Here is a 71,392-nt window from a genome sequence, read left to right as displayed (position 1 = left end):
GCTTTGCTCTGATCATGAGCCATGTAGTAAGTGTATACAGTGTTATTTGTCACTGCCATGCTAAGAATGGTCCACCATTAAAATAATATCTTGTCAGCAGTGGTCCTGTGGTGGTCCATTTCCACTGGTGGGCAGGGTTAAAGGAGTCAAACTCTGCATAGCAACAGATGGGCTACAGTCTGTAATTATATACCTAGAAATGGAAGGTGAACCTTATTAAAAAAGTGTATATAAGTGACATGTTTAGTGAAGAAGCTGTCCTTTTTTCCTCATTCTCATGTGTAGTGGGCCGTGCAGTGCGCGTGTATGCTGATGGGATTTTTGACATGTTTCATTCTGGACACGCCCGAGCTCTGATGCAGGCTAAATGTCTTTTTCCAAACACTCATCTCATCGTAGGCGGTAAGTAGCGTGAAACCACACTTAATCACTTAGTGAAGACAAGGGCCAAAGGTTTTAAAGAGCAACTCCAGCCATCTAGAGTGAGCTAGGCCTTTAGTTCACAGAAGGAAAATCCTTGGCATAATTTAACGACAGCAAGTCTTTAGTTGTTCTATGTAATACAGTCTGTTTTTCTCTTTTACATCTCCATTTGTGTTTAAATGTGAGGCGGTGATGTGCCAAACAAAACATTAAAAACCCACTGAAATGTTATAACCAGCTCCATTTTAATAAACACTCATACTTTTGGCTTTTTTTGTTTTTGTTTTTTCAAACCTGGGGCACAGAAGGCAACTATACACAGACCAAGCTTATTCTGTGTAACCAGTCAACTTTATTTCATCATAAACAACGATAACACGCATTTATAATAATCTGACAGTAGAATTCAGACCATTTGCTTGGTATATTTACATGAGAAAGCACTGAAATGAAGCTCCACTCTGCAGTGAACAAATGGTGGCTGTGACCTTTGGGCAGTGTAAATCGAAAAGCCTGAATTGCACAATAAGTAAAGATTGCAGCTTCGTTTCTGGAAGGATTTCTTTTCAGTGCTTGCCACCTGACACTCAGGATGTGTGCTGCATTCCGGAAAACATGTACATCTATAGGAATTATGAAAACAAAAATAGATTGAAAAGAAACAGCCTTAAGGAACACATTAAGACAAATGCATCAGTTGCCTTTGTAGTTTTCTCTAGTGTATAGCCTACTGGTAAACTTAACCCACTATTTGACTAATACTGTACTTTATTGAATTTTGGTGATGTTTCAGAGTCTGATTGACGTGGTTTCTGTCAAAACACCTCTTTGTGCTTGTATATCTGACACAAACATGTGTTTTGACAGCATGAGAATGAAAAAAGCCCCATTCTCAGTACAAGTATATGTCATGGTGCGTTAAAGGCCAAACCACAACTTTTTTTTTTTTTTTTTTTTTTTTAAATACACTAGTAAAAATCATAAGAAATAATGCAGTTGAAGATCACGTTTTGTCACGTTTTCACATGTCTATAACTTCACTCTTTTCACAGTATGCAGCGACGCTTTAACGCACAAGCTTAAGGGCTTTACTGTTATGAACGAGGACGAGCGTTACGATGCAGTGAGTCACTGTCGCTACGTGGACGAGGTGGTCAGGGATGCCCCATGGACGCTAACACCAGAGTTCCTGACCAAACACAGAGTGAGCGACTATTTGAAGGATGTCTGGCATACATGGCTTTTAGTGAATATTTAACAACTTGAGCGTAACACATTCAGAAATACCTCAGATTGACTTTTCCTGTCTTGCAGATTGATTTTGTTGCCCATGACGACATCCCGTACGTTTCAGACGAGAGCGATGATGTTTACAAGCACATAAAGGAGGCCGGTAGGTGACAAGCCAAATAATTAGTACAGTACAGGGCAAAGAGTTAATAAAGGAAGTTCTGCACTGGCGAAAATGTGATTGAAAATGTTTTTGTTTGTTTTTTAAAATAATTTTTATTGCCTTGATTACTTAAGAATGATCATTTCATTTCAAGGCATGTTCGCACCCACACAAAGGACAGAGGGCATCTCCACCTCTGACATCATCACACGCATCGTCCGTGATTACGATCTTTATGTGCGACGCAATCTGCAGAGAGGCTACACTGCCAAGGAGCTTAATGTCAGCTTCATTAATGTGAGTTCAACCAACATCTTTAACAGTGTCCAGTTCAGAAAAGTTGGGTGTGTCCTTACTTCTGAGAGGACTGGATGTGCATCTTCAAGATTCCAGATCCATGATCCATTATTGAGCCATGATAGTGAACGTGATTTCTTTAAGAGGTATATTCCTGGATTCACATCTCCTTGTTATTAAAGAAATAACATTCCTATCACTCCTAAGCAATTACTGCTATCTGATGATATCAGAGTACACTTCCTGCTTCACTTCCATTCCTGAGCCTTTACTGAGAAAATTCTTTCCATAGGCACCAGTCAGCCTATTGTGCAGCTCTGCATTTCACTTCCTATATTTAAGCAAAATTGTTTATTTGTTGAAGATACTGACAGAATAAACATATTTAGCTGCAGTTCATCATATAAGGCAAAATGAGCACATTTATTCATTCGTTCCAAATTGTTGTCTTGGCTTTGCCCAATGCTTTCGCAATGCCTCTGATAGATTTTTCCCTCTTCACTCAGCTTCAAAATGGCTTGCTTTTCTCCCATAGACAGCTATCTGATCTTCAAGTTGGTTTATCCTTTTTAACAACAAATGCAGTGTTCAGAGATGAAACCTACGGCTCAAACCAAGAGTAGACATTCAGAGCTATTATTTCTTTAAATGATCAATTTAACAGGGCACACCTGGGCAACAAGAAACACCTATCAGTCACATGTTCCAGTATTTTTGATCACTAGATGTAAATACGAGGACATGAAAGCTGACATTCTAATCTATCATCTCATTCATCTTTTGATCTCAAACCCAGATGTCTTCAGTGTATAATGAAAACAATAAAATTGGCCTTGCTGTTCCAATACTTTTGGAGGAGACTGTATATAAAGTTGGCTGGTCTGCCGAGCTACGTATGTAGTGCACTGCCCAGTTTAGCTGACGTGATCTAACAAAACGTGCAGACTAAGTGCCTCGTTGAAGTTAAATGCTGCTAAAGATGTTTCAGTATTTTGACAAATGGCCAGTTTTGCATAAATTTATGAACAGAAATACAGATTGATCATCTGTGGCCAGGAACCAAGGGAGTAAAATTGACCTTGCTGTCTCGGCGGGAGGGATGGCATACTCTTTCTCCCCTGACACAGTGACGGTAGCTAAATGTGGGCATCTCTGAGCTCTTGTATGTGAAAGAGGATAGATAGTGCTTTCCACAGAATGTGTGCCCTTCTTTGAGGAAGCACATTAGCCTACACTCACCCCAGCTGATACTTATCATCTGACAGGGGATTGTTGGCTGATGAGTGGGAATTGGCAGGTGACCAAAATGGGAGAAAATGGGCCAAAAGAAATGCGGAGTGGAAGCTTACTGGTGCATCAGGCAGCATTTTTTGAGAGGCTTGAGTACGGATTGGAGGTGCACAGTGACTGCTGAATAGGAATGCTGTAACAGGAACTGTAAAGAGACAGTGCTTCATGAATATGACCTACTTAAGACCTATTTACACTCCCCACTCGAAGTCTGATGTTTGAAATATGCACTGGGAGAGACAGGCACTGAAAAGTATGGAAAGGGAGAGAGAAATATACAGAACAATACTTAATAAAAATTTGTAAATAATAGTACACCGGTAATAAAGAGAGTGGCATGTGTGGGATGAGGTTTTACCAAAACACAGGCATGTGCATCAGTTAAGTCACCATCATCTCTTAAATTCTGCCTGATACATTAATTAAATCATTTATTAATATTTAATAATAACTTTATCATGATCAAGGTTGTGGTGGATCCCTTGGAACACTGGGCAAGAGGCAGGAGTGATGGAACATCATGCTTGCACACACATTTTCGCACACTCATTCACACACTCAGGGGCAGTTTAATTTATCCAATACACCTAAGAGAGAGGAAACCGCAGATCCCTGGGGAAACCCATGTGGACACAGGGAGAACATGTGAAACTCTGCACAGACAATAACCCGAACTCCGGATTGAACCCTGGAGCTCTGAGGTAGTAACGCTACCCACTGCAGTACTAGCATCCCACCTTCCCTGATACACCCTGTTTTAAACTGCTGCAGCTGCAACTACTGGGGTGGTTACTGTTTCCTCAGAGGCATCAATAATGTGATATGTATTGTCAGCTGTTGGAATGAACACGAGACTTTGTTTCTACACGTGATCTTTGCAGGAAAAGAAGTATCACCTTCAGGAGCATGTGGATAAGGTGAAGCAGAAGGTACGGAACGTGGAGGAGAAAAGTAAAGAGTTTGTGCAGAGGGTGGAGGAGAAGAGCATCGACCTTATCCAGAAGTGGGAGGAGAAATCACGCGAGTTTATTGGCAACTTCCTGCAGATGTTTGGGCCAGACGGGGCACTGGTGAGACAGCAGGGTGGATGTGTGGGGCACTAATTTCTGTTTATGTATCTCACGTAACAGTGTGATGGGTACATTGCCCTCCACTAATATTGGCACCCTTGGTAAATATGAGCAAAGAAGGCTGTGAAAAATTGTCTTTGTTGTTTAACCTTTTGAACTTTTGTTAAAATAATTCACAGAAATACTCCGCTCTCATGGATATCAAACAATTGCACACACAACACAGGTTTATCAAAAGAAACTTTGTTAAATATAGGTGTGCAACAATTAGTGCAACAATTATTGGAACCCTTTTAGTCAATACTTTGTGCTATTTTAGCCAAGATAACAGCTCTGTGTCTTCTCCTATAATGCCTGATGAGGTTGGAGAATACATGGCAAGAGATCTGAGACCATTCCTCCATACAGAATCTCTCCAGATCCTTCTAATTTCAAGGTCCACGCTGGTGGACTCTCCTCTTCACTTCACACCACAGGTTTTCTCTGGGTTTCAAGTCAGGGGACTGGATGACCATGGCAGGACCTTGATTTTGTAGTCAGTAAACCATTTTTGTGATGATTTTGATGTATGTTTTGGATCATTGTCGTGCTGGAAGATCCAACCACGACGCATTTTAAGCCTTCTGGCAGAGGCAGTCAGGTTTTCATTTAATATCTGTTGATATTTGATAGAGTCCATGATGCCATGTATCCTAGCAAAATGTCCAGGTCCTTTGGCAGGAAAACAGCCCCAAAACATTAAAGATCCACCACCATATTTAACCGTGGGCATGAGGTATTTCCTGTTATTGGTCACCCAGGTGTACTAAAACAATGTAAAAACCTGTGTTGTATTTGCAGTTGTTTGATATCCATGAGAGCAGAGTATTTTTGTGAATTATTTGAACAAAAGATCAAAAGGTTAAACAATAAAAAAAATTTTCACAGCCTTCTTTGCTCATATTTACCAAGGGTGCCAATATTAGTGGAGGGCACTGTATTATATAGAGTATATACAACCACACAATATTAATTTCAGTAAAAACAAAGGATTGCAGAAGACAAACTTATTGGACCACCCTATTCCCCATTAAACTGCGCTAACAGTTGATTATTTCAGCTCAGTATTTAAAGTTTTCATTTTGTCTGCACCTTTGTGCCATTTTAATGACTTCCAAGAACATCTTTATTTGCAGCGAACTTGCACACAATTACTTGTAACTGAGCTTCACTGATTTTTAATTTTTTTTCCCCCTCCACTCTCTATTTCCTTCTTGCCTTGGATCTTGGATTACTGTATCCTCCTGAATGTTTTCCTTTTCAGCTGACTATCTATGAGGGTAAATTGGTGTGTTGTGTGTATAGGACCATGTAAATAAGGAACCAGTGAATGGGAGCTTAATTCCACCCAGCTTTAAGCTGATTAATTTTTGTCCAGATTCATATTTATTTGTCCTCACTCTGTGCACTCTAAACTGCGCTCATTTCTATGCAACTTTGATAAATAACATTACTGACTTTATAGTGGGGTCTAGACATAGTCTGCATAAAACATGGACAACGTGGTGCGTCTAATTCCTAACGGGCTGTTCTGAAGCAAAATATAGCCAAACGGGAGGTCGCCATCTTGGTTGGGCTTGTGCAGTAAAGAGCCTGGCTCTTTTTGCTTCTTGTATGAAATCGCAGCTCTCAGCACAGCTTTTCATACAGCAGGCAAAAACATCTCACCTGTGGTAACCATAATGGCATCCGATTTAGATAAGCACTACTTAGGGTTAGGGTTGGCAGCTAGTTGCACCCAAAACAAACACTGCAATGGGGACAAATACTTATGCAATCTCACATTCAAATCTATCCGGGTTTTTGTTTGAAACTACTTTTGCAAAATATATTGCCAGTCCCCACACTTTACAACTGATGTGCTTAAACAGATAGCAGGCGTTTACGACTACAGACATTCAGCATGACATTCAGCATGATCTGGATGCCTGAAAATCTCCACAAACAAGAATTACGTATCAACATTGTATTATCTCACTCAAAAAATGATCTCAGCTGTATTTAATATTGTATCCACAAGCTATGATACAGTATGCTATTTGGATTCCTAAAGCACCGATAAGATATTTGATGATATCACTGAATCTGCTATGATACGATACATTTAGTAGCCTTCGGTTGCTACCGTACGTGACCAGCTTTGTTGAGAATCTGGGGTAGACCTACTGTTAATTCACGAATGATGATGATACACGGAAGGTCTATTTTAAAAGTATGACAGTTACGGCACATCACCGTGCTAGCCTATTAAATTCCTCCACACATCAGTTAAACATGAATTATTTTTATATACCAGTTGTTTGTCCTTTTTCGACAATCTATTTACGATTGTTGCATTGATTAATATCAGTTGTTGCCGTTTTAATCAATGCATTGACCCAAGCTGTAGCTAAACCCTAGGATTTACTATGCAATAAGTATTGTTTACTGTTAAAGAACAGTTTTGACAAAAGAAAATCTGATACCTTTCCACTTAACCCAAAATGAGACATTTTAAGTGTTGTATGTTTGTTTCTGATGTAAATGAGGTGTTTCACTCAGCAATCCTGTTGCTTTGCCCTGAATTCTTGTCTCCCCCCCCCTCCAGAAGCACATGCTGAAGGAAGGGAAAGGACGGATGCTGCAGGCTATCAGCCCCAGACAAAGCCCCAACAGCAGCCCCTCACGGGAAGAGCGCTCTCCTTCTCCTACCTTCCGTCTTCCTTTCTTCACCAAGACCCCTCCGTCCTGCTCACCTCCTCACTACATCGACACACACCGCATCAGTGAGGACGACGAGGACTAGAGGGCCTCAGGATTGTATTCGGGTTTTTAAATTCCAGACGACAGTGTCCAATTGACTGTTGATTGGGAGTCCTAAACTGTAACACGGCTTTAAGTTAATCTAGTGTAGGAGTCTGACGAGGACTCCAGCACCGGGCTGCATTAATTACTGTATGAAGGGCCAGATAGAGCTCCAGGAAACAAATTATTCTCAGATTTAATCAGTATTTGTTTGCATCTTTTATACACATTTGATTTGTGCACACGTTCTTAAGTCCAGTATGACTCACCGCACACTACTGTGACTCTGTGTTACTGTCACATCACACATTGGACCATTGAACCACCTTTTTAGTTCTTTACATTCCAATTGTTCAAATGTAAAAATGCACGCGCACATGCACCTCTTAAAACGAACAACGAACAGATTAGACAAAAATTAAATGTACCTCTCAGCCAAGTCCTGTTTGGTGGGTAAAGTTTGCTTCTTTAGTTTTATACAGGTGTAAAAAGCTTACTAACGAGTAAGGAAAGCTTATAGCTACCAGTTTAACAGAAACCACATAAGCAAGTTTATATGAAATGACTTTATGCAAGTGTATCATTTTTGCATATAGCTTGTACAAAGCTGTTTATGTACAAACAGTATCACGAAGTCTATTGATGCGATATATGCATATTCAGATATGAAGTTTGCAAAATACTAAACTGGTAGCTATAAGCATCTCATGCTTGTGAGCTACATTCTGTGCAAAACTAAAACAAACAGATGTCTTGGCTGAACAATTACATCTGAGGTGAGAGGAAGTGTGTGGAAATCTTTTTTTTTTTTGGCCAAATTGTTCCTTTAAAACTTATTACATTCCCTTCTGTCCCAACATAAACCACACGTAGGCTAGAAAACACTGGATTTACTGCCATAATGGAAAACTGAACAGAATTATTTTACCGTGAGGGCGAAAGTCATAGTACGTGTGTTCAAGGCCAAGTGACTATTTTTAAATATCCTAATTTTAGTATTCGGTCATGTTTGCTTAATAATCACTGTCTTTAATTTCTAATCTGTCACAATAAATGAAAGTCTTATTCCTTTTGAGATTCTGCATTTGTCCTCGGTTTAATTGCATGTTCCTGATTTAAAGTAGCCGCACAGCTCTTGTACAAAATTAGCTTCATACACTACACGTTTTGGCAGCTTTATTCGTTGTAAAATTGTTTGTTTCATTTTTAGCCAAACTATTTCTTTAACATTTCTAATGTTGGTGCTCATTTTACGGCCTGAATGATGGCACAGGCTATCACATTGTTTACATTAGTGAGTGAGTGAGTGTGATGTATTTAAGCAGACAGCTGCAGTAAAGGCCTGGCAGAACATCACCAGGGAAGAAACCCAGCATCTGGTGATGTCCAGTTCCAGACTTCAGGCAGTCATTGACTGAAAAGGATTTGCAACCAAGTATTAAAAATAAATTTTTTAATACGTGGTTAAAAATAATTTATGATTGTTAGATTGTCCTATTACATTTGGTCCACAATGGGGGTTGGGGGACATATAAAAAGAGCTGTAATTCCTATACTGTTTACCTGATTCGGATGTAAAAATTCCCTTAAGCTGAAAGTTTGCACTTTCATCTCATTTTCATTATTTAATTTCAACTCCAACATACAGCAATAGACAACTAAAATAACAATAACTTTGGCACTAGATGGCAGCAGGATGCACAATGGGAAGAAGGCAAGCTGGCGGAGGTAGTGTGATGCTCTGGGCAATGTTCTGCTGGGAAACCTTGGGTCCTGGCATTCATGTGGATGTTACTTTGACACGTACCACCTACCTAAACATTGTTGCAGACTGAGTACACCCCTTCATGGTGACGGTATTCCCTAATGGCAGTGGTTTCTTTCAGCAGGATAATGCGCCCTGACACTCTGCAACAGTCTGTTCAGGAACGGTTTCAGGAACATGACTAAGAGTTCAAGGTGTTGACTCGGCCTCCAGATTCCCCAGATCTCAATCCGATCGAGCATCTGTGGGATGTACTGGACAAACAAGTTCGATCCATGTGGGCTCCACCTCAACTTACAGGACTTAAAGGATCTTCTGCTAAAGTCTTGGTGCCAGATACCACAGCACACCTTCAGAGGTCCATGCCTCGATGGGTCAGAGCTGTTTTGGGGGCACACGTGAGACCTATACAATATTTGGCAGATGGTGTTAATGTTATGGCTGATTGGTGAAGTGTATAATCACTGGCTAACCCATGTGGGGTTTTTTTGTTCATACATATTTAATAAAAACTTTATCCAATATGGAGTTACCGATCCAACTGCATGTTGCACCTACATGTTTTTAGGAAGGAGGAGGACACCCATATGCACACGAGAACAGACAGTACAGTAACATTTAGGTCAGGATAATTTTTAAATATCCTTTTACATATGAAAAAGACGACTCATAAAAGCAGTCAGACGGAACTGCATTCTAGCTCCTCAAATTTAAGAAATCAAAAAATATACATTGACGGTTCACTTTGTTCCATTTCCCAAACCCGTACCACACCTTATATAGAGCAAGAATAGCCTCCGGTACTGTGATGTCATGATCACTTTGAGCACCTTATGCATCCAAATGTGCACCTGTTTTGATGTTCATCCACTGATATGCAGTAGTACTTTTGCTTGGAAAGAAATGATGTACATGTTATGATTATAACAAATGAACATGCAATTCTGCATATAAACAGACATTTTTAAACGTATAAATTAACATGCACTGTTGTGAATTTCAGAAATGTTCTCGAAGAAAAAAATTCTGCTTAGCATTTAGTATATGGAAAATAATTACTATTTTTCTCTTTTTTTTTCATAAAAAACATCTGTGGCATTATGTAAATAAACCAGCATTTAAAGGGTTACAATTCTGAAAATGAATGAATGTTTGGTAATTATGATTAGAACTGATGCTGTTATAAAAAAATAAAAAAAAAGAATCGACATCAGTGAAAGTGGAAAAATATATGAATATATAATATTTTTATCACAGTTTTTGGACATGGACATTTTTGTCCTCTGTGGACCTATGTGTAACTTTTTTAATTGACACACAAGGGTTAAGGTTTTGGTTAGTTGGACTTGTGTTTTTGTGTTTCAGGAAAGAAAGCTCCTAGGAGGCCATGGAGTACTGAGGAACAGGGTGCTGTAAAGTGTACACTAGGAAGGGTTTTGCCATGAGAAAAGTTCCTGGGAAAGCTGATTGTCAGTCATGTCTATATGCAAATCCAGCCCTTAGATGAAGATCTTGGTGTGACATAAAAACTTTGTACACAACACAATTCAAAGCATGAAAAAAATTCTTGCCACATTTGCAGAGTTGTAAATGGAGTGGAAATGGAATTACAATTTAATCACACCACTTTATAAGGTCTCTCTTTTTTTTTTTTAAAGCAAGACTACTTTCTAATTCAGTTCAATACAAAATTAATTTCAGGGAAATTTCAGTACTTTATATAGTCTACTGATTTCTCAAACAAAGAAGTGTTTTGTCAGAAATCATTGCGCTTTATTTTACAGTTCTCTAAGTCAGTATGTGACGAGGAGGAGGGAGGGGCCAGGCAGTGAGGACGCACGCCTGGCACTGATTTGGCTAATCTGTGAGAGAGAGAGAGAGAGAGAGAGAGAGAGAGAAAGGAGCGGCTGAAAGCGCCAGAGGGGGAGAGAGGTGCACGTGTGTTTTACGTTTGATAGCGTTTGTGTTATATTTGAGTTCTGTTTATCATTAAACTTCATGCTTATGTTCAGCCTGTTCCCACCTCCTCCTCGCCCATCTTTGAAGTTGTGTTACATTTGTGCTGAAACCCGGGAAGGAGGAGAGACACGCTGTCGGAGAGCCATCCTCCAACAGCGGCGCCGAGGAAGAGTGAGGTTGTGATGCTGGAGCGGTTGCTCTCTGCCTGAAAAGGGAGGAGTCATAGCCAACCACCAGGAAGTCCAGTGCCATCACCCAGCGTCGTGGAGGATCGCTTCCCAGCAGGCTGAGGTCCAGATCACCACGTGTCTGTGGACTGGAGAGCCAGTTTTTTTTCTCTCTCTCGTGCTCCACCTCTTGCTCTGTCCCTTCTGCTCGCTCCTTCTTTCTCCCCTCTTCCTCCCCTTGCCTCTCCTTTTGCTCCGGCAGGCCGACAGACATAGCTGGAAGGGCAGCATCCCCCATCCCGAAAGGAGGGGAGAGGGTGTACACGCCAGGCCAGAGGCCTGAATCTGGCTAATCATGGTGGCTTTCTTCAGTTCCCTCTGAAGTTTTTTCTTTTCGTTCATATTTTTATCTTTTTATCTATATTATATTTCTAATTTTGTTTCTATCCATTATTCTAGTTTTATTCTCTATTATATTATTCTTTTATTTCCTTAATATTTTTATATTTATAATATTTGTTCTCTTTTATATATTATTTTTTAAATCTACATTATATTTGTAATTTTGTTTCTAGTCATTATTCTAGTTTATTCTCTATTATATTATATCATTTTTTTCCTTAATATTTTTTTATCTACATTATATTTTATTTTATGTTTGTTCTCTTTTATATATTGGAGTGGTCGTAAAAAGCATTTCACTGTGCATCATACTATGTATGGTTATGTATGTGACCATGTTGATTTTATTTGATTATGATAAACCTGTGACGTGTCAACCTCCTGTCAGACCTGCTGTTAGAGAAAATGTATCACCACCTACTGACCAATCAGATCTGCACCGTCTGCAGCACTGTGGTAAAAAAGAAAAAAAAAAAAGTGATCATTCATGTTAAAAACTGAATAATTCATTTAAAAAGAATCTTAGATTATCAGTGTGAATGAGGTGAAGCTGAGGTGTATACCAGTCGAGGCGCAGTTTCAAAAGTTTGATTCTGAACTTGGCTTCGGCGCAGTAGGTCAAATATTCTTCCTCATCCTGTTTTGTCAAGTTGGACTTGTTCATTTGGTACCACTGCTGCTTTTTCAGGAGCTCGCGAGTCTCCTATACACACACACACACACACACACACACACACACACGGAGAGAGTGAGGGAATAAGCTTCAGATAGGAGCAGGTTGGCTTTATCCTGCAATGTAAATGTCAATACCCGTAATGAACACGTCTCAATATAATGAGCTATTCTTTGTATAACAGCTATTCTGTATAACAGCAAATTGAGAGCTTCTAACAGCAGGTCAGAGCCTCTCAGTGAAGGAGGTGTGGCCTCTGTGCATGTCAGTCTCAGTGAAGGAGGTGTGGCCTCTGTGTCTCAGTGTTGTGGCCTCCTACTCCTCTAACCCAAGACATTTCTCTTTTTGTTTTTGAAGAAGAAATTGTTTGTACAATACTGATTTGGCCACATTATGTTGTTTGTACACCTGGGAACCATGCTGTAGCTACACTAAAACAAATACTAAAAGATATGATGTTATGAAAGTAAATCTGGACTAGTTGGGCTGTCCCGGGAGTTTAAGGTTTAAATAATGAGGTGTCAGAACTGGTAAGGTTCCTCAGATGAGCAGTTAAATGTCTTCAGGTTCTTCAGTCCAGCTGCATTAACACAATTCGAAACATTCCAAATAACCTGGATGTCTTAAAAAAAAAAAACCCACAGATATGCTAGAGATGTCAGATGTGAGCGTCACCTTTTGAAATCGAGCCATGATGGGATTGGGCTTGGGTTTGGGCTTGCGCTTGTCCATAAGTCTCTGCTTTTGGTTGTTGGGCCAGTCTGCATGGCTATGCACGCTCAGGCACTCCGAGTCTCCCTGCCGAGACGAGACCGGAGTCAAGATGTCCACATCCTCGTACTCTTCCTTCAGTTGCGTCTCTCGGGCCAGGTCCTTCTACAGGAGAAAAAATTTCGATTTTAGTCATTATTTAACAGTGCTGGTTAGAATGTTAATATTTGGTTCATTAAATAAAGTGTTATTCAATGAAATTAGATAGACGTATGAAAGGTGAGTAAGTCCATATAGAAATAATATGTCTCACCAGCTTTTCCTTCTCTTGGCGTGCCTTCTCATTCCTGGCCATGTCGTACATGGAGATCTTAAGCATAATGGCACTCTCCTCCTGCTCTCTTACCTCTAAGATGCTCCTCACCTGACACACACAGACACACATATATATACAAAAGTATGGTCTCTTCTTTTTCAGAAATTGCAAAGACTACTGATCCATGAAACAAAATGTCAAATAAAGTTATACAGATGCTGATACATGAAAAAAAAAACCAGCTTTTTAAAGAAAATATTAAATATTATTACTTCATCCTCAGAGTCCTTGATACTGATTAAGAATTTCTTCTCCTCCTTCATCATTGCCATGAGGGTCTGGTACAGGTCCATGTTTGTGAAGGGTTCTGCCAACGGGTCCACCTGCAGGTACACCGAGAAAAAGAAGACGAAAATGATTAGAGCCATGTCAACCCACTCAAAGGAAAGGTAAATCTTTTTTTAACTTAATCATGGATTTATCTTCTACTCAAATGTTAGCCAAATGTCTTCTAGCCTTCTAGGTGGTCTTTAAGGAATCTCAACAGCAAGCAGTTTTATTCCGTTTGTATGGGAATTATATTTATTACACTTTTGTGTTCCTTCTTTAAACACTGACACAAAAATTATCAGATGACTCTTGAAAGTGTGCTTTTGTTGTCAATAATTAAATGACCACTAGAAGGCAGAGAAGTATTTTTAAAAAAGTTTTTCTGTCAAACCTTAAAGCTGGAGACCATCTTGTCGGAGAAGGGGTCGTCAATGTTAGAAGGTTTTTCAAAGATGATAAAATCTGGAATGATACTGTTGTCCTCCAGATGATACGTAATCTCAATTCGATTCTGCGAAATCTGGAAAACTAGTTCAGCCCTATCCTGGCTGGCTGGTTTGGATCGATCCCTGTGGAATTTTGCCACAACCTTCTGCTTAAAAAACACACACACACACACACACACATATTATTGATCCAGTTCCCATGGTACATTGGAGCCGTCAAATCATATCCTATGCTAACGTGATTAATATGATACCGCAAAGAAAATATTGGTTATTGGTGGGTAAAGTCGTAGCAGGTGAAAGCTTGCAGTACTTTACAGGGTGTGTGTGTGTGTGTGTTCTATTCTGACCTGAATGCGTCGCTCAACTCCAAGATTTTGTGCCGGCTCCAAAAGTTCATAAATGACGTGCCAGCAATCCAGGAAGTCAGAACGGTCCTGAAACGTCTCCGTCATCTCTGTCGCCGTCTGGACTCGACTGAACAAGTTGTCATGTCGAGCTTTGCTGTAGAACTCCATAACATGCTCGATCTCAGGTCCCAGAGTCATGTACCTATGAGCTGCACAGAGCAGGGAATCTTAGTTGGTGTTTGGTTAAAATGCAGACAATTAATGATGTGTCTAAATCAGATTTGATGACAGTCACTGAGTGAAACTCCCTCTGTTTAATATAGAAACATAATACACAAACATAATGCATTTACTTTTTAGGCCGAAGCTCCTTCCTGGTGAGAAACGCTCTGTAATGACATTGGTGGCTTTCTTCAGTTCCCTCTCCTGGAGCTCATCATGCCGGTTCGCATACCACTCATTCACCGTGTTGACTTGAGTGCCTTCACAATGCAAAAAAGGAGGGAGAAAGGATTTTTAAAAAAATGGAGGAGGGGGACTGACCAATGACTGAAGAAAAACATCAAGTGCAGGGTCAATCAGTGACTAAACACAAACTTGGCATCAGCTTTGTGTAAATTTTACCATGAAAAATGTAACTTATTTATAAAACTCACATTCCGGGTCATCATAACTAGAGAGTCTTCTGACTAATCCGTCCTTCAGGAAATAAGGGGAAAACTTCTCCAGCTTGGCGTTCTTGTAACAGATAACCTTCGACCCACCAGGGAAGCGACTTTCCAGATCTTTAAATGCAAACAACAAACACAAAAGGTCACAGAGGTCATTGCATCAAATGGTATATTCTATAAGACTGATCGGGTGTGCTGAGGTTATTAAAGGTCATGCACGTGACAAAAGTTACCTTCTTCTGAGATGTGGATTTGTGTAACCCAAGACTGAGGCATCTCATAACCCTTAGGCTCTTCTGTCTCCTCCTGCAAAAATAAATGAACATGATCATTAAAGAGGTCATAGTTTATTAAAAATTATACAAGGCCATTAAAAATGGAGATTTACTTGGGACTGTTTAAGACAAGCCTACAAATCAAAAGGATCCTGCAACATGAATCTTCATGTGTTTTTATATATTTTATTCACTATAAACCTAGAGCCAAAACTTTTTCTCAAAAAACAGAATTCTTAAAACATATAAAGCAGAGGTTTTTTTAAGGTACAATAAGAAATTTGATTAAATTAATGTTCACTTGTTATTTAAACCTGAGGCAAACCTAGGATTTTCTGAGAAGTCGTAAAACTGCATCAGCATTCAGTACAATTTTATTCTTATTCTTTATAATTCATTATGATTTCCTCCACAATTTTTTTTACTTTTTGTTTGATAATATTCTGCAATATTCTCAAATGAACATGTCTTTATTGTGAAGACATAAATAAGTGAGATGGACTACATTTTGGTGTTTTGTCTTCTGCCTGAATATTACCTTAAGCTCATACATGACATTTCTGACCATCTTTTTTTTTTTTTTTTTTTTGAGGATCCTTGTTTAATTTCATTTGAAACTGACTGAACTGCATGCTCCTGTATGCATTATGTGCTATAGTCTGTCCTGCTTTCAGTTTAATTAGTGAATAATGATGAAATCTTATATGAAAACTCTAGGGAGGAGTAATCCTGTTTAAATTAAGTCTGGGTGTTCAGTGCGCGCTCAGAATGGAAGGTGCGTGAAAGCAGGAAAACCGGCTATACTTACATCATTCTGCTCCTCATTTTCTTCTTCTGTTTCATCAGGAGGGTCTAGTGGTGAACTGCTACTGGACAACATCATGCACTCCCACTTTAGCACATCACGCAGGTCATATGTCATCTCCTGAGAGACACAAAGAGAAAAAAAATGTATATCAATATTCGCCCAGATCCGGACGAAGTATAATCATGAAGTGGAAAAAAAAGATTTATAGGCAATAACTTTCAACATTGCAGGTACAACAAATAACACTAAAGCTTAATCTGATTTCACACCGCCATTTAACACGGTCATCAGCTCAGAAATCCACACATACTGACCGTACAGCCGGAGCGGCAGTCCTGTATGTTGACCCAGTAGTTCTCATGGTTCCAGACACTCTCGATGCCGAGGAAACACGCGCTGGACGTGGGATAGCTCTGGCCCGAGAGCGGGTCGATGAAGAAGCTCTCCGATATGTCACGTTTCCCTGCCAGAACTAGAACCCAGCTGTGAACCCGTAGGCCCCACAGAGGATCTGGAGAATGCTCCTGCTCCTGTAGGAAAGGAGAAACATAAAATCGGTCAAATTTACTATAGCGTACACAGCCAAAGCCATGATATTTCAATTTTACAAGATTTCATCGGTGGTTCAATTTCCAGTACAGCTTGATCTTTCACGATGCATGATAAGAAAGTCTTTAGGCAATGACTTGACAGGACATTTACATTTATGGCATTTGGCAGACGCCCTTATCCAGAGCACATTACAGTTTTTTTTAAATCATTCTGATACTGGTCCATCCATCCATCCATCCATCTTCTACCGCTTACTCCTTCTTCAGGGTCACGGGGGAACCTGGAGCCGATCCCAGGGAACATCGGGCACAAGGCGGGGTACACCCTGGACAGGGTGCCAGTCCATCGCAGGGCACAATCACATACACACTCACAAACTCACTAAGTCACGGACTAAGAATAACATCATACATTATGTAACATCAACTACATAATCTACTTTCTCAAAACCAAAGCAGAAAAGCTATGACATTAAAGGGGCAGTTTGGAATATATGGAGCTCTTCGGTGCCTGAAAAGTGTGAAGACTTATGAAAAGACTAAAAACTCCACATTGTTATGTTCTTTGCCTTCATATTGTTCATTATTTTCTAATATCAGGATGCTTCATGATCTCTTACACAACACACAAACATGCATGTATCATGATCAGTGTGCTCTAATCCCTTAACACTGACCTCCTTTAGTCTCTCGGCTTCCTGCTGTTTGGCGAGCATTGCGTGATGCTCTTGAAGTTTTTTCTCCTCCTGACGCTGCTTGAAGGTGCTTTTCAGCTCTCGTGGTGGTTTAACCATGTACTTCAGTTTCTTCTTCTGCTCAGACCGCGTCTCCTCAACCTACACACAAGCAAACCATGACAACCTAATTATCACTAGTTGTTTTAGCTATTTGTCGATAATAAATGCAGTGTAACCGCATCAGTAACTTTACAGATATAAAAATCATACAATATGGAAATCCAGACTGAATGAGTCAATCATACCTCCTCGAAGAGGCTTTGTGATCACTCACCGTGTCCTGAGGTTTGAGTAGTGGACACTCCTGGTTGCTCAGATCGAGCAGACACACCTCCTTGACGGCGTAGCCGCTGACACAGTACGCATTGTAGCCTGTGCCCAGCAATAAACTGCAGAGCAAGGTGGCGTAATCAAAACACGTACCTCTCTGATTCCGCACCACCCACGTTGGAGAGTACAGCTGTTTCGGCTATACAAATCACACAGACAAAAGAACAACATTACCGCTCTGTATGGCTCACACATGTAATAGTCAGTCTGTACATCTCTGTTGATAATGTGAGCTGATGAATATCTTGTGTATTTATTATACTGTTATGCTCTTGGTGTGAGCACAGGACAGTCTTTATGGTTACAGCAGTAATTCCAAGGTACAAATCAACTGTATACAAGTGAGATTATCCACTGAAGAAAGTTATTGAGAAGTGTAATATCGAGGGTAGAAGCAGCAGAAGTAGCATTTACTATTTCACTTGGACATTCCAGCAGCTCCAAAGTCAAAAAGTCAGAGATGAAACTAGCACAGCCCTGCCAGGCATACAGCTCACGGTACGGTATCGGTATACGCCGCAGCGTGGTGCACACAAACTTCTGTTACAGCAAAATAAGAACACACACAAAGCTATATGGTAAATGGAGATACTTGGTCCTGAATACCAGAGAAATGTACAGTGTAAAAAAACATATTGTGACAGTGTTAAAAACTTCAAGCTGCCATTCATTTATAATCCAGATAGAACCTGATAATACAAATGTCATGATATATCTGATAACATTTCTTAATAATACTACACTAGTAATAAGGAACAGTGTGTGTGGTACTTTACCAGTACAGAGGCACCAATACAGAGAATAGAATCATATTATTCTATCATATTTATCAGTTCATATTCATCAGGGCAACCAGTGACTAGTGTTTGTGTTGGGAACCTAGTGTACAGCTCATGGTGTTGTAAATACTTCACCTTTACTCCAAACTCATTGACTGGGCAGAGTAGCAGCGGTTTGCGGTCAGGGTACTGAGACGAGTACCGAGCGTGGAGGTCTTCAGCCATGGACACCAACAGCTTCTCTTCAGCCGAGTTCTCGCTGTATGAGACAGGACATTCGGCCTGGTCTAATTTAGGCTTCTGCTCCGACCTGTAAGAACAAAATCGTTTTGGATCATCGGCATTTCTACATTATACAGTATATTTGGCACTGAGAATCAACTTCATGTGTTTCTTGGCTTAGTCTGCCTAAATGCATTGCTTCTAGTGCATGAATTCTAGCTACTACGCTGTTGCTTACATAGGCTAATGCAGAGCACATTTTCTTTAATGTACTGTTAAATGTGCTGTTTGTAATTTTTAATAGTATAAAAGTTGCTTCTGGGTGGCAAAACAGAACAGTGTTTGAGTTGTCTTCAGGAGATCACGAGTTCGATCTGTGCAGGAGATTTTATATAATCTCTAAGCGACCTTAGAAAAGCTGTTTTGGAAATCTTTCCAAAAGCCTTAGATTAGTTTCTGTTTACATTTCTAAAGCCCTGAAATGAGCTCCACCCCCATAAAGGACAACCCTGCCTATAGCAACCATATAGTAAGAGTGGAGCAGGTTGGGTATAAGCGGAAGGCTGGTCAATGCTTTCACTGCCATTACAGTGCACCTAGCAGTCAGTAGAGGACACTGAAGATTGCAAACCATCTCAATATAATGTGTTAAATACACAAGTGACAAAAAATGCTGGTGTGCGTATACCTGTCTTTAATCAGAAGGTCCTAACTCTCTTTACATTTTGCAACCCATATTCCTGCCCTTGAAGCTCTCCGCATCCCACAACCAATCAGAACCTACTCATTGTTCAAAAACGATGATTAAAAATGCAATTGTCTTCAATCTTCCAGGTGTAAATAATGATTCATCCATTTTTGCACAAACAGAAAACATAATAACAAAAATGTATAATTTGTGATACATTTACAACCCCTGCAAAACCGCAGAGGCCCACAGGTCTTTAAATAAACAAGTGACTCACAGCACCGCACGTTCTCCCTCCTCCACCTCTTCTCCCTCCTCCTTCTCTTCTCCCTCCTCCTTCTCTTCTCCCTCCTTCTTCGCTTCTCCTTCCTCCTTCTCTTCTCCCTCCTCCTTCTCTTCTCCCTTCTCCTTCTCTTCTCCCTCCTCCTTCTCCTTCAGTTTGGCCTCCTCCTTCTCCTCTCCGTCCTCCTTCAGTTTGGCCTCCTCCTTCTCCTCTCCATCCTCCTTCAGTTTGGCCTCCTCCTTCTCCTCTCCATCCTCCTTCTCCTTCAGTTTGGCCTCCTCCTTCTCCTCTCCGTCCTCCTTCTCCTTCAGTTTGGCCTCCTCCTTCTCCTCTCTGTCCTCCTTCTCCTTCAGTTTGGCCTCCTCCTTCTCCTCTCCATCCTCCTTCTCCTTCAGTTTGACCTCCTCCTTCTCCTCTCCGTCCTCCTTCTCCTTCAGTTTGGCCTCCTCCTTCTCCTCTCTGTCCTCCTTCTCCTTCAGTTTGGCCTCCTCCTTCTCCTCTCCGTCCTCCTTCTCCTTCAGTTTGGCCTCCTCCTTCTCCTCTCCGTCCTCCTTCTCCTTCAGTTTGGCCTCCTCCTTCTCCTCTCCGTCCTCCTTCAGTTCGACCTCCTCCTTCTCCTCTCCGTCCTCCTTCTCCTTCAGTTTGGCCTCCTCCTTCTCCTCTCCGTCCTCCTTCAGTTTGGCCTCCTCCTTCTCCTTCAGTTTGGCCTCCTCCTTCTCCTCTCCGTCCTCCTTCTCCTTCAGTTTGGCCTCCTCCTTCTCCTCTCCGTCCTCCTCCTTCAGTTTGGCCTCCTCCTTCTCCTCTCCATCCTCCTTCTCCTTCAGTTTGGCCTCCTCCTTCTCCTTCAGTTTGGCCTCCTCCTTCTCCTCTCTGTCCTCCTTCTCCTTCAGTTTGGCCTCCTCCATATTAGGCTCAACTTCAGACGGCACTCGGCACACGGCAAGAACATGGCAGAGTTAAGCACAGATTATAGCTTCCAGTGTCACAGAGATTGATGTTCCTTAACATAGTTACTTTGGATTATTGAATGAATTTGGCAAACAGATAAATATAACTATGAACAAATTTAATGTAAGGTTGAAAAGTAAATCAGATTTAATTTGACTGGAAATAAAATATATATACTACCACTGAACCACCAAATATCATTAGATTTCCTTTCATTTTAGGGAGGCTACTAGTCATAGACAGCTAGAAATATTTGTTATTATGCTATTTTATTAGTTTTATTTATTATTGTTTAATTTTTTATTTTATTTTTACAAGAATCAAAAATCCTTTATAAAGAGATAATATTAGTCTCTTAAAAATGTGTTCCTCAAGGATGATTAATGGTTCTAACTTTCTAAAGAAGGTCTACACACAATATGTGCTAGACCTCTACGACTGTTGTTATTATTATTACATTAAATGACAGACATTAATTACAGTGCCCTCCAATAATATTGGCACCCGCAACACTCTGCTCTCATGGATATCATGTTGAATAACATGATGTCTTAACGGCGGTTAACGTCGACTAACAGAAAAGTGTTGTTCGTGAAAATACACTTGTTTTCTTTCTTTTTTTTTATAGCATAACTGGATAACAACTTTTGGTCGTCTATACGCGCAATAGAAACGGGATGACAAAACTAAACTGTGTGGTTAAAGTTGACAAACTGAAACTATGTGTATAGAGGCTTAACTCAGTGCTTACACAAGGTTTTTTTTGTACAGTGCAGGTTTATATATCGGGATGAGTAAAGTTGATCTTATCTCTGTGGAATAATTAAACATCCTGCCTGGTCATATGCACTCTGCTCAGCCTGTTATACTGAAATGTACCTAACTCTGAGGACTGAGAAACAAACAAAGACACAAAGAAACAAGTTACCTTGGGTGGGAGATGTGTGCGGGGTGTTTGCGGGTCTCTCTCCATCATCAAGCGTGGAAACACCAGCTCCGGCCCCTGCAGTTCCTGCCGCATGCCGCGTGGGGCGCAGTGGTAGATTTTCCACCAATTCACTAACAATTTCTTCGACAAAGTTAGTCTGTTTATCCATCACACAGCTCAAAAATAGTAAATAGCTGAAGCTCTGGAATTTTACACCATCGTTATAGGTTGCTTCTTCTGTGACGTCACAGTGGTGTTGCTACAGCAACAGTTATACACTGGTGTTCCATGGTTCCAACACATGGCACTGTAGCAGCTAAATGCATAGTGATAGCTTAGTTGTGTCTCCCCTTGTCTAGCGACACCAAATTAGCCAAGTCTAGTGTTAGATAGCCAAAAAGTTTTATATTTTATCAGTCTGGTAGTCCTGCAATCAGTGATAACACCAAGTTTTATGATAAATCCAAACTTTGGTCTAATTTTCAATTAGCCCTTACAAGCAAGAAATAAATGCATGGAAACAGTCTATTTAGAAGTATGTTTTTTAAAAAAAAATTATGGAGAAGAATCTGGGCTCAGCCCTGGGTGATTAACAGTTCAGCTAACGCCCCTGGATCCAATCCTGGATGCTGGAACTGTGAGGCAGTAACGCTACTTGTCGCTCCAAACTGTGTAATGCAACGAAAAGCCTAAAGGCTACAGAAATTATACACCTACAAAGTGACCTATATGGCAACCTGGTGTATCATTCATTCATCTACAGTAACTGCTTCATCTTGTTCAGAGTTGTGGTGGATCTAGAGCCTATTCACACACAGGGGCAATTTAGCATAGCCAATCCACCTATGGGCATGTTTTTGGGAGGTTGGCGGAAGCCAGAGAACCCAGAGGAAACCATGTGGAACAACACACAAGCAGGATCCTGAGCTCAGGATTGAACCGGTGACCTTGGAGCGCTGAGGCGGAAATGTTATTAATAAATACAGATAAACATTTATGATGCATTCATTTAATTACAAGTAAAAAAAAAAAAAGATGCAGTTGCAGCGGCTGATTCATCACTCCCTCACAGTAGCTGACCGAATCTGTTTAAATATATATTTAATAAAAAAAGTTTACATGAAAATGTGTTAACTATGTATGGATGTTGTTTATAAAGATAAAGCCTGATCCAGTACCTCCTATCACTGTATTTTCTTTTCTGTATCTTTCTTTTTTTTTTCTGTTTTACAGCATGGTTTATGAAGTGATAAAGTGTCTACCTCACTGATTATTTTACATTGACAACAGCCATCTCCAGTATGTTGTTTACTGCATATTTTCTAATAAACATAAAAAGGTAATCTGTGAAATAAAGGGGACAAGATCAGGCTGCATGTAGCACAAATGCGCTGGAGTAATTTGAGACACTGTACCGAATTGTTCTGCATGAATGACGTTACAAATATAAAGATTTATATAATTGCTATACCATAATCCTATCTTAGGTGACTAAACGAGCTTGATAGCATAAAAATACTTTTTGTAAAATGTCTGTTCAGCAAAGAAACAAAATAATAAATCAATAATATGCATACACATTAAAAAAAGGCCTAAATGCTTATGTTTTGACTGTACAGCCCTTGTGTTTCAGCTTGAGTCATCTGAAGCATTTCTGAATGAACCTGGTCCATGATATCCTCCACTGAGAGACTAATGTGAGGTAATGAGTCTTCTGAGAGGTCGAGAGTGCAGGAGGTAGTGTAAGTGCTTCTCCATCTCTCCATCACTCCATCACCATCAACTATTGTTCGAGGGATGTTCCGGTTTCAGCCTGATGGCCCACGAGTTAGCTGAAATGACACTGCCACGCCGGTGGATCTGGCAGGTGTACGTTCCCTCGTTGAATTCGTTAGCCACGATGCGCAGGTTGCGATCTTTGATGGCAATGTAGCCAGGGATTGAGGTCAGCAGCTGTTCTCCGTCCTTATACCACCTGAAGAGTGGAAGACCACACTGATAGAGCTGTTGTTGTACAAACACTAGACTATGCTGATGTAAATGGACCAAGTACATCCAGCTTAGTAATGATCCATTGGTACAACATAGTTATTTTAACCTCTCAATAAATGTTTTCATATTTTAATAACCAAAACTCTTTAAACAGAAAAAACTAAGTGATAATCAGTATAAACTAAGCTCCAAAAGCCTCCCCTATATCATCTGGTACACTCCTGATATGTGTGCATGTGTGAGTGAAAATAAGGAAATGTAACACCCACTCACATCACTTTTCATTTACAAACATTTGTAACACATCCTTATTCCTTTGGTACTCTCAAAAATGACCTGAAATATATTTTTTCGAAATTGTATTTCTACATTAATTACACCCTTGATTTTGTTAGCCCCGCCCTCTAACAATGCATGCGTTGTCACACCAGCTCAGGCTATTCCTCCTTCCCGCCAGCAGAGGTCCCACTCCCATGAATATTGAACCACTTTCACAACGTGCTGTCTGCTTTATGGTGGACTCAACCTGCAGAAATCAAAAATAAATAAACAAACAAATAAAAAATAAATACAGAAAATAATAAATGAAGGAAAAAAGTCATACAAAAATAAATTTAGGATTAAATTTAATTAAAAATAAATTATTTTTTTTTATCAAGTCATTTATTCCTTTATTTATTTTAATATTATTAAATATATTTATCTATTATATATATATATATATATATATATATATATATATATATATATATATATATATATATATATATATATAAATTTCTGCAGGTTTGGTCCTCCATACTGTTCCCTATATAAGACAATGAACACTCATACACATTGCGAAGTCTTACCACCTTTATTATTTGTATTTATTTGTATTTGTACTTATTATATATAAGTTCTGAACAGTTATTCCTAGTAAAGCCTATTGTATCCTGATCCCTTGCCTTGCTCTCTATTACTCTCTTGGATTTGCCCTAAGTAAATGTGTTTTGCCTGAATCGTGTTTTTACCTTTTGTCCTTAAGTTCGACTGTGATTTTGGAATGTGGATTTATTTATTTATCTAAAATAAAAATGTGTTTGGGTGTAATCAGTCTTCAAATGGATAATACACAAATATTATAAATTATTAAATATATAAATGAATAAATATTAGTATTTGAGTAAAAATGTAAAACGACTTTTTCTACCTAAGAATTTACCCCTTGAAGTGTGTGCACTACCTGACTTTTGGAGGCACTTTCGTGTTTTTGGTCCCACAGCGGAAGCCCACTACTTTTCCCCGAGGCACCATCTTGATCTTGACGTTGGCAGGAGGAGGAGTAGGAGTAGACCCAGCTTCCGGGGGCGCTGAGGTGCACACAACTCTCTTATACTCCAAAATGCTTTTATACTCTAAAAATACTCTAAAAATGCTGTAACTTTTTACTGACAAGCTTTTTTTTTTTCCAGCATCTCACCGTAACACAGGTCACAGCGCTGAGGGCAGTGTTTCTTCATAAAACTCCGTCTACTCTCACAGAATCCTAACCGCGCCCAGGGGTCACACACACGCTTCTTATCCAAGCAGCCTAAAAACACATGCATGTATGTATTTATACTTATGTGAATCAGTTTTCACAGAAGAATGGGAACCTGAGAAATACATAAACCCATGCAGAGAACATTAAGAACGTAACAATGCATCGACAATCGGTCTGTGCTGATAATGAATTTATCAATTACACACACACACGTCTATATCTATCTACAGTGGATATAAAAAGTCTATACACCCCTGTTAAAATGGCAGGTTTTTGTGATGTAAAAAAATGAAACCAAGATAAATCAGGTCAGAACTTTTTCTACCTTTATCGTGAAATTTTAACCTATTAATTAAAGTGAAAAACAATAAGAATCATTTTAAGGAGGAAAAAAAAAAAGTACAATTACCTGGGTGCATAAGTGTGCACCCCCCTAAACTAATACTTAGCTTAAGCACCTTTAGATTTTATCACAGCATTCAGTCTTTTTGGGTAAGAGTCAGTCAGTGTGGCACATCTTGACGTAACAATATTTTGCCATTCTTCCTTGCAAAAACATTCTAACTCCATCAAATTGGCTGGCCATCTCCTGTGCACAGCCCTCTTCTGGTCACCCCACAGATTTTGGATTGGATCCAGGTCTGGACCCTGGCGAGGCCATTCCAAAACCTTGAACTTGTTTTGGTGAAGCCATTCCTTTGCTGATCTGGAGGTTTGTTTCAGGTCGTTGCTGCTGCCTCCTCCATCCTTCACCGTGTTGATGGTGTTCATGTGGTGATGAGCTGTGTTTTTTGTGCCAAATATATCTGTTGGTGTTATGGCCAAAAGGTTCAATTTCGGTCTCATCAGACCATAACACATTATTCCACATGGTTCTGGGAGATCAGATGTATTTATTGGTTAAAAAAAGCCTTGCCACCCTACTCCATAGCCCAGACACATGAAGAATTCAAGAGATTGTTGTCACATTTACTGTAGGGAGCAACCAGTACTTGCCAGAAATTGCTGCAATTCTTTTAATGTTGCTGTAGGCCTCTTGGCAGCCTCACTGACCAGTTTTCTCCTGATCTTCTCATCAATTTTAGAATGATGTCCTGTTCTTAGTAGTGTCACTGTCCTGCCACATTTTCTCCACTAGTTGATGATTGTCTTTACAGTGTTTCTTGGTATATCCAATGCCTTGGAAAAAAAATTTGTAACCCTCTCCTGATTGATATTTTTCAACAATGAGATCCGATACCGGTTTTGTAAGCGCTTTGCGGCCCATGGTTTTTCCAAGAAGACGTCAGGAAAATCCCATAGGAACAGCTGTACTTTATTTGGGGGTAATCAGTCACTTTAATTGATATTGATTTAACACCAGTCTGAATGTGACTGGTTGATTCTGAACACTGCCACATTCCCAATTATAAAAGGGTGTGCACAATTATGCAAGCTGTGTATTGGAAATTTTTTGTTTATCTTTTTTTCCCCAAAAACATTCCTGGGTGTTTGATAGCCTATTTATATGGTGCAACAATGAAGGTGAAAGGGTTCTGACTTGACGTAACTTGCTTTATTTTTTTTACATCACAAAAACCTGCCATTTTAACAGGGGTGTGTAGACCTTTTATATCCACTGTATCTATCTATCTATATCTATCCATCCATCCATCTAATATTGTCATCACCCAAAGGTGCATATACCCTCAGAAAAAAAAAAGAACATGGAGTATGGAGGTGTTACGTGGCCCAAACAAAGCAGAGCTATTCTTACCACCACAAAGTTGATTATTTTTTCCATAACTGCATGTTCTGAAGTGTTTTATTCCTCATATACCACAGCAATTTGCCTTACCAACTATGACAATTGTTCTTTCACTTTCTCTGTGCTATTTAACCATGTATAGGTACATTTACTGTTATGGAACGTCCACGAGAGTGGATCTTAGTTCCTGTTAAATCCATTTAGTAGTAGTCTTAGATTATGTGGCGTATCCTCCATACAAATGTAAATGACGTGTATGGAGCCAAAAGGTTTTTTTTACTATAGAAACAACATATTAGAATAAGTGCAGTATTACAAACCTGTCATTTAAATAAACTACTGTGGCAGCCATGCTGTTATAGAAAATAAATCTACACCTTCTCCCCACTCAGATTCGAGAACTCAACAGTGCTGTGGTATAAACACATCATTTATAGCCACAAGATATTTTGTGTGTCAGGTTTCACAGATGTTCCTTCACTGCCAGGAGTAACAAAAATGGTCAAATAGTGTATGTTAATATCTATACATCCATCCATTTTCTGTACCACTTATCCTACACAGGGTCACGGGGGGGGGGGGGGGGGGGGGGCGGTGCCAACCCATCCGGAGGAAAACCCCAAAGCACGGGGAGCACATGCAAACTCCATGCAAACAGGGCGGTGGCAAGGCAAACATGCTAACCACCAGAGTTGGGTATAACGCGTTACAAACTATGATCAACTCGATCATTGATCATCCAGGTAACAACACACAGTATTAAGAATCAAGTGCGTGTAAACTTTTGAACTGGTTCATTTGTGTAAATTCAGTTATTATAGTGTCTTGTGGACTATATGTAAACATCCGTTATGTGAAATAGCTTATTCAGGGCAGGACCAAATAAAAAACTAAACACAATTTCTATGATCCCTCTAATTTTTTTCAATTATTAACACTTTGCAGACTCTACAAGGGGTATGTACATTTATGAGCACAACTGTATCAGTGAGTGGTGCAACTACTGTAGCTTTCCACTTTTGACAACAAATCAGTTTTCATGCCACTAAAATGAAACATTCTGGAAGGAGAGCGGTTGAATATAAAATTCACCCGTGTATATATGCATGACATCATACAAGATAAAGGAGAAGCAGTGTGTGCTTGACCATCTGTCTGTGACGAAAGTGCAACTGCTGGACTGTCTGGGTCCACAAAACAAATGAGACTCGCAGGCAGCATGGCGAATACCACCTGCTGGTACAGGAGCTGTGGTTAGATGAGGTCTGGTTCCAGCAGTATTTCAGGCTGGACAAATGCATTCTTATAGGATTTAATCCACCCAGTCTGACTGCCTATGAGGTAAGATTACTCAGCTAATCATGGTATTTGTCATTGCACACTTTTTTTTATTTTTACTTGTGTCTCTGTATGCAGCCAGAGACACATCAGAAAGAACTGCCCAATTGCTAAATGCTAGAATTAATATCTGACAGGAGACAGATCACATGCGCTCTACTATCTTCACCCCTATTGGTAGTCTCTGCACCAAGTCGCTCCATATTTGCATAAAGTTAAACCTTTCTCAATTTGTCGCCAATGGTCACTGTCGCTTGAAGTCGGCAGCTTTCAGTGAAAATGAATGGCCTCCAGTCGCTTTGTCGCTGCGAATCCGTGTATGTGTGTAGGCTCTCCTTATTACTACGCAGGCCCCTCAGTGAACAGCACTGAAGAAATTGGCCTGTTGCCAAACCGAACTTCGTAGGCCTACTATAAAGACAACACACAGAAGACCACACACAGTTTTCCTCTGTTTGTTTTTCTTGCTATTGCTTAGTGGTTAAGGTTCTGCGCTAATCACATGAAGGTTACAAGAAGTACAATTCCCAGGACTTCCAGTTGCACTTTGGAGCAAAGCCCTTTCTTTTCAGCCCTTGAAAAGAAAAAAGATCTCACTGATGAATAAACGTAGATATGAATGAATTGTAACGGAATACTGGTTTACCATATAGACGCTGAATTCCCCAGATATCATCCTGAGCGATGTCTCGCTGCCCCGTGTACGTGGCGTTGGGGTGCATCAGCGCGCCGGGGTCACGTGAATGCCACAGGCCGAGAGCATGACCGATCTCATGGGCTGCTACCTGAACCAGGTCATTGAGCCATACACCTGTGCATGGAGAAGTGAAGGAGTAGAGAGAACAGAAAATAAAACAGATAATAAATTGATCATGCAGTCCTGTAGAACAAAACCAGAAATACTATCAATTTAATTTTTTTTTTTTACACCTTAACATTTTATGCCTACATTTTTTTTCAGCAATAAAGCAAAGTAATAAATCAATAATATAAACATTTATAAGTTTCTACTGTGCAGTCTTTTATTTTTTACTGTCTAATGTGGGATATATGGGAAATGGTATTGTATCAGGAAGTAAGGTTCAAATTCTAGGACTGTCAAAGAGCCGGTGTTATATCACCGAGTAAAAACCTGAACTCACAACTACTCAGCTCTGTTTTTGTTTGTTTTTTAAAAAAGCTGCAACTTCATCTAATGTCTCTCAGGGGTGGACAAATCACAACAAATTAAAGTGTGACCACCCATGTGTCTCTACGTAAACCTCATCCATAAAGTTTTCAATCAGTATACCAGTATGCACAAACCATCACAAAGTAATGATCCACATACACTAAAGGAACATTTTTCATGCGTACCCTGTTTCCAGCTGAAACGTGATTTGCCCAGGATCCAGAACTCGTGGTTGTCAAAGTGGATCTCCCCCCTCGGGGGCAGGAAGGCATGAGCCAGCTCTCCGTTCAGCCCGTCGAAGCAGGGGTGCAGCGGAGACCACCAGCAGTCTGTGTGATTAAACGTGTAGAAACCTGTGTGGGAACACATCTGGAGTTGATCAGTGAGCAGTTTATTTATAGTACTGTGGAACGATTCTTTTGTCCACTATACAGTACAGATATAACACGATTTAGAAATTTTCAGCAAGGATATACTCACGCTAGTTCAGTCGAATCTCCATTCAAGTTCAAAGAATACCACACAGAATCAGTGAGTGAGGAAAAGCAAAGGTCCAATTTTATTTCAGCCCAAGTACATGAGATCCAAACCGTTTGAGATATCCCAAAGAGTGATCTGACTAGCCTGGAGCGGGGCTCCCCTTTTATACAATTGTCCTATGAGCCTCCGCCCCTTGTTCTATTTCCAAATACCAATATGTCTAGCTATTTTTGCCTCCCGTTTCCCCTTATGTCCATATTTGTACAGGTTCCAACTATGGTTCCAACAGTTACAATTATGAAAAAGTCTCTAAAGCTATTAAATGAGATTTCCATTAGTCAAGAGATGTTTGGTGTCCAAAATTTAAGGCCTACAGTGTACATTTAGTTTACAAATAAGTGTGTACATTTATTTAGTTAGTGAACAAATTTCCTTACACGCTGAATTAACGATGATCCATAAATTAGTTAATTTACCAACTTGTACAGTTTTTATTATTTAGTTTACTTGCTAATTTGTGAGTTAGCCTGTTTACTGTGGTTAATACTGAACTAAAAGAAGACAACCTGTGAAGTTCACAGGACTCACTCCAAATGATCCTGCCTCAGAAATCCTGAACTGTCAGATACAAATATAAAAGAAACTTGTATTTAAACATTACAAAATAGTAGTTAAAAAGTTTTTTTTTTTTTTAAATTGCCAATGTGAATCAACATGGTGAAATCAGCAAACGTATTGATCATCCTTGATGCGTTGTTTAAAATCTCTGAGGGGACACACAACATGTGATGAACGATGCCCCAGATTAAGATATCTGCTAAAGCAGGTGGAGACCAGGAACAGTCTGAATATAAAGATAATACATAGTAATGTAGTTCAATCTGCAGTATAAATTTACAACCCAAGCTCACCAATAGTGATATCAGCACTCTTGTTAGGGTTGGTGATTTCTGTAAAGGTCAAAGGCGAGACATCGCTCCATTTGTTGAAGGCAATACTGATGGCTTTGCGGGCGTCATCTTTATTCAGCGTGTTGGGGAACGTTGTGATTCTTTAAGAAAAACAAAAAAAGATGTTGATCTTCAGTTGGGTTAAAACACATTTAGGAGACACCCACACATTTTAATATCTAATATCTAATATCTGTGTTGTGAGCTGGAATGCAGACTCTCCTAAGCTGTATTTGCTATTTTCTGTAGGTTTTGCATTCCCAAGTACAAACTGCATAAAGTCCCCATTAAATCATGTATTTGTTGTCCAAGGCAAAATCACACGCTGAAACCAGGCCAAAGGGAAACGTAATGTAAGTTAATGTTAAAAGGGAATTGTGTAAAACTAGCATATTATGCTATTTGTCATGTTATGTAGTATTCTGCAGTACAGCACTACATCTCTCAGATTCAGAGTATATTACAGTACTCAGTCAAGCATATTATCTGTGGGAAATACATGTTGTACAAGCGGTTAACCTTTTCACCTTAACAAAGATAACAATCCAGTAGAATACCCGCATCGATGTTGAAATAGGCATGAAGAGGCAAAAACTAAAGGTGTTGTTTTTCACCGTTTCCCAGACTAAAACATTCTTTACGGAAAATGGATAGCGGCTGTAGGAGGGGGAAAAAAACTTGCCAGAGAGAAATGATGTGCATTTACAAGTGCAGCTTACATTTCAGAACAGAGGACTCTCCCTTACTCAGGAGTCACACTGACATAAAGTGGCTGGCCAACTTAGCTTATGGTTCGCAATGTAACTGTTTGTCATCTGCATACTGCTCAGTTGGATTTTAAACTACATGATTATTATTACTTGCTTTTCAGGTTGTGTATTCTCCGACATGTACATTTGAATATCTGTGCTGTAGTAAATCAAACAAAGTCTTATCTAATGAGTAATTTCTGGTCCTAAAATGTATGCTGTACACTACGGGTGTAACAAAATGCCACTATCTCTGTCTATATCTGTTTCATGCCCCCAAATATCCATATCTGTATTTGGTGTAAACACTGGTTAAACCCAACGGTAGAAATGTCAGCATGGTGTGTGAATTCTGGCTCTGATAGTTTATTAACCTCATCTACATCACTCAAGTTCATAACTGGAATGAAGGCACGATGCAAATGCATCACGTAGCGCCACACATTCATGGCCTTTTGTCTCCCGTGCTTCATATCTGACCGCTTGCTTGTTCCTACTTACGGATCTCAGTGCACACCTCTAGTCTTAATCACATGATCTGTGAATCTTTCTTTAATCCCAGGACACTTATCGTAAAAAGACTAGGGGTATAACCCCGGTGTCCTGGCGAAATTCCCCCATTGGCCCTTCTCTATCGTGGCCCCCTAATAATCCCCATCTCTGAATTGGCTACATCACTCTCCTCTCTTCTCCACTAGTAGCTGGTGTGTGGTTGGCGTTCTGGCGCATTATGGCTGCTGTTGCATCATCCATGTGGATGCTACACACTATTGGTGGTTGAGAAGACCCACCCCCCATACTATGTAAGCTTTCTTATCAAATAAACAGTGCTCCTCCTAGTCATATCTGTATTTCTATGATCTCTTTATCCCGGATAATGTATTCATATTTGGTTACAGCCCTACTCTCCACTTCACTAATGCCGAGTTGAAGAAAAGCCTACATTAGCAAATATTGAGCTCCCTAGCAGTACGCGGTATCTTCCTCTATCTTTAGCTTGCTACTGCTTTTTTTGTGCTTTATTCTTTTTTTAAATAAGCACCAGATGGCTGTGGTGTCTGCTCATCTAGTGTGAATCACATCGACAATCAATAATCAATGCATCACATAGTGACGGTGTATCCACCCTGCCCTGGAACATCCTAAAAATAAACACTAAACGTTAATGTGCAGCTTCTTTTTTTTTAAACATTTCTTTGAGCAATATATAGCGAACGAGTCTAAAGATTTTGGTGTTCTTTTAAGAAGTGCCTCTTCTCCATCTCGGGTTTCTTGCCGGAGAGGAAATGGCAGCAGTAGCGGGAGGAGGGAGAGGGCATGGACAAGACCCTTTTTGGTCAAGACTTCTTTCCGTAGCTACACTCTTTCGTTCTTTTTCATCACCAGGAACTGAACACTTTTTACTGTAGTTTGTTCAAGTTGTGCTATTACAATTCATCCCCTAACACTTCTCAGACTCTCCTCTGTCTCACTTGTAGGTGATGTTGAAGTGCTCCCACTTGTAGCCCAGCGGGTTGATGGCGTAGCGCTTGGCTCGAACTGGCGATTCTCGCAGCCCTCCACTCCCCGACACACGACATTCCTGATGGCCAAGACGCAACACACAAACATTATCACTGCTGAAATATTCGTTTAATTCATTACTTATTCAAAGTGATAACCCAATGTTCATAATCATGACAGTTGTCTTAATTTTACTTCTTTAGTTTTGCACTGGAGCTATCAGACTAATGAGACTGTATGCTCTAGTTTAGCATGTGAAATATTTGAGGACATGGAAGCAGAAATGAATCTGAAACGGTCGTACGTCACCAAAACGAACAGTGACTTCAGATGAATGACCAGATGATGAATCAGCTTCGGTTGCAAGGAAATAAGCTCCCACTCACCACTCTCTTTTTTACATGTAATATACACACAAAACGCCCCAATTTAATCTCATATACATCTCATTTACACTGATCAGCCATAACATTAAAGGGTGAAGTGTATAACATTGTTTATCTCATTACAGTGCTTAAAAAAGTTAATGCTGGCTATGATAGAAAGGTGTCAACCCACAGTGCATTGCAGATTGCTGTGTATAGGGCTGTGTTGCTGCAGACCGGTCAGAGTGCCCATGCTGACAACAGAACTGGACCATGGAGCAATGGAAGAAGGTGGCCTGGTCTGATGAATCACATTTTCTTTTACATCATGTGGATGGCTGGGTGCATGTGTGTCACTTACCTGGGGAGGAGATGGCACCAGGATGCACGATGGGAAGAAGGCAAGCTGGCGGAGGTAGTGTGATGCTCTGGGCAATGTTTTGCTGGGAAACCTTGGGTCCTGGCATTCATGTGGATGTTACTTTGACACGTACCACCTACCTAAACATTGTTGCAGACTGAGTACACCCCTTCATGGCGACAGTATTCCCTAATGGAAGTGGCGTCTTTCAGCAGGATAATGCGCCCTGACACAATGCAAAAGCTGTTCGGGAACGGTTTGAGGAACATGACAAAGAGTTCAAGGTGTTGACTCGGCCTCCAGATTCCCCAGATCTCAATCCGATCGAGCATCTGTGGGATGTACTGGACAAACAAGTTCGCTCCATGGAGGCTCCACCTCAACTTGCAGGACTTAAAGGATCTGCTGCTAACGTCTTGGTGCCAGATACCACAGCACACCTTCAGAGGTCTTGTGGAGTCCATGCCTCGACGGGTCAGAGCTGTTTTTGGCGGCACAAGTGAGACCTACACAATATCAGGCAGATGGTGTTAATGTTATGGCTGATTGGTGTACATGAAATACATCCTAATTTATGTAGATGTTACAGGCTAAAATAATTCATGATCCATGGAAAGAAGTAAATGTACAAGGGGAAACATACATTCCAGTGACGCTTATTTAGAGGTGTCCAAGGTTGCAAATAAAATTTCATGGTTTTTTTCGAAAGCCTTGAAATAAAATAAAATCATCTGTTTACAATTTAAACAGGACAGGACGGTCCAACAGGCTTGTCTTTTTCTTTGTTTTTACTAAAAACTAATGTTATCATGTTTATGGACAATTATGGAAATGTGCTTTTCCAACTACACCTGCAGGTAGTTATATGAATTTTATTCACAGCTAGGTTTTTATTCATTTTAGAACTCAAATAGGTACTACATTTCATTTGAAGTACGTTTCGCTCAAATTTACATGCACTCCAACCTGACATGAGTTTGCATGTATAGATACAGATGCCAAAGATGAAATTGATAAATAAGGAAACTGTGGCATTTCAGATCAGATTTAACCGTACACTACTTTAATGAATAGGGGCTGTTGTCATTTAAGGTTAAGATGCGTGATGTTAAAATCCTTGCTAACTTGTTTAGCTTCAATGCCAAACAGCTTGCTTTGATAATCAACTAATTTTGGTTCTTTTCTAAATTTGGTAATCGAATTTTTATGTAACTGTGAGATGCAAAGAAAATGGACACTGCTAGTATTGTGTAACGACAAGCTGAAATCGATCAAACAATATAATTTGGCATCTTTGCGTTTCAGTGTCTATCAGCTGGAGTGCAGACTTCCAAAAGCTGTATTCAGTCCATCTGACATTCCCAAGTTCAAACTGCAACAATTCCCCATTATCTCCTCTCCTCTGTCCCTCTCTTTCATCTGTGCCCTTTAGTCCTTTGATCACTCAGCCACTCAGTGGCAAACCTGGCTCTTTTATTATCTTAGGAAGGATCAGGATTGGACACCAGGGCAGCAGATATTAGCATGTAACATTAGCTGATGTTAACTAGCAAGTCGTAACCTATGTAGCAAAGCATTTTTAGCGAATACCTAACTGATCTTAATACACAAAGTGCACCACTCTGTGCTCGTTAGACATCTCACTAAAAATTCATAAAAACTACAAATGCAACGCTAGAGATGTACCTCTTGGCAGGGGAGGGGGTAGGATACAGAGCATAAAAAGTTATAACCATGAAAGAGGCTTAAAGAAGTGAACAGGGCAGAAGAGCTACCGAAAAGAAGCAAGGCACTGAAATAATGATGCCCAGATGTTGAACCCAAATCCCTACTGCAAGCCTCCGTCCTCCATCTCCTCATTTTACTAGCTGCAGATCTCTTAGCAAGAGCTGAAATATCTGTCACCCAGATGTGAAGAGAAGCCCATTTTTCCCTCCTCCTTCAAGTGACCTTTTCTTCACTCTTTTCATGGCTTTTTCTCACAGGACTTACAACTCACTCCAAGAAAAGCTCCGGTTCTTATGAAGAACCTTCAATGAATAACTCTTTTTTTTTTTTTTTTTTTTAAAACGCTGTACTTCCCAAACTGCACTACTGCCACAGCAGGACTGTGAATTAACCCTTAAAAGTCTGTGATGAGGCTCACACCATTACGGATCATGTATTACACATACGTCTTGATAATTAGGGGACAATTTGGTGTAGAGACTTACTTTAAATGAAATCTTGTCGCAGAGATATCGTGGCTTAATGGGAAAAAAAAAATTGGAGTGCAAATCCTCTCCCACAGCTTCACAGTTTACAAGACAAAATTGTTTTTGTTATTTTGTCCGGATTATAAACTAGCACTCAGCAGAGGATTTGTATTATTTTATTTAATCGTTTTTTGATTGCCAAGGCAGAAGTTAATTATCCTATAAACAGAAGGTCTTAAGACTACTCATAAATCATGTTATTCAGTTCCTACACTAATCATAATTCTGGTTATTCAGCAACAGGCTTGTGAGTGTAAAAAAAAAAGTTATAAAACACCACATATCTATTTGAAATAGGGGTTATTAAATACTAAATATTAAATACTGAATGTTAAATTCAGGTATCAACAAACAGGCACAGAAAGCACACCACATACAGCTTATGTTGATTTAAAGGAGCTCTATTGTAAAAATGGACTTTTTCTGTATTTTGGTGAGTATGTACATGGTGTGTTTTTCTTTTTCAGTGGAGCACTGATAAAATCTCTCCTTATATTTACAAGATGTACAAAAAAAAAAAATCACAGACTTCATCTACATCATATGAGAGATTCACTGTGATTGGCTCATGGCTGCTATCAACATATGAGAGACACACATAATATAGCCTGTCCAGCACATTTATATGTGGGCCTTCTCCAAACTTTGGACACACACAATTGTCTATAGAATGTGTTTGCATGCTGTAGCATTACAATTGTCCTTCACCGGAACTAAGAGGCCCAAACGTTTTCCAGCATGACAATGCCCCTGTGCACAAAGCAAGCCTCATGAAGACATGGTGTGCCAACAATTAAGGCATGGTCACATTTTATTGAGAAACTCTCTGATATAATATCTCAATATAATGCCTCAAAGAGGCAGTAGCTGGTGTCTTAGGCGTGTGCTACTAGCTTGTGCCCACCTCCTCCCTCCCCCACCATTTATTTATTTGTTTGTTTGTTTGTTTTCTCCTCTTTTTTTGTAATTATGCAAACCCTGGTTTGTACATAGTTCTGTTGTGTCATGTACATTGACCATGTTCTTCAATAAAAAAAAAATAATCATAAAAAAGTTATGGTGTTAGAAGAATTGAAGTGTTCTTCACAGAGCCCTGATTGAACACATAACATCTAATGAGTGCCTGACCTAACTTACATTTACATTTATGACATTTGGCAGACGCCCTTATCCAGAGCGGCTTACATTTCTCTCATTTATACAACTGAGCAATTGAGGGTTAAGGGACTTGCTCAAGGGCCCAACAGTGGGAGCTTGGCAGTCTTGGGGCTTGAACTTCTGACTATCTGATCAGTAACCCAGAGCCTTTAACTACTAAGCCACCACTGCCCCTAACTAGTGCTCTTTCGGCTGAATGGCCACAAACTCCCACATACATGCTCCAAAATCTAGTGGAAATCCTTCCAGAAGAGTGGAGGTTAGTATAACAGGAAAGGCGGGGACTAAAGTCTACAAGCACATATGGGTGTGATGGTCAGTTTGGCCACATAGTGTACCTGACAACAAACTTATGCAGAGACGACATCCACGAGAGTTGTGCAGAGACAAAACCACCGTGTCAAACTTCATCATTTGAATGACGGTTTTAAGGCTGTGTTCACAAGGATGTTTTGGTGTCTGTCAGAAAATGCATTAATATCTGTTGCTGTAAGTGTATTTGTGGGTGGAGTTTGATTTTGCTGATTTAAATGTATGTATTTTTTTGTTGCATAAACTGACAGCTAAGGCTTGCTTTTAGTGCTGGATCATACAGCTCTGGGCTTGAGCTGATAGCCACAATCATTGTCTCCTATATTTTCCTCTACAGTGGTGTGGATGACTGAAAGCACACCCGGACAGTCTCCAACTGACCAGTGTCCAAGAATGGTGATTTCAAACCGCAACTTTTACATAGGAGCATTTTTAGTATGATCATCATGTGTGCCTGTGTTCCGTCCATCAACGTATCGTTCTTATCGAAATCAACGGCAAGAGGTGTGTTTTGACGACTTGTCAAAGCAACCTAATTCGAAATGACGAATGAAAAGAGTCTGGACAAATTTGCCATTCCTGTTACAAAGTGCCAATTAAATGAAATCCTTCACCTGCTTCCCAGAGAGAATACTCTCCATAACCAGAGAATGGTTTGTTTATAGCGATCCTCCAACTGCTCTCCTAACTTCTTATACTCACAGCTCATTTCTTTCAGGACAGCATGACTGCAGACCAGTACGACTGCAAGCTATTGATTTTTCCCTGGGTTTTTTATGACACTAAATAATGAATCAACATATTCCTGCTGAGGTTTTGAGCTGCAGATTACAATATGCTGATTTTTTAAAAAAAGGGAAAAAAACAGAGTTTATTGGTGTGCAAAATCTATCAATACACTGAGCACAGTAATAGCTATCTAATTTACTGGGATAAACTAACGTTACCTTGTTGACTCCTGAGTCCTAAAATGAAAGAAAAAGTCCACCATGAAACATATTAAATATGTATATATTGATATATTTGATGTGTTAAGCGATTCCAGTACTAATTTCTTGGTTGGTGCTGTATCTTCATTATTTCCACACAAAGTTAGTGGTTGTGTGCAGAATTTACATGGTGTTTAATAGGAGAACGACATTTCCACAGCCTTAAACATAAGGTTTAAGGATAAGGATCAGGTTTCACTGCTAGCTCCTAAAAAAAAAAAAAAAAAGAGCAAGAGCTTCTTTTCTCACTCACCATTTTTCAGTGACGTGCAATTTTACAATGAGAAATCCAGTGTAGAAAAAGGTCTGGTTGGTAACGTTGGACTCGTTTGCAGCTATATGATGCAGTTACGGCGAGTTATGGCAGAGATTCGGCTCGGATAGTTACGCAAGCTACGAATAGCCATGCACGATGGCGTTGACGGTAGAAGCTTTGGAACCTGATCTGTTCGAGCAGAGAGTGTATAGATGAGGAGGTGAGAGAGCTGGACAGACTAAAAGACTAAAGCACTGCTGCAGCACTCTCTTTAGGTAGAGATGAATTCCCAGTGGGAATTATCAGCGGGCAGTCGAACGGCATTGTGGGTAATGTAGGAAAACCTTAGCCAAATGATTATATATATTGATATGCTAGTTGTTTAGAGTGGATGATGAATGTAACATAAACCCACCTCCCACTACTTTGAAACTTCTAGCTGCCGTTGTTCTTCATATCTTGCTTCATGTTCGGTCATTCAGTTCAGCCTTATTTCAGAATGTATGCAAGTCAGCTAATGAATATTAATGAATTTTGGTGCTCTACTGATGAATATTCATGACTGGTGGGTGCTCTCAGTGAAATTAGTCCGAGGGAGAGACTCAAAACAAACAAACAGTAACATTTTTGACTGATTTTCAGAATACAATTAAGCTGAGATGCATTTCATAGACACTCTGGAGTAATACAAATCTGGCAGAAATGAAAAAAGTTTATCGTCTGTTATGAACACATTACAAGTGTACCGTCTTAGCAGCTCTTGCTAAATTTTCTTTCTTCCTTTTCTGAACTTTTGGTCACCAAAGCCAAAACTTTGTATTGTTCATGTTTTGTGTTCAGTTTTCAGGTATTTCAGTGAGCATCTTCGCTTTCTGTATAACAAAATTATAATTATATTTCACTGTTTTTGAAGCAATCGACAAACCAACACATTTTCTAGAATGGTCTTAAATTGGGGCTCACCTTTGATCACTGATCTCGTCTAACATCGTGATATTTGGCGAGATTCTAAACGGTATCTCTGGTTTATCATACCGTTAACGTCTAAGCTGATGTATCTACTTATTATTTCTGCTGGTGACACAGGAAACTTGTTTATATGTAAAAAAAAGGTAAACTGAGCTCTCAGTCTCTGGAGGGACTGTAAGATAATATGTTTTTACAAAGAGGCTCAAGGCCAAAAAAAAAAAAAAATTATTTTTTATTTATTAAAAAATGCATGAAATATATTTATTATATTATATATATAAATAGATTTATTAAATAAATAAACAGTGCATAGGGTACGTCAGTAAGTTAGGTCTGCTTATCCTTCAGCTTCTATACTGAATATTATGTTGAAGAATATTATGTGGATAATATATGGTACTGTATTTAATTAATGTACCACAATGTTATTGATTTACTTCATTAATTAGTTTCCTTACCTGTTCTCTCCTCCAGATACCAGCAGAAAACACCATCACCAACAGTGCCACAGGCACAATCCCTATCCAAATCCACCGCATTTCCAAAACAGAGCCTTTTGATTTTTCTTTTAAAGCCTTTTAAACAAATCAGGCGATGTTTTTACATGCGAGTTTACTCTGAACAGCACTCATGTGCCGTGTATTTTATTCCTCTATCCAAAAAGCTTGGCGCATCCGCGCGTTTTTTTCTGGAGAAATAAACCTGCTCATCCGAAACTGTTCATCCGAAAGACTACAAGTCTTTTCCAACATCCACAGCAAACTTTCGCATGTTCCCAATCCGCAGTACTTCACACTGAGACGACGTTATTCGCGTTTTATTTGCATCCGAACTTTAGCCATGCGTCCGGAGCGCAGAGATCTGGAGCTCTCTGGAGAGTGATTCACCAATGAACCGGCTCTTCTGTGAACGACTCTCGATCGCGTGAATCGACTCGTGAGGTTGTTTAAACATGCAGTATAAGCCCTTTTTTGGGGTTATTTAGCAATGCATTTCTTGATGAACGTATGAACAACCTGTCTTTGGTTATTCCCACACAAGTGCTCTTCCAAGAGAAATATCCATCCATCTATTTTCCATACCGCTTATCCCAGGGGTTTCCAAATTTTTCCAGGGCAAGGCCCCCCAAGTGGCATTAACATTTGTCCGAGGCCCCCCTTTTGCAAGACGTCTTTAAAACACATTAAAAATACAGACTTCTGAATATATCCCCCCTTTTTTTATTATTAATAATTACATCTTACATCTTTACATTACGAATTGATTGTGTGTGTGTGTGTGTGTGGTTGTCTGAGAGTGAGAATTTATTTTTCACACCAAATTGTTGAGGCCCCCCGGGCGCCCCCTGGCGGCCCCCACTTTGAAAACCACTAGCTTATCCTACACAGAGCCTGGAGCCTATCTATACCAGGGAACTCGGGACACAAGGCAGGGGACAGCCTGGACAGGGTTCCAACCATCACAGAGCACATTCGCACACACAGCAGACAATCTAGAAATGCCAATCAGCCTGCAATGCATGTCTTTGGAGGAAACTGGAATACCCAGAGGAAACCCAAAAGCACGGGAAGAACATGCAAACTCCATGCACACGCAGGGCGAAGGTGGGATTCAAACCCCTACCACAGAGGTGCAGAGCAAATGTGCTAACCACTAAGCCAGTAGCAATAGGTATGAAATCAACCAGATATTAGTTCAAGTTGGCACACATTCTTCATAGTTTGCCTCAAAGTCTGACTTAAATGCGATCTATCCAAAGTCCAAACATATGACAAAATAATTATTAAGCGAGTAAAACCCTGAAGCCTACTGCATTCTTGCTGAATCTGCCAGTGGATTTCTGTGGTGGAAAGAATGTCTACATCTCTAAAACGACAAATACCCTACAAATATTTTTGCTGTAGCTCTAGTATGAGTAATAGCCTACTTCAGGTTCGTTCTCCCTCATCTTGCCTGTGTTTATAACACACTTCAAAAAAATTTAACTGAGATGTACAAGAACTCAAGGCTTAATAAGAGATCAATCAGTTAAAATATTTGGTTTCAACTGGAAAATGTCTCTTTATATATATATATATATATATATATATATATATATATATTCTGTGGTTTGCTCTTACCTTCCAAAAACATGCCAGCAGCTGGACTGGATACGCCAACTGTGAATGAGTGTATGAATGGTTCCCTGTAAAGTACTGGCATCGCCTTCAGGTTGTATTCCCACTTCGCCACCAGTGTTCCCTGGATAGGCTCCGCATCCACTACGACTGAAAATAACTGAATGAGGGCCATAAGACATTTTAGTATTTCAGTTGTGGACTTTGAGCTCTGCCTGGAATCTTATTTTTTTTAATGAATATCGATTGCTCTGAAAGAATATGCAAATTTGCTCTGTAAGTAACTGCTTCTTTAATAAATAACTCCATGCAAATTATGCTACTACACCCTTCAGTGAATCATAAAGGTAGCCTGAGTCACCCCATGACGCAGGACTTTACTGGACTTGATTTAATTAGTACATCATGGAATTTGGACTTAATTTTGATGTGAGATTAAGTTAATGGTTTGTGTATCACCGAGTGTATTCTTTAAGCCTATCACAACAATAATACTGATATTATCCATAACAGGCTCCACTGCATAACTTAAAAAAAATAATGAGTCTTAACATCCAAAGGTATGATTGAGGTATGTGTGTAAAGCTTTCCTTCTGGCTTGAAACAAAACAAGACATTTATTTCTTGTAATGTCAGATGGACATGGATCTTCCTTCCTGATCTTGAAAATGAAAACAGTTTGGGTACGCAATGCGATGATCTTCGGAACACTGTGTGATCGAGAGAGCACTTTTAACCTTCTCTTTCTCTGAGCATCCCTGAGCAGAGGTGAAAAAAAAGTGCTACTAAAATCCACTAAAAGCACCGTGTCAATATTGTTGCCTTTTTGTCGTCTTCTTTGTTTTGCAAGTCAACTCCAGACAGAACAGGCTGACACTGGCATTTTAAAGGCCTACACATTAGGCATGCACACACTGTGCTTCTTAAAAATCCACTACACAGAACAAGGTGAAAATTTGGCAAAGGCTTGGTGTCCTTGGCTAAATGGGCCCCAGTCTCTAACTAACCCTGTTACACTCTTTGACCTTCGGAAGGATGAGGGGCAGCCTGTAGTTTCTCTCAGCGTGGTACCTTAACTCTTGGATAATTATTTGGAGAAGTCCAGTATTGAGCAAGAGGAAATCATTAGATTATGATGGATTTACTTGGCATGAATGGTGCTTTGTCTAAGTGCCCTTGAATGACCTCCAACTCAATTCAGAATTCATAAGAGTTCAGAATGCTTTTCTTGTGATGGATGAGTCCTGAATATAAAACAATCATCGCAAAAACATACCTCAATAGGTTAATTGACTATTTCACAATAATGTACAAATTACAAAAAAACAAAACAACAACAGTTAGTAGTTTTGACAAGGTTATAAAGATACCTCTGTGTAAGGAGAAAAAAAAAAAGCTGGCTTTCAAACAATCTCTCGAAATTTGCTGTGACAGCATTGAATTAATGTACCCTTCGGAATGTTCGGAAGACAAGAGAAACGCCGCTTTAATGAAGGACACCTGAGAAGCGTACGCATAACTTGTGGCCTGCATTCTGGCCCGCGGCCGGGGCTTTGGCGACGCTCCAGGTGACTGCGGAACTGGAGGCTGTTTGACCCTGCGCTGTCACTCACTCTGGGAAAGAGCGGAGAAGAAAAGAAGAGGGAGGTGGAAGAGCAAAGCAGAGAAAGAACAGCAAGACAGCAGCTCCTCTTTCACCAGGCATGAGAGATGAGAGTTTAATTGGCCATCGATCCATCAGGCGGACCGTCCTTTGGCTCCCGTACCCGCTTAACGATTGGCCATGACATCAGCCTAAACACACACACACACCTTTGCAAGAACAGCTTCCTCAACTTGCCCTTCTCAGTGTAAATATACTCCATAGACAGGGTTGCAGTGTTAGAAATCACAGTCAGCCATTATATATACCTGATATATTTATTATTGAGTCTATTATTATAATTATAAACCTATGCCACTAGTCAGTTGAATGGAATGGGTTTAATCCAAAAAACATCAGTAACTTAAAAACAAGCTCATTCATAAATATGTAATGTGGAGGCACAGTGGATTAGAGGTTAGCACATCTGCCTCGCACATCTGGGGTCAGGGATTCGAATCCCGCCTCGACCCTGTGCGCACAGAGTTTGCATGTTCTCCCTATGCTTTGTGGGTTTCCTCCGGGTACTCTGGTTTCTTCCCCCAGAACACAGGCATTGTAAGCTGATGACATTTCCAAATTGTCTGTACTGTGTGAATGTGTGCGATTGTTCCCTGTAAGGGGATGGAAAACCATCCAGGGTGTGCCCCACCTTGTGCCCCGAGTTCCCTGGGATAGGCTCCAGGCTCCCCTGCGACCCTGTTTAGGATAAGCGGTACGAGAAATGAATGGATGGAAGTCTGTAATTTTCATGGAGTTTCCTTTGAATACCAAACAAGGTAAAGAAAAGTTGTAACCCTTTCATTACAAAGAACACAAACAAACAATAAAAAAAAACAACTAAACTTAGTTCTAAGGGTGACTTGTACTTTCATTGGAAAACGTGCCTTTACGATCTACTTTATATTTCTCCTGTAAATATATGTCCCAATATATAAAGGATATAAATCAGTGACATATGGAGAATATCAGACCAAAACAAGATCAAATCTGTGGGGTGTTTTACTGTTTACCCGACACGGACGTCTCTGATACGCTGCATGAATGCTGAATCTGGGCTAGAAAAGAATCCTGCCCTGCTAGCCCATTTATTCCCGCTGCTCGTGTATGACCATTATGTAAAATAAAACTGGAAACATCTTCCTCTGAGCAAACAGAAATGAAGGGATAGGTCTAATATTCAAGAGTGACTAATTTTCTAGAACATATGGCAACATGTGCCACAATAGGCGCAACAAAAGTACCCACTCAATCCACACGAATTCTTTTTTCTTCTCTTTATTAGGATTAACAGGACGATCACAAAGTTACCAAATGAAGAGCACACACTGAAGCTGAGGGATCAAGCCCCACAGGACCCTCATCATCTCTCAGAGAGGTGCAGAACATGTGAAGAAAATCTTTTTAGGAAAGGATGTAGTGTCGTTTGGACAGCTGAAGATTGCAGTCAGAGAAGGAAGGAAATCGGCACTTCCTGCAGGACTGCCGTTTAAGCAAGGTGAAGTGGTGAAACCTTGTACTTTGACTGCGTTATTGAATAGTGTTTTTTTGTTTTGTGAGAGGATAGAGTGAGAGAAGCAGAACTCAGCTCAGTGCTGCTTTCGAATATTTCTAAACAGGGCTGAAAGAGATTCCGGAAAATCTTTCCTTGAAAATCGGGAGCTCTGATTTAGTTCCAAAGAAATTCAGCCCATTTTTTTGTTTTCCTTCAAAGCTGCACACGTTGCTGTTCCTCCACATTTGTGGCATAAAAATCTCAGAGTAAACTAGAGGAGGGAATATGGGAAGATACACACCCCAGTGCACGGGAAGAATCCCACGGGTCTGCCGTAAACCTCTGGTAAACAACCTGGTAAACACGCTTGAGGGAAGAAGATTCCTGAGAGATGTTGGGGGACCCTCTGCTTATAGAGCCCGAGTCTCTCTCACATACATTCGTACATACATACATACACATAACCAGCCTGAATACACCTCCTCTACAGCCACAAAGCTGAAATTTCAGCCTGGCAGGTCACTTCTTACCCCTTCATGGTGTATAGAGTTTGTACACGCAGACACACAGCTGGATTTATTTCTTATAGTACTTTAAATTCATAGTTCCTCATTTCTGAGAATTTTGGTCACACACATAAAAGTGAAACATCAGAGACCAAAGCAGACAACATTTCCTCATTATTAGCCATATGAAAAACTATATCTGAAAAGTACTGACAGAGAGGAAGATGAAAGAGGATAAGTGATACAAGTTGGGGCAAGAGTAGTGATGCATACAATAAAACACTGCCTACAAAACATGGACAACAGCTGACTAATACACTTGGGGATTAGGATTTAATAAAGGAAAAAAAAAAAGAAAAAGAAAAGAAAAAAGGTAGGGAGTAGAACTGATGAATAAAAATTAAGTTTAGCTGACTACACCAGAGCAGAAAGTACAACCACACATCTTGTGAGAAAGAGGAAAACGAAGCACTGATGAGGCCTGAGAACAGAAGCACAGGTTCACTGCTTATCGTTAAACAGAGAAAATGAGCCTAAATCCTCCATTAATCGTTCAGCGAGGGGTCTGGAATGCTTAAAAAGAGGAAGAATGGGTGGGCCTGATGGAAAGGGGGCCTCGTCTTATAGCAAGTAAGTATGCATAATGAAGCGAAATGCAGCTGTCATATTATCAAAGATATCTAAACTTATTTTTAACCCTTTTTCTGTTTTCTCCACTAGACATTATTTCTGAATAACCAATGATATATATATTTTTTTAAATCTTTTGTTTTTCACTGTCAGTGTGAACACAGGAAAAGTGGAAGAGGAGGGGAAGGAACAGGAGAGAGAGATGAAGGGAATGCCTCTTCTGCACCTCCTCCAGTGAGGCTCTGCTTGCTCATCTCTCCTCGTCAGGCCCCCCCACATCCCTCTCTCCCCTCCTGACTGAGCCGGAGGGGCCGCCGTTAGCAGCGGGTCTCGTAGATGCCGCTGCGGCCGATGTAGCGGACCCATTTAATCACGTCGTGATCGCTGTAGTTCAGCTTTGGCTCAAACACCTTTAGGTAGCGCACCTTGAGTCCGGACGGGGCGAACGGCACCTGAGCGAGAACAACCGGAGTTTTATCATTAGAATTATCACAATACTAGGAATTGAGGTTCACTAACAAACAAAAACAAACAAACAAACAAAGCAGCACCGACGTGCAGATCTTTCTCATGGTGCACGGAATGTATAGATATGATGTGTAAATATTAAACAGGAATTCCTTCCTCCCTCGGTCTCACTGTATATTATTCCATATGTAATTTATTATTTGTCTGATGTCTTGAGCATTATTCTAAAATATGTGGAATAGTAAAAGAAGCATGGTTGGGTATATTCCAAATATTTGACTGGTGCTGCATCACTGCAAATTGCTGAGCATGAACAGTGAACCTTTAAGGACGATGCTCATGAACTCCTAAGACATATCTACACATATAGACAAATATCCAGAGGAAAATGCCTTTTTGAAAACACCCTCTAAGGCGGAGATATTTAAAACAAGGTTCGGAAAAGGTTATGTTTTTATTTTCAAAAACTATTGCTGATGTCACTATTGTGGTTTTGAGTATGTTTTAAATGTGCTAGGAACTATTATCTGATAGTTACATGATTCTATGCTAGAGTTAGTACGCACCTTTAAAAATTTATTCGTATTTGAAAAAAGTTGATTTTTACAAGGAGGTTACACATCCGAGAACTAAACTGACCTCAAAGTTCATGGAGATGGGTGGACGAGCCCACTTCTTCTTGTCATTGGTGGGCAGCAGCTCAATCTCAGCACTGATCTGTGACTCCTTCATACCAGCCATCCTCTTGATCCTAGACACACAAACACACACACACACACACAAACAAACTCTGAAGGAATCTACCAAAAACAAGGGCTTGTTTCATTGGCGTGAGAAAGCTGCAGGTGTGACTCACTTCCACACGATGGCATTTTCACTGGCCTTGTACTTGGCTTTTCCCTTCATGCAGATCACCTGCACACCACTGGTGTTGAGCGGGGTGGGAATGCGCACCTAAGGACACATGCAATATATAACCATACAATATGTTTATGAAACAAATAAATAAATCAGATAACTGCCTGCCATCAAACCCACTGCATCTTAAATAGTTCATCTCAATTACACGCAGGTGACAGTATTAATAATAATATGGTTTACCATAATTTTTGCACACAGTCTGCACAGCGCTAAATTATAAACCTATCTCGATTGTTAGCAACATTAACCTTTGTAGCTCTAGTGCAAATTAAAAAAAAAAAAAAAAAAAAAAAAAAAAAAAAATGGAGTACACGATCAGTCAAAAGTTTGGGGACACTCGACTCGAATGTTTCTCATGTTTTAAAAAACCTTTTGATCTGAAGGTGTATGACTAAATGTTTGAAATCGGTGTTGTAGACAAAAATATAATTCTGCCAACATATTCATTTCTTTCATTAGAAAAATAACGTTATTTCCTAAAAATATATATATTTTTTTAAATGTATGACTTGGAGCGAAATATTCCGAAAAGCAGACAATAAGAGTCCAACGTACGTGGGAACTCCTTTAATACAGTTAAAAAAACATCTCAGGGAGATTCCTCAAGAAATCGGTTGAGAAAATGCCAAGAATACATTTCTGGAAATTCTAGGCAAAAATGGGGTCTACTTTAAACATGCTAAAATACTAAATTATTTTGGATTTATCACCACAATATAATTCCCATAGCTCCATTTGTGTTACTCCAGAGTTTTGATGACTGTTATTATAAAATGTGGAAAATGTTTTTACTAAACATTTGACCGGTAGTACATTTAAATAACTCTCCGGAAAAGGGGACGATGACGACAATGACACTCACTCACCTCAATCTTCTGGGCCAGAAGTGACGGCTTGAAGTTGGACTTGATGACCACCTTCACCTCTAATTTGGTGCGTCCCACCTCTCTTACCAGAGGAATGACACGGAACGGCAGAATGATGTCCTTAGTGGTGCGATACCTAAAGTGACGACATACACTTAGGAAAAAAAGTGCACACAGTGACCTACGTTGTGTACACGTATAATCATATACAGACCTCATGAGCTCGTACTCTCCATCCGGTGGGATGAAGCTGATGCTGCGCTCTGAGTCAAACTTGCTGAGTCGCACACACTGGTGGAAGGTGCAGTCGTCGATGGCTATAGACTGCTTCCCGCTACTGCAGGGCGTACACAGGAAACACACACACTCTGAATAGCAAACATTACTGCAGAACAGGACACAAGCAGTACTGCTTAAGACAAGAAGTAAATCTGCGTATTGGGAGAATGCTGGGAAATTCAAATGCTTTTTTTCAGGCTCTATTACAGCTAGATGTTAGAACTAATAAATGGTGACAGTCATAACATAGGCACGCAGTTAAGCTATATGTGCTATTAAGGGTAATATTCTCTTGGATATTGGATATTAAATATACAGTTAAGTATGAAGAGTTTATGGGCAAGGTAAAACTTGCGGTGGCTAGGGTTAACACATATCTGTGTCATTGGTCAGATCTCAAGTTATTTGTGGAATACAGTGTTAGTTACATTTATATAGTGCTTTTCTAGACACTCAAAGTGCTTTACATGGTATTGGGGGGGTAAGTAGTATAGTTAGTAATACATAGTATTGTGTAGCATCCACCTGGATGCTGTGACTGCCATAGCATGCCAGAACGTCAACCACACACCAGCTCTTAGTGTAGAGGAGAGAGTGATATAGCCAATTCAGGAATGGAGATTATTAGGGGGCCATGATAGAGAAGAGCCAACGGGGGAATTTCGCCAGGACACCAGGGTTATACCCCTACTCTTTTACTATAAGTGTCCTGGGATTTTAATAACCACACAGAGTCAGGATCTCGGTTTAACGTCTCATCTGAAAGACGGTGCTGTTTTTAAAGTATAGTGTCCCGTCGCTGTTCTGGGCTATAAGGCCCCACGCAGACCACAGGGTGAGCGCCCCCTGCTGGCCTAACAAATACCACTTCCAGCAGCAACCTTAGTTTTCCCCAGGAGGTCTCCCATCCAGGTACTGGCCAGGCTCAACCCTGCTTAGCGTCAGTGGAAGTGCATTTAGTTGTTGCAAAAATAAACATTGAAAGAGAAAAAAAAAGTCCCACATGGCTTACTAATGCTATAATTAGAAGCAGGAACACATGGGGTCATGTCCGAGTCGAACGTCTGTGTAGAACGCCGTGCTCAGAGTTCCTACAGGTACCTTGGTGGAAACTGAGGTGCTTTCTAACACAATGCAGGAACTGTGACTGTTACATCGTTTTGAGCATGCCACAAGAATACAGCAATACAACACACTGAAGACTTTTTTTTCTTTGGCACTAATATAATCAGAATTACGTTATTAAACAGCTGCACATGGCAGCTGACTCAGCCGAGGCCTCATGCGATATTTGCTTTATGATTATAGCATTCACCTCACAGTGAGCAGCAAAAAGGAAAATTGACAATAATACAACTGGGTATTCTGGACAATATCTATAGTGTTCTGGGGCGATGGCTTGTGTGGATAGTTTTACAAACGCACAGGGCAGATGTTTCAAATGTCCACAAATAAAAGAAGGCCGAAGAAGGTTCTCATTCGCATAGCTAAAGTCGAAACTTAGTCAGAAGCTTGGGGAATAAAAGAGAGATAATATTTCCAGTAACATTCAGTACAACTACATTAAAACACTTAAACTGCAAATCGGTCTCGGATTACACCTGTTTTACTAGTTGCAACACGTGGCACCCCACATCCACTCAGTGTTTCATTTAGCAACAGACACTACTACCACATTTCTCTGTCTGATGTGGAGCATTCATTTCAGTGCTTTGTTTTTACTGCCTTATAAAATAGTACAAATACCAGTACTTGACAGATTATTATTAAAGTACATTTCTACTGTGTTCATACTGTGGCACACTGAATTTTAAATGAGCATGCGCTACTACAGGTTGAAATTTGCCGTGTGTTCAATAGTTCCCCTATATTAAAGTCTGTCAAAACAAATGCATGCGTCACTGACAGTTTAACTGCAGTGGGAAAAAACGATACTTGATTACATCCCAACCTCCCCCTGGAAGTTAGAAATTTTCAAAACATTTTAATTAAAGCAGAAGGCACACCCATACCACTGAGACTTCAAATGGCATGACACAAACACACACACCTGAGGCTTTAGAAACTAATACAGGAGAATTTGTAGATGGATGACTGGGTGAGGAGTGAGGTACACTACCTGCCTCCCAACTCACTGCAGTCCAGCAGAGAAAAGGGGGGGAAAAAAATGTGCAAATTACAAAATAAAAAAAAACTGAACATGAGAACAAAAGGACAAACCTCACTTACAGCAAAAACAGAAGACAAGCATGCAATTACAGCAGTCATACTCAATAAACGAGACGAAATCAAACCTTACAACAGTACAGTCCAAAAGTCTGAATCGTTTAAAACCTAATACAAAGCATTAGTTCAAGTTGATAAATGACCTATTATCTTATACCTTACGTGTTTAAAGTCCCAAGAGACAGTGTAAAATATTAAAATGGGTGGTACTCATAATATATCATATGTACACGGACACTGCCGGTGCACCTGGTGAGAATCAGGACGGTTCAGCCTTACTCGACAGAACCTACTGAATTATAGTGTAGTAGTTTAGAGTCTTAAGGCTGCCAAGACTTAAACATATCTTTCAAGTAGGAACTTGTATTTTATTTGAGTAAAAGCTGTGTGGAAGGCACAAGCAACATCACTGATCAGACCCTCACTTCACACTGAAGAGGAATTATTCAGGCAACACGCACGACACCACTTACTCATACTTTGTACTACATGGTCAAACTTGAACGGTAAATTAATTTGTAGGTAAAAAAACCCAACAAAAAACAAAAACAACCCCCCCGCCCCCCAAACAAATTCAGGGTTCGTAGGCTTCTAAATAAACAATTCAAGAAATTCAATATCCCGTTGGTGCCTTTATTTCATCCAGCTCTTGTGATACAATTAAAATAGTGCCAAAATGTACGCTCCCAAAGTGTTCATGTTTGTTGTCTCTTAACGAGGAAGATCTTTCAGCCAATAAGAGTTTTGTTCAACTTGATGAACAAATGATTCAATTGCAGAAAATCATAAACAGGAAAACAGTTCTGAGTAGACAGGCTTGTATGTTATTGATTTTTTCCCCTGTGATTGGGATTTTAAAATACAGAAAGACAGGAATTTCCACCATTTCCGGTTTAAGGAGAGTGATGGAGGTGTAATAATATTACCAGCTGTTCAGTCGGGAACTGTGGTAATCATGAAAACTCAGCTGGATGGGGGCCTTTTAAGTGATTCTTACAAATTGGTTGTCAAAGCATGGTCAACATTTTTACTGTTTAGTGTTGAGCAGAACAGCATGGTTTAAAAAAACAAATATTTAAATCGCTTTCTAACTATTTTCACCATTAACATGATTTGTAACGCGTTAGAGTTTACACGTCACTGTAGGCCTTTTTTTTTTTTCCTCTTTCCATCTTATGGCCAAAAACCAAAAAAGCCACGTTGACCATTTTCGGGCGGAGTCAGGGAAGCCTTCGCTCTTGGACTGATCCAGGGCCAGAGCGCACTAAGCTTTCTGCCACTCGAGTAACTGACATATTTTCAGGACTTTTCCCTTCACAATAACGAGTCAGAAGAGAGTACTGCTGAATGGGTGGCATTTAAATCCCTCAGTTTTACTTCCACAGACACAAATAAAAGCTACATTTGTGGGAGATACACACACTGTGGCTCAGACAGACTCAAAGCCTCAATCCCCACCCCAAACTACAATGCACCTAAACATTACTCTAACAATGGCATACGCTGATGTTTTTGCAGTGCTTCTATGTAGTGATCGACCGATTATCGGTTTTACCGATATTTCCCCTGATATTTAAGCATTTTTCCATAATCGGTTATCGGTTTTGTAATATCGGAAAACCAATGAACAGCCACCTTGTGGGCTTTTTGAGAACTGCACGCAGGAGCACCTTTGTAGGACTAAATCTGAAGAAAGACACGAACAGTGCATTTTATTTTTTTGCACTTTTACAGACCCCTCTATTTATTGGTGTATAAATGAGAGTTTTGTTTTGTATGCTAGGAGGATGTGAAATTGACAAAATTGTTATAAATAAAACGGTTTGTTCAGTTCAGTGGTGCGATCACGGTCAAAAACAGAAGTAAAACAATAAATAAATATTGGTTATCGGGCACGTAAACATGCAAATATCTGTACCGGTTATAAAACCTTTTAAAAATCAATATCGGTCGATCTCTTCTCCTATGCAAAATGTGTAATGGCTGGTACCTCTGGTAAATAAACTTTATCGGCAATAATCATCACTGGATATCGTGGCATTGTTATATTATGTTATACTGCACAAGCCTAGACTCAGACCTTAGGACTGAACTGTATGGTTCTTTTATGTATAGTTTTTCATTCCAAGGTCAAGGAGAACTATTTACCAAAGAAATCCACAACAATCTAGTTTAGTGTCTCACCTCTTGCCTGCATCATCAGTGGTGCCCCCTTTGCCCTGCTTGTCGATGACAATCTTGTCATTCATGCCAAACTTGCACTCAGGCATTCCACTCAGGTAGCTCTTCATAACCACACGGCCTGACACATGGGCACTCAGCACCTGACCTACACACACACACACACACACACACACACACACACTTCATATATATATATATAAACATACATATCCAGCCATGCCATGGGCACACGGTGTACGATAAACGCTAAAATCACCAAAATGTACCAAGCACATCATACCGACACACAATGCTCCTAGAGCCCCATGAGCTAGTTCAGCAATGGAATTGAGTGTTACCTTGCGGTGACATAAGCAGGTTCACACTCTCCAGAACATCCAGGAAGAGCTCGTTGCGACGGTACTTGATGCCCTCACGCCTCCATCCGATCTGCCCGGTCACCTGACTGGTGATCTGAGACTGCTCTTCTTTAGTCTGGAAGCAAATACAGAGAAAATGATTACGATAAAACGTTTGTAGTGTCTGGTTAATTATTCTCAGAGAGAGAGAAATCTGTGCTATCACAGGTGTGCTTACATGATGCTGGAAGGCAGGTTGTCAGACCAGGCGATGGAGCACGGAGAGTTAAAGACAACAGAAAACAAATCAAATCAGTTTATTTGCAGTGACTCAAATAATTGAAGGGATAGCAGCATTAACAGCGAATGTTTACATCACAGGAAGAATAGCAAAATGTCACCAAACTCAGAGTCAGTGGAGCAAACTAAATATTTACATACCCAAAACCACATTTAAATAGCCCAACAAATATTGACCTGGACCATGGGTTGTTGGCTAGTAACAACGAAGTAATAAAACTGCCATCTTGTTTAAAGTACTCTGAAAATTATAACTGTTCGCACTAACCTGGCTCTTGATTCCCTGTTGAGTGATGAAGGTCTTCAGTGCTCCGGTCTCAGAGTTTTGTGGGTAACCAAAGTCCAGGATCTCTACAGTAAGGGGAAAGAACCATGTAGACGGCACTAATTCATCACAAGCACAACGACACACAAAAAAAAGTGGTACGTTCATTTCTGTCTATCTGTAACTTCTGCAAAACAATCCTGGCCTGAAAAAGGCTTTACGGAAGTGCATACAGTTGAGGTCATAAGTATACATACGTCTTGCAGAATCAAAAAAATTTTAATAAATAAAAATGAATAAGAGGGATCATAAAAACTGCATTTTCTTTTTATTTAGTTCTGCCCTGAATAATCCATTTCACATAACAGATGTTCACATAGTCCACAAGACACAATAATAACTGAATTTACATAAATGAAAAAAGTTCAAAAGTTTACATACCCTTGATTCTTAATACTGTGTGTCGTTAGCTGTATGATCAATGACTGTTTTTATGTTTTGTGATAGTTGTTCATGAGTCCCTTGTTTGTCCTGAGCAGTTAAACTGCCCACTGTTCTTCAGAAAAATCCTCCAGGTCCTGTACAGACCTTACTTTTCCAGCATCTTCTGCCTATTTGACCCCTTTCCAACAGCAGCTATATGATTTTGAGATCCATCTCTTCAAACCGAGGGACTCGTACACAACTATTACAAAAAGTGCAAACATTCACTGATGCTCAAGAAGGCAACACGATACATTAAGAGACAGGGGGGTGTAAACTTTTGAACAGAATGATCGGTGTAAATTGTTATTTTGTCTTCTGGGAAACATCTACATATCTTTTGTAGCTTCTGAAGAGCACTAACGGGGGGATCTTTAAACAAAATAAATGTACACTGATACGGACACGATACGTAAACATTATTATTAAAATAGCTTCTCCTGGACTATTATTTAAGGCAACATTATTATTATAGTTTTTAATGAACATTTTGCAGATTCTGCAAGGCGTATGTAAACTTAACAGACCTCGACTGTAATTATTTAAACCTGCCTAATGGGTATTCGCTGAACAGTTATGTACATCATTGTTATAGTCAACACTAAATATCAGCTCGACAACAAATATTTTATGATGAGACCACCTAGGTAGGCCAGGAGTTTTGGCATTGTTTCTGCCTCCGGAGATAAAGACGGCAGCACAGAGACAGCTGCTTATTTTGGACAAATTTCAAGGAGCACTGGAAGTGTCCTGCTCAGAGAAGGCAACCCAATTACTTTATATGCCAGAGGAGAAGCATTCAATGGGGGGGGACGAAAACAAAAAACAACATGGTGGGTAAAACTGTCTGTCTTTCTGATATAATACCACAATAATATTTTGTTACCCATTTCAAAATCTTAAGCAAACAACATACGGAAATCTCATCTCAAGCACTTAGTTAATAATGTTGCAGGATTCCAGGATGTGTGAAGATGCTGCTCTGTCTGCGCAGTATTTTCTTTAGGTTTTGATTTTCTTATATACAAGTCATAAAAATCAAAACCTAAAAAAACCACAGCACAACAGAAAGTCCAGCTGCTGCTTGTGGGAATAAGTGAACTCCTGGTATGCTGGGTAAAGTTAAAAAAAAAAAAAACACACCAAAAAAAACGATAGACTCTGGAAAAGGAAACAGGCAAAAAGAGAGTCAACAGCTACAACCCATAATAACCAACATCAAACAACAGGTTATATTACACTGTACAAGATGTAGGTTTGTTTTCATGCAAATGAATTATGTTGTTTCCTTATACCAGGGCCATAGAAATTCCTGTTACAGAAACTTGGTCAAAGAAAGAAAGAAAAAATAAATAAATAAAAAACTCTTTCCATGACTCGTTACAGCATCATCTCTGTATCTTCATCACTGGGTCAGATGTGATTTCTAAGAAGGTGGTACAAGGCTGGGTGGGAAAGTAGGCGGCCAACCAAGCTTTACATTTCTAAGTTAGTCCATCATTTAATGAAGGAAGGCAGAGCTCAATGTAGAGCTGATGACTGACAACAAGTGTACGATATCACAAACGGAGACCTGCCAAACACAAACAATGTGTAGTCCTCTTTGAAGAGGAACAAGGCATAGTCTCCAGGGGTGGGGTGTTAGTGTGTGTACGTACATGGCCCACTAACCACCAGGGGCTTGAGGTTATTACTCCATTCTAATTAGTGGTGATTACATAGCAAAGCATCACTATTGCACATATTATGGACAAAACTTTGGTGGGTAACTCGTCCTACACCGTTATGACATTAACGAAGGCTCAAACAGGCTTACTCAGGAAGTGTGCTGTTAAAAGTGTATGGACTAGAAACGGGCGAGTTTAAGAGGTGTAGGTCTGTAGGTGTAGTGTTGTTTACGCTTGTTTACACAACAATTCACTGCCGTATTTTTAAAACCATCTCCAGACACGTATTCTTGTCAGAGATCATCCTTGTCTCCTCACGAGACTAATTTATGCTTAAACAAACAATTCCACCTTGATGCGTCAACTGCTTTTCTTTGGTGATACACAGCTGATATAAGCTTAACGTAATTGGACTCTGGTGAAAAATGGAGAGACAAAAGAAAAAGAAAAAAAAAAAAGCAAGTCAGTTTACCATCTAACAGCTCGTAGATCAACACAAAGTTGTTTTTGATGTTCTCCTCACTGATCTTGCCGAAGTAGGCGGTCATGACGTCGCACATCTTGTAGAGGAACTCGAACACCATGGCGGCGTTGACATTCTGCTTGGTGACGGCAGCCAGCCAGATGTTGGAGCGCTTGACGTGGAAGAAGCTGGTGCGTGCGATGTTGGTGACGGGCGAGCGGACCTGCTGGCGAGCGTGGATCACGTTAACCCGGAATGCATCAACCGCGTTCCTCCTGCGAAAAACATACACAAACAAAAATTAGAACACGAACAGAATGCACTAAAATCAATATCGTTATTGGAGACACCTTTTAATCTTTTCATTATATGGTCGTGCTAATCGTCAACAATTGACAAGTTTCGCACTTTTCCTAAAAAATTGCGACATGTTCAAGCTTTAGTACCTTCATATTTTAAAAAGGCACAACTGTCATTTTTAAACCCAATGCTATTATTACCACTTCACATTCAGAGTCTGAGCCACACCCTTGCACAACAGCGAAGAAAGGCGAACGCGAACACGTTTTCTCCAAGACATACGAAACCACTTGCTGCATCTTTCTGAGTTGCAGCTTATGCAAGATCACAGAGCAATTAAAAGCACAATCTGTCTGATTTTGTCTTCTGTTTAAGGCCATCTTTTAAATCCAAACTATACCGTCTAGACTAGAGATTTATCATGATGTGAAAATGTACAACACACACGTGCTTGGTACATCATAATATTATGCTTGCTGTCCATCCTAACATACAATGCAAACCCACGGAAAATGCTAGAAGAAGGGGGGGGGGGAAGAAGTTTTTCTAGTCATTATATTTTGAACTAAATTGAATCAATAAACTCCAAGAGTTATAAAATGGCCTATGAAGATGCAACCCATGCTCTCGGTATAGTGATCGCTATCTACAGAGTGATAGATGAACCGGAAGGGGATCAAAATAGCGGACTGGAATCAAAGTAGATACTGGACTCTTATCAGGTTCACTTCTGTACTGTGTCCACACTGCACTGACTGCTTGGTCAAAAAAATAAAAAAATTTAAAAAATAATAATTTTAATAGAAGAACATGCACGTTTGCCAAACTGTTAGAGCGCAAACTGTAACGAGGCCTGCAACTATTGACTATCGAGATCATTTTCCACCACATTCTGCCTCAAACATTTCTGTACTGCACAGTACTTTTGCCTCACAACTCTGAGGTTGGGGGCTCGAATCCCACCTCTGCCCTGTGTGCGTGGAGTTTGCAGGTTCTCCGCATGTTTTGGGGTTTCCTTTGGGTACTCCGGTTTCCTCCCCCAGTCCAAAGACATGCATTGTAGGCTGATTGTAGTCTGTGTGAGAATGTGTGTACGCGCGATTGTGCCCTGAGATGTATTGGCACCCGACCCAGAGTGTCGCACACCTTGTGCCCGGAGTTCCCTGGGATAGGCTCCAGGTTCCCCAGCGACCCAGTGTAGGATAAGCGGTACGGAAAAACGGATGGATGGACGGGAAATTCCTGCATTTTATAAGCATAAGATAAACTAAAAGCATAATTCAGCTTAAGAATTTGATAAAACAAAACCCTCGGTAAAAGACAAACCATACGTACATATCTTTTCTGTACGATAGCACACAGTTACAAATAAATAAAGGGCATAAACTTAAAAACATACTTTATCAAATTGTCCAAAAGACACATTCTCTTTCAAGTCTCGTTTTTAAAGTGACAAAGTGATAAAATAAGTTATAAATGACATCATTACACCCACGCAGTCTACATAAATCAAAGTTATTTCCAAACTATGTTTTAGACCAGCAATAACCGTCTTACCATCATCTATATACGTTTTCTCTACTCTGCTCATCAACTAGCTAGCAATGCTGAGAGGCAGGAACTAATTGTGTTACATCAGTACGGATGTAAATGACAGCTCGCTCTCTAGAGGAATCGGAAATGCGGCAGCGTTTAGGTTGCCATGTGCTCTGCTGAAAGATTTTTCCCCCCATTAGACTTTTCCTGATCGGGTGTGGTGTTGTGGCAGGATAGTTCATATTCGTACAGACACTAAGCGCCTCCATCAAAGCCTAGACTGCCGGAGCAATCTAGAAACTGATGAGGTGTATACACAGGGCATAAAATGGGAGATTTCTTTTTCTTCAAATTAAACAAATCCTTACATAGTCCTCAGTGCTTCGTTGAAATGAAAGCCATTTTGATTTTGTTATAATGCGGAATACACATTTCAGTCATTTCACTTGGACTCCTGTACGATTAACGAGAAAAGAAAACAAAACCCAAGGCATCTCACTATCTTAAACTCCTCTTCATACACACATCACCCTCCTCCTCCTCCATTCTGCCTTAAGAAGAGATAAGGGCCATGAACACTCCCACCTTTCCCTGTATTAAGTGTAGGTTTTCATGGTCACTCAACTGTTACACTTTGTCTACAGAGCATCATTACATACTCAGCGTGCACACGAACACACACGCACTTGTGGTCTGCGACAGCCAACACCGCTTTACAGAGCCACTGTAGCCATAGCAACCCAGTGTCTGAACAGTGTCTGGGACTTTTAATGCATCTGGGTTTTGTTTAAAAAAAAAAAAATGTTTAAAATGACTTGTTTCAAAGAAACTGATTTTTTTTTTTTTTTTTTTTTTTAAAAAGCAGCTACTAGTGCCGCAGTTTAAATTATGAGCACATTAGTGTTTCTTGGCCTTAGATGCATGTAAATCTATTGAAGGAGACCTTTCAAACAAAATTAGGCAGGTTTCAAAACCTAATAGGTGCACTTTAAGAAAATATATTTCCTCTTTATTATTGTTAAATAAACGCTATTTTGCACATTTTATCTCACCAACCATTTCTCATTTGTGATAATTAAGACATTCGTCTGCATTTTCATTATTCACAATCCAGAAGTGAGATCTCTTGAAAGCTCCTGCTTAATACACAGAGTGACGATGACGGAGAGGACCAGACGTTCAAAACTGTGGTTACACTTCACTAGAGTTGATGATAGACAACGCTCCTAGTTGGTTTGCTTACCTTACGTTGAAATGATGTAGATTTCATTACATATTCAACATATTTTCTACTTGTTCTTAACAAGTATAAATAAAGAAATAAATCAGTATGTAAACACTTCGGCTATTAAATGCACATGACTTTCAATTTTACAAATAAGCTACATAGAAATCTTTACATTATTTTATTGTGCAGTAGATAAAATCTTAAACACTTAAATCTTCACACTGGTGCATTTACAAAGATATATATTAATAAACTATGCTTAATCAGAAATTAGTGTAGAGCTACCGATAAAGTACCGATAAGAATACCGTTAAAATACCGGATCGATAAGCAGTAACGGTAAGAGTAGTAATACCATTAAAACCGTCACGATACCCATCCCTAATTACATCGTCGTCTACTCAGATACTGATCTTAAATCTCGTGTCGAGGAAGCAGGTGGATCGGCCCTCACCCTATGTCGTCGCGGTAGACGCGCGAGATCAGCACCTCGCCCTTGTGGTTGTAGATGAAAAGTCCTCCGATCATGGTGGCGCGGTCTCTCAGTGTTCACATGCCATGGTACAGAAATCTGGAAAACGAGATTAAAGACGAATCAAACACAGAAGACACACCACCGCCAAAGTAATAACTGTGCCACACTGTGATAAAGCTGTTTTACTCTGCATGTGTGTGGAATATATAACACTCAGCAGTTTAACTTTGCAGAGGTTGTGTACTTCAATTGCAGAGTATTAATGCTAATACTGAAGAAAAATATACAAGATGGGACATTATGACATTTTTATACTAATAATTGTCTCATCTTTCATTATGGTCAGTAATACGATGAATTTTTTTTTTTTTTGAGTGTTGTTCGAATGCAATTTTCAGAAACCGCTCCTTTAACAGAAAATTATCCCTGGGGCAGATATTGCATTGCAAATGAGTTTCTGTTTTTGTGGCCAAAAGACAGAGCTTGGGACAGACGATTGCTGCTTACTCTCCCTTTCAATTGAAGCAGGAGGAGTGATGACTCTTTAAAATCTCCCTGATAATTAATATTACCGTTGCACGAAAGATTACCATTGTACTCGCCAAGATCAGTACAAGCCTGAGCAAGCTGATATCATTTCACTTGTAAAAACAAAACAAAAAAACCCCCAGCTAAACAGCTTACATGATTATAGATATGGAAAACTGGTGTTATTCTGTTTACTACATAATCTCCTAATTACAAGTAATACGAGAAGGTTCAGTGAAAATGTATGTGTGTATGTATATAAAAATAAATAAAATGACCCAGTCGGCAAATACAACTGTCCTAACTACACTAATCAAGTACCAACGTTTTCATGCCACAAAAGCTACCTACAAGTCAGGACTGAGGTATCGCTAATGTACACTGATCAGTTATTACATTAAAACCACCTGCCTAATATTGTGTAGAAGTTAGCAGCAGATCCTTTAAGTCCTGCAAGTTGAGGTGGAGCCTCCGCGGATTGTTTAACTTATTTGTCCGGCACATCAAGCATCTGTGGGATCGGACTGAGATCTGGGGAATGTGGAGGCCAAGCTAACACCTTGAACTCTATCATGTTCCTCAAACCGTTCCTGAACAGTGTTTGCAGTGTTGCAGGGCACGTTATCCTGCTGAAAGAAGCCACTGCAATTAGGGAATATTGTTGCCATGAAGAGGTGTACTTGGTCTGCAACGTTTAGGTAGGTGGTACGTGTCAAAGTAAGATACACATGAATGCCAGGACCCCATACACAATACACGGTTGTCCTTCCTTGGACCACTTTTGATAGGTACAAACCGCTGCATACAGGGAACACTTCACAGGACCAAAAAGGTGTTTTGGAGATGCTCTGACCCAGTCGTCCAGCCATCACAATTTGGCCCTTGTCCAAGTCGCTCAGATCCTTACTCTTGCCCGTTTTTCCTGCTTCCAACACATCAACTTCGAGAACCGACTGTTCGCTTGCTGCTTAATATATCCCACTCCTCGACAGGTGCCAGTGTAACGAGATAATCAATGTTTTTCACGCCACCTGTCAGTAGTGGTTTTAATGTTATGGATGATCGGTGATGTGAGATATTATATATATATATATATATATATATATATATCTCTCTCTCTCACATCAATGTGATTGTGAAAAAGGGCGGGGCTAAAAAAGTCAAATGTGCCTTTAAACAGGTTTCAGATAATGTAGCTGTTGCAAGAGGACAAAAACAGTAAACAACATTTTTTCTGATGAGTTTGGATATTTTTATTGCTACAATTTAAGAAGACATGTTATAGATTTTCAGTACAAAATTATTTAGATTAGGCTGAAAAACAAGATCAGTACAAGATTAGGCGGAAAAACACTGCAGGATTCCTTTAATATCTACATGCCAGCGTGTATACTCGGCTCTACGCCTCTCCTTTTAAAAATTCTTCAAAACACACTTCTAAATGGTAAACTAGAAGAAGAGAGCAAGCAAACACAAACACACGACCTAAGAGAGTCAAATAAATTAATTAGCCTGTGTTGTAAACATCTTGATGTAGCAATGCATTAAAGAATACAGTGCAGTCAGTGACCTTGAACAGATCTTACTGAAAACATTCATCTTCATGGCTTATTGAGGGACAGGAAATAAACTACTCATATTCATATTTAAGTCCAGATATGCATTTCATGCATTTATTAAGACTAAATGGACTGATATTTTTTTTTGTAAATACATCCATCGTTTTACTTGAGTGCCAGAAAAGTCCTAAAAAAAAAAATCTGCAATACAAAAACCAATCACATTATTGAACAAAATGAGTCCATTTACAGGGTTAAGGTCAAAGCTTATATAAGGACTCAGAAGAGATATTCACTCACACTCGCCTCCAGGATTCAGTCAGAAATTTTAATATACAAGATAAGCCTTTGGTTGCTAGAAGAATAATTAGAAGAGTAATTATATATTTAGAGGGGAAAAAGAAAGAAAAATCACATCATATTTCACAGAACCGCAGCAACCAATATGTCTGCCGCTAAAACCGGCCTTTTGGGGCTCAATCCACAACGGACATTTAGTGCACTATGTAGTGCGTAGAATCTAAATATTTCCTAACGTGTGTAGTGCACTCGTGTTGAAAACGCGAGCTGTTTAGGATACAGCCCACGAAAATGTGCACTTACCTAAAATAACACTTCAGTCATGGCACGTACAATGTTCTTAATAGTCAACATTGTCTAAACCTACGCGTGATAAAATATTTAATACTTTTTATATCTATATATATATATATAATTGAACCGATATCGCGGTTGAAATGTTGTCGAGACAGGAAAAAACATACCTGAGCACCGCTGCAGGGCGACTGGCTAACAGCTTAGCAACATCACGATTGACGTTTATTTGAAAATAATGCTATATTTATTAGATATCAAACAATAACAAAGAAATGTATAGGGTAATTTATCGGTTTGTGATACCCCAGGTTAAACACTGTCTAAACAAACTAGCCCATGTTATAGTTTTATAGACTAGCTAACGTTACTCGCTGTAGCGAAGCTCGACTCGTTTGAATTGAATTTCTGCCAAGACACTCTTTCAGTACATTATGACCAAAAGCCAAAAAGACTCTTAAAACTTACCAGGTGACTGTCTGACTGCCACAAAACCGGGCCGGTGTCGCCCAAATAGCCGTAGCTAACGCTCTGATATTCAGTCAGATCTGGAACACTATAGCGGTCACTGATCAGTCATTCTATTCAAGATGGCCGACCTCTCCCTCCTCACGAACAGCGGTATTTTTTTTTTTTACACACCCGTATTTTCGTAGACTCCACATACTGCTCCAGGATTGGCTGAAAGGACACACGTACAAGCCGTCACAATCCTATTGGAGAAGCAGGAAAATAATAGCCAATCATAGAGTAGAAGGCGGGATCAGTCGGAATATGGATGTTCTGGGGGGGACTCCTTCTGTCAGCTGACCCGATGTATAATGACGTAACGTCCAACCCAGCAGGAATACAGAATTTTTTTGGGGATGACAAATATTCCACTTTCATTTGAGTCGGATATTATAAATGTTGGGGGGTTGTGTTCATTGCTTGTATTCGTTTTTAGGGTTATTTTAAATAGTTTTAAAAGAGCAATGAGGTATAGCTGAACTGAACAAAAGATTGTCATTTTAAGCATGAGTATAATGGTTGGTGATGAGGAAATATTTTTAAATGTCTATATTATTATCATTCATTTATTCATTCATTCATCAATTCTTGGTCAGGGTGGATCCGGAACCTACCCGGCCTGGGTACGTTGGTCACAAAGTGGGAAAATACACCCTGGGCCTGAGAATATGCAAGGCATCATGGGGCAATGTAGTGTAAACAGTGGAAGAAGTTGGCTACTGGCAAGTTTTTGGGAGGAAACCAGATAACCTGGAGGAAAACCGTCTGCAGAACTCCACACGGATTGTTACCCGAGCTTAGTCTCAAACTGGGAACCCTGGACCCTGCGAGGTGGCAACATTACCCGTACCAACATGTTTGTGTGTGTATACCATATATATACAGTACTGTGAAAAGGTTTTAGGCACATGCGAAGAAATGCTGTAGAGCAAAGATGCCTTCAAAAACCATTAAGTTAAATGTTTCTACAATACAAACTATACTACCAGGAGCAGTAAACAGGAATAAATTAAACAAAGTCAATATTTGGTATGATGACATTTTGCTTTAAAAAAAAATTGTAGTCTCAGGCAGAATTAGTGCAGTTTTAAAAGGAAATGAGCTGTAAGTTTTACTGAACATCTTGCAGAACCAGCCACATTACTTCAGGAGACTTTGACTGTCGCACTTGCTTCTTATTTTTGCAGCAAAACCCATCAGCCTTCTTGCGTTTTTGTCTGAAAAGCAGTCTCTTACATAATATGCTGCTTTCTTTACTGATATACAATCATTTATTTGATTTTGTGCTAGAAAACTAATGTTTGGAAATCTAAATGTTTTTGTACTGACTCGATATAACATATCTATATCACAAAGTTTGTACTTAAAAAAAAAAATAGGATGCTTAAGACTTTTTCCCAGTACTGTATATAATATATACACACTCATATATTACAATACTTACTTAAAATGTATTAGCTGATACTTTGGACACATGACACATTGAAAAGACAGATTCACCAAACACAACATGTAGGCAATAAAACTATGTTTATAAATAAAAACAATTTGTTTTGGCATAAAACAGTGTACAGCGATTATTAAAATTGAACCATTTGATACTAAACATCGGTTTCTAATCATTAAAAACCTGTGATAAATGTATTTTTTTGGGGAAAAAAAGTTTACAGTAATACAAAGAATCATTAGACTGTAAAAATACAGGATGTTCATGTTATTGATAAAACAAGAGATTTATGTGATGCATTGCAGTTGGAAGAGTAAGAAAGAGAAGGACATAGAAGGGGGTCACAGGTGTTCTCTGGTAAATTAAACCCAGATTATTATTAAAATTGTTTTAAGTTTTAAAATAAAACAAAGTGCACTAATTAGTCTGCATTTTTAAACTTGACAGATGTTATACAATAAACTACTATAAATCACATTTGTGCATTCCATGTTATCTGGTAAGTAAGGGATAATGCAAAGAACCAAAATCCTTTTGAAAGAACATACAGTAAACCTATAGATTTATTAAAAAAAAAAAAATGTTTTCAATTATTTCAATTAGGGTTTCAAATTTCAATTATTTCCATTATCGTGATGAAAAGTGAGATAAAATCTGGATCCAATATTATCACTCTGGCACCCAAATAAATTACGATAAAATATGAATACCAATTTAGGTCTCAATGTATGCTCCCTATCATCGTGGCATGGGCGTGGCCTGTTCTGATAAATGGTAGAAATTTAAAAAATGTACACAGTCTACTGCACATATTATTATGTTAATGTCCAAAATTGATTGTGATTCCGTAATCAAACCTAGGAAAAGATGAAACCGTGATTCTTCAGGTCAATTCGCATGGGATTAGTTTAACCGGGGGTTATTTTTACAGGCCGTTTCATAGAAGGTAAAAGACGCTGGAATCGGCACAGGAACGCCCAATCCGGAAAAATAACTGACATGACCAGTTTGCATGGGATTAAAATCACAGAGAAGCTGTAGTTACATTATGCAACCTCCCCATATAAAATTAGTCCAGTCCAAATAGCCTTTTCCTCGTTTTTTTTTTCTTCTCGAGACACTGCTCAAAGGGAACTAAATGCAGGTAGCTGTGAGTGTAGTGTGTTGGGAGTTGTCTTTATTATAGATGTTTATGCTCAGCAATACTTTAACCTGTTTCGGTTATTCATATTTGGACAGATGATTAACGATGTTTTCAATTTTCTTGTAGGCAACGCTTGTGTGCTACGACATCAAAACCGCATTTATAAACAAATAATTGGTACTAGCTTCATTTTAAAGCAAATTTGCAAGCTGGTCAGTGCAGTGATGGTGGCGGTTTTGGGTAATAAAGAAACCCACACTGAGAACACTGTCTTCTTCATGGCTACAATCACCGTCCTTCTTTGAATAATGACGGGTACTTAGCTTTGCTTAACACAAAGACACGCCTTCTCACAGCCTGAGGTTATCAGAGAGATGATACATATATGTGTCAAATTTACGTTTAACACAAGTAGACATGATTTTCCTACATATAGGTTACCCAGTCATATTTATTTGTAATACAGTAAACAACTTAGACTCCCGTTGGTCTGATTTGTAGAACAAATAGAGGGCCTCTGGCTGGAACTAGCACCCCTGAGACCCCACTGTAATTAAAACACTGTTTTTACCCCCTCTCTTTCCCACTCTTCATATGATTACTGACAAAGAACGTACAAGACAAGTCAAATATAAAACAGTTATCTATAGTTTCTCATGATAGCATCTTTTTTTGATTTGAATCGCTATGAAATATTATTTCACTTCATTCTTTAAAAGCAAAAGCCACAGAGAGAGGTGCTACCTCCACCTTCCCTCTCCCTGGTCTCTGTTTTGTAGTCTTTGATAAAAAAACGGCTCTTGATGAGGTTAAGAAACTGCAAAAGGAAAAAAGGCAGACAGAAATGCAGGACATAAAAAGGACACCACACAGAACATATTCACGCCACTCTGAGCCCATCCCTCTATCCCACAGAACCTCTGCAGGACACAGGGATACGAGCTCCATCCATCTCAGTCTTCTTCACTGAAGAAAGTACAAGCCACAGGACACAGGAGGGACAATGCAATGGAACACTCGGCACCACTTCCCTTCATCACTTACAAGGGTTACCTAGTACATTTTCCAGAAATCTCTCTATCCGCATGACTATCAGGTGTCTATTAGTCACCTGAACTGCATCACATGACATCCACGAAGAACTCGCTGGGGTTGCCCATGGCCATGCGGAAGGACTGGCGGGACGCTGTGAGTTCGGGGGGCACTGATGCCAGGTCTCGGCCTGGTGGAGAACCCGGCGCGGCAGCCGCAGGAGGTCCGTACGACGAGTTTTGGCCTTGTGAGAGAGTGCTGTGGGTACTGTGGATACTGTGCTCACTAGGAGGGGCTGCTGAGCGCTCACTAAGCGCCTTCTCTCTTTTCTCAGTCTCACTACCGCTCCCGCCCGACTTTGTCTCCAACGCACCAGCCTTATTACCACTGCGGTTTGAACCGCTGCTGCGACTCCCTATGAACGAGGGGGAAGAAAGGAGAAGAGAGGAGCACAGGAGCAATTTAGTATTAGTGTGAGTAATGTGTAAGGACGCAATAAATGCAGACCTTGTAGGCTCCAAAAGAAGTGTCCGCCCTATAGTCAGGAAATTGCGAAACCCAGTAGCAACCAACCTTATCACAGCAAGTGTTGCTACCTTATCTTTCTTTAGTAAAGTTTGCATTTGGCATCTGGATTACTGTAATATAGGACATAGCGAACTCTAAAAATAAAAAAGAAATGCTGTTTTTAGTAGTAATAGTAGTAGTAGTAGTAGTAGTAGTATTGTTTTTAATTATAATATCTATAAACAGAAGAGCATCACAGTTCATTGTTACGTGAAAACTTTAGTTATTCATATGGTCGTTACAGAGAGTAAACTGCAAAGCATACTGTGTTAATCCTAAGCACATAATGTTGCTATGTAACCCTTTTTATATTTGATATTGATGGTGAGATTACAGTCTAAATGTCCTTTTCAATAGAAAAGTAAATTATAGCCATGATTATAACCACACAATTTGATATACTTGACTTAACTGATTAAATCATTCTCATTTGTAGGTTGTTGTTCAGTCTCACCTTCACTGTGTGGGCTGCCGGCACTGCCTCCTGCTCCTCCTCCTCCCCCTCCTCCTGTGTGGCTGTAGGCTTGGTCTTGCACTGGGTGGGGACTGTAAGGCTGAGGGAGGGGGTACTGATAGGGGAAAGCAAAGGGCCACGGAGCAGCTCCTGGGTGGGGCAGGGGGGCAAGAGTGTCCTGGTCAGATGCACTAGAGCCGTCATGATCATGCAAAGAGAGATTAGCCATATCTGAGAGAAAGAGAGAGACAGAGAGAGAGAGGGAGAGAGAGATAATGAAACCATAACGAATCACAATAGAGCATTTTACTAGTGTAAAATGAGAATAAAAACCCCTAAAGAAACATAAAGAGCCATGAAAAAAGACAAAGGAGATGAAACTCACTGCCACAGAGATCCCCAAAGATGTAGTAGCACTGCTCAGAGAAGGTGATCTTGTTGACAGTGTGGCGAATGTAGCCAGCCTTCAGCAAGTTGCTCGCGTACTTCCGCGCTTCACGTCGGTCTGTGAAACCTTCCACGTGATGATAGAGCCAGTCCACCACATCTGAACCTGGGGAGGAGAAAAAGAACAAACACCCCCTTCCAATATAAACACTATATTCTATCAATAGTGTTAAAAACCATAAGGACACTATAGTAGAGCGCACATACTAAAACTAAGGGTACATACTGTATAAGCAGACTTTACACTGTTCGATTAGGAATAAAAATAATCATTTTGTTATGTTATTACAGCTAGTGGAATGGTCGTCTGGTTTACATTATAGATCAATCAGAGCTCAGCTATATGAGAAGTTTAGTCCTTACACCCCTGCGCTATTGAATTCTCAAATGCGGTTGATTTTCTGTAACATGACAAGCTGGATTTTATTGTCTAAATAACTACAATAAAGGGGAAAAAGAGAGGCTAGTTACAAAACGATGTCACATCTGTCATAATGTAAGGAACTAAATTGCGGTTTTGCGGTCATTCCACAACATTAAGGGTAACTATAAACACATAAAACATATGCAGTGAAGTTCTTCGCTAAAAAAAAAACAGTCAGTGCTCACAAATTGCTGTGTTATAAGAAATACAAAAACGCATACAGTTATTAAAAAATAATCACCGTCGTTTTGGTAAAAGTATATCCCATAATTGATTATATTCCTAGAACAGCAAGTCCCGTTGAATTTTATTCCTAACATAATAATTCTCTGGAACATTATCAGCCTTTGGACATCGAAAAGCCCCAAAGCTTTAGGGATTTCTCATATATTTAGTCTGAGTGCCTAATGTCAGTGTGAGCTTTTCCTCATTACTTATCCCCAAGGTGGAGCATGAGATAGTGCTGTTACCTATAAAGGCATTTGGGATGGTTATTTTCAGCCACATCCTGTCTCGCACCTCCAGCCCTGATTCTGGGGATGCCATCGCTTTAGCGATGGTCGCCATATCGCTGTGAATGGACAAGTGGAAGTCCTCGAAACCTGTAAATTTTAAAAGCGAAAAGAAAAAAAAAAGTTATGAGAGCAACAGGAATGTGGGTGAGATGAGTCATTGGGAGGATGTTAATTTAAAAGCCAGAGACGTTAAACCTTTATCAACAAATTTCGGTTCAGTATGAATCACCACAATGAGTCATAAACTTTAGAACCGCCTCTGTGTTGCTACATTTGAGTCTTTTGAGATCCATTGTGTCAGTTGTTTATGAGCATTGTTGTCATTATTACCCCGAATTGTTTTTCAGTAGAAAATGAAGGCTGATGTGGTAAAATGATGTAAAATGGCTTCGTTATTGATTATCGCATCAGTTGCCTTCAGCTGCTTAAGTGCCAGGATTTTCAGATTATCTGTATCAACGTGATTCACATAAAACGATAGTGTAAATATAACCAAGATACACTACTCAAATCGCTTCATCCTGATGTTCTACTAGTATAAATGCAGTCTGTTTCCACTGATTTTCTCTTCTGTTTGTTCTTACGTCTAATCTGATCTACAGTTGTGCTCGTAAATGTACATACCCCTTGCAGAATCTGCAAAATGTTAATAATTGTAAAAAAAAATAAATAAGAGGGATAAAAAAAAGTGCATTCTGGTTTCTTTTTTATTTAGTCTTGCCCTGAATAAGCTACTTCACATAACAGATGTTTAAATATAGTCCACAAGACACAATAATAACTGAATTTACACAAAAGTTTACATACCCTTGATTCTTAATATTGTGTGTCGTCACCTGGATGATCAATGACTGTGTTTATGTTTTGTGATAGTTGTTCATGAGTCCCTTGTTTGTCCTGAGCAGTTAAACTGCCCACTGTTCTTCAGAAAAATCCTCCAGGTCCTGCACATTCTTTGCTTTTCCAGCATCTTCTACATATTTGACCCCTTTCCAACAGCGGCTATATGATTTTCAGATCCATCTTTTCACAGTGAGGACAACCGAGGGACTCGTACACGACTATTACAAAAGGTGCAAACATTCACTGATGCTCAAGAAGGCAACACGATACATTAAGAGCCAGGGGGGTGTAAACTTTTGAACAGGATGATCAGTTATAAAAACTGGAAAGAAAACCGGTTGACTGGAAAGTCTAAGGGTAGGTTTTTGAGAGCTGCGGCAATGAACATTCATGTAGAGCACTTTCATGAATGTTTCAAAGTATTTGGAAATGAGTTACTTATATTATTATTATCTAATCATTTATTTAGTGCCATCGTTATTTAGTGGCAGTTTATGGCAGCCCAGCAGACAGCCATGAATCAGGTGTGGCGTACTGGAGTGAGGAAGGGGAAACACTTACGTTCAGTCTCTGGAATGGAGCTGGTGATGGAGGAGCTGGTGGAGGTGATGGTGCTCATGGAAGGACTCAGGCCGTACACTGGGTACGCCCCCGTCATCGCAGCGGTGTGAGACACCCAGGCAGCAGGATCGATCGGGCGGATTGGCTCACCTGAACGTAAACACACGGAGGAAACTGTGCTTGCTAAATATTTCATTCTCAGACAAATCTACATGAAAAATATCTGCTAGCCTGGTTGTTCAGACCACCTTTCAACACTCTATACACACTATAGTATCTAGTAGCACATTGGTGATGACTAAAACCAGCGAGTAAGAAATGCTGACACATAATGAGACTATGTTCATTCATGGCCACTCACTGCGAGGCAAGGTAAAGCAGCTTCGGGGATTTGGGTCCCAACACTTAGCCACTGTCAACGTGATAGGCCTGTAAAAAAACCAACACACCCGTACCGTCAGTCAACGCACAGTCCCAACACACACTAACAATGCTACTGTCTTACACTGCTGATGTGTCACTTACCCTGGTTTGTGCACGATTTCTCTCAAGACCCTCACAGCGTCGTCATTGCTCATGTTCTCAAAGTTAATGTCGTTCACCTAAAACAAAGCAAAGACAAG

The 71,392-nt window shown here is 39.8% G+C and overlaps 5 protein-coding genes across 9 annotated transcripts in view; 1 reads left to right on the top strand and 4 right to left on the bottom strand.

Moving 5' to 3' along the window:
• pcyt1ab (phosphate cytidylyltransferase 1A, choline b) overlaps window positions 1-8,371 on the top strand; it is a 12,328-nt gene extending 3,957 nt beyond the window's left edge. The window contains exons 4-9 of the mRNA XM_053622738.1: window positions 286-402; window positions 1,476-1,627; window positions 1,738-1,816; window positions 1,971-2,113; window positions 4,285-4,473; window positions 7,100-8,371. Of these exons, the coding sequence (XP_053478713.1) occupies window positions 286-402; window positions 1,476-1,627; window positions 1,738-1,816; window positions 1,971-2,113; window positions 4,285-4,473; window positions 7,100-7,297 (878 nt within the window). The 3' untranslated portion in view covers window positions 7,298-8,371. The remainder of the gene's footprint in view (window positions 1-285; window positions 403-1,475; window positions 1,628-1,737; window positions 1,817-1,970; window positions 2,114-4,284; window positions 4,474-7,099) is intronic.
• A 3,529-nt stretch (window positions 8,372-11,900) lies between these two features.
• On the bottom strand, window positions 11,901-21,900 carry LOC128606516 (dynein regulatory complex subunit 7-like). Of its 3 annotated transcripts, XM_053622693.1 has the most exons (19): window positions 21,636-21,893; window positions 20,443-20,687; window positions 19,754-19,878; window positions 18,702-18,876; window positions 18,202-18,327; window positions 17,732-17,926; window positions 17,398-17,556; window positions 16,484-16,699; window positions 16,170-16,286; window positions 15,320-15,392; window positions 15,072-15,200; window positions 14,769-14,897; window positions 14,416-14,624; window positions 14,011-14,211; window positions 13,562-13,672; window positions 13,287-13,397; window positions 12,938-13,138; window positions 12,153-12,292; window positions 11,901-12,040 (listed from the first exon to the last, which is right to left on the bottom strand). In XM_053622693.1, the coding sequence occupies exons 1-19, from the start codon at window positions 21,802-21,804 to the stop codon at window positions 12,007-12,009; spliced, it is 2,865 nt and encodes a 954-aa protein (XP_053478668.1). In that variant the 5' UTR covers window positions 21,805-21,893; the 3' UTR covers window positions 11,901-12,006. The 3 variants fall into 3 exon arrangements, with proteins under 3 accessions (XP_053478668.1, XP_053478666.1, XP_053478667.1); XM_053622691.1 differs by having other exon boundaries at window positions 19,754-20,687; window positions 21,636-21,900; XM_053622692.1 differs by having other exon boundaries at window positions 19,754-20,675; window positions 21,636-21,899.
• A 167-nt stretch (window positions 21,901-22,067) lies between these two features.
• Window positions 22,068-41,680, bottom strand: mmp23bb (matrix metallopeptidase 23bb). Of its 3 annotated transcripts, XR_008385693.1 has the most exons (9): window positions 40,214-41,680; window positions 33,060-33,169; window positions 30,800-30,939; window positions 29,594-29,761; window positions 28,884-29,048; window positions 25,090-25,200; window positions 24,853-24,979; window positions 24,056-24,153; window positions 23,498-23,610 (listed from the first exon to the last, which is right to left on the bottom strand). XR_008385693.1 is itself a non-coding variant. In XM_053622736.1 (8 exons), exons 1-8 carry the CDS (start codon window positions 40,292-40,294, stop codon window positions 23,415-23,417), a joined length of 1,098 nt encoding a protein of 365 aa, XP_053478711.1. In that variant the 5' UTR covers window positions 40,295-41,679; the 3' UTR covers window positions 22,068-23,414. The 3 variants fall into 3 exon arrangements, 2 of the variants coding, with proteins under 2 accessions (XP_053478711.1, XP_053478712.1); XM_053622736.1 differs by lacking the exon at window positions 24,056-24,153 and having other exon boundaries at window positions 22,068-23,610; window positions 40,214-41,679; XM_053622737.1 differs by having other exon boundaries at window positions 23,487-24,153.
• A 2,432-nt stretch (window positions 41,681-44,112) lies between these two features.
• On the bottom strand, window positions 44,113-63,451 carry ap2m1b (adaptor related protein complex 2 subunit mu 1b). Its single transcript, XM_053622766.1, has 12 exons — window positions 63,294-63,451; window positions 60,124-60,240; window positions 56,615-56,880; window positions 53,996-54,078; window positions 53,666-53,671; window positions 53,428-53,563; window positions 53,090-53,234; window positions 48,615-48,737; window positions 48,401-48,536; window positions 47,470-47,567; window positions 47,253-47,364; window positions 44,113-46,597 (listed from the first exon to the last, which is right to left on the bottom strand). The coding sequence occupies exons 2-12, from the start codon at window positions 60,195-60,197 to the stop codon at window positions 46,463-46,465; spliced, it is 1,314 nt and encodes a 437-aa protein (XP_053478741.1). The 5' UTR covers window positions 60,198-60,240; window positions 63,294-63,451; the 3' UTR covers window positions 44,113-46,462.
• Window positions 63,452-64,848: 1,397 nt separating this feature from the next.
• LOC128606525 (segment polarity protein dishevelled homolog DVL-3) overlaps window positions 64,849-71,392 on the bottom strand; it is a 47,553-nt gene continuing 41,009 nt past the window's right edge. The window contains exons 9-15 of the mRNA XM_053622713.1: window positions 71,295-71,371; window positions 71,131-71,198; window positions 70,770-70,919; window positions 69,321-69,452; window positions 68,365-68,532; window positions 67,980-68,210; window positions 64,849-67,373 (exon numbers count right to left, since the gene is read on the bottom strand). Coding sequence (XP_053478688.1) covers window positions 67,048-67,373; window positions 67,980-68,210; window positions 68,365-68,532; window positions 69,321-69,452; window positions 70,770-70,919; window positions 71,131-71,198; window positions 71,295-71,371 — 1,152 coding nt within the window. The 3' untranslated portion in view covers window positions 64,849-67,047. The remainder of the gene's footprint in view (window positions 67,374-67,979; window positions 68,211-68,364; window positions 68,533-69,320; window positions 69,453-70,769; window positions 70,920-71,130; window positions 71,199-71,294; window positions 71,372-71,392) is intronic.

Source organism: Ictalurus furcatus, chromosome 4, assembly GCF_023375685.1.
Source record: "Ictalurus furcatus strain D&B chromosome 4, Billie_1.0, whole genome shotgun sequence".
Classification (NCBI taxonomy): Eukaryota; Metazoa; Chordata; class Actinopteri; order Siluriformes; family Ictaluridae; genus Ictalurus; species Ictalurus furcatus.
The sequence above is the reverse complement of the archived record's forward strand: the minus strand, read 5'-3'. Positions and strand labels throughout refer to the sequence as shown.

Coding starts and splice junctions, on each gene's coding strand:
- mmp23bb (XM_053622736.1), bottom strand. CDS start 40,294: ATGCGGTGGATTTGGATAGGGATTGTGCCTGTGGCACTGTTGGTGATG. Junction 30,940..33,059: donor CACTTCAACATCACCTACAA/GTGAGACAGAGG, acceptor TTTTTCTTAAAG/AATCACAACGTTCCCCAACA. Junction 24,980..25,089: donor GCGCTGTGACCTGTGTTACG/GTGAGATGCTGG, acceptor TGTGCACCTCAG/CGCCCCCGGAAGCTGGGTCT.
- ap2m1b (XM_053622766.1), bottom strand. CDS start 60,197: ATGATCGGAGGACTTTTCATCTACAACCACAAGGGCGAGGTGCTGATC. Junction 56,881..60,123: donor GTCTACCGCGACGACATAGG/GTGAGGGCCGAT, acceptor TGTTTTTCGCAG/GAGGAACGCGGTTGATGCAT. Junction 46,598..47,252: donor CCATCTCCATGAACTTTGAG/GTCAGTTTAGTT, acceptor GTTCTCGCTCAG/GTGCCGTTCGCCCCGTCCGG.
- LOC128606516 (XM_053622691.1), bottom strand. CDS start 21,804: ATGGATAAACAGACTAACTTTGTCGAAGAAATTGTTAGTGAATTGGTG. Junction 20,688..21,635: donor GCACACATCTCCCACCCAAG/GTAACTTGTTTC, acceptor CCGTGTGCCGAG/TGCCGTCTGAAGTTGAGCCT. Junction 12,293..12,937: donor TCATGGCTCGATTTCAAAAG/GTGACGCTCACA, acceptor GTGTGTGTATAG/GAGACTCGCGAGCTCCTGAA.